The 72,089-nt window shown below is 39.4% G+C and overlaps 2 long non-coding RNA genes across 2 annotated transcripts; both read left to right on the top strand.

The window, feature by feature from the left end:
- The first annotated feature begins 37,004 nt into the window (after positions 1-37,004).
- On the top strand, positions 37,005-45,421 carry LOC124166908. The gene is made up of 8 exons (XR_006866542.1): positions 37,005-37,223; positions 37,896-38,099; positions 39,833-39,901; positions 43,757-43,921; positions 44,044-44,208; positions 44,331-44,497; positions 44,620-44,786; positions 44,909-45,421. It is a non-coding gene; the product is annotated as an uncharacterized LOC124166908 (long non-coding RNA).
- A 1,740-nt stretch (positions 45,422-47,161) lies between these two features.
- On the top strand, positions 47,162-50,007 carry LOC124166707. The gene is made up of 2 exons (XR_006866484.1): positions 47,162-47,523; positions 47,602-50,007. It is a non-coding gene; the product is annotated as an uncharacterized LOC124166707 (long non-coding RNA).
- Positions 50,008-72,089: the final 22,082 nt, after the last annotated feature.

The raw sequence follows: 72,089 nt of genomic DNA, 5'->3' as shown, positions 1-72,089 counted from the left end.
AAGTGATTTGTTAGAGAGAGCAATGATAAAATGTTTATTAATTAATGTTGAGTTAGCATGCAGTTTCATAATTACAAAGCCATTGCAGTAAAAATAAGAGAGGATATTAATAGCACAGTTAAACTATGGGTATAATAAGAGGAAGTTTTATGGAGAAACCTGTTTCAAAAAAGGAATCTGAAGGGAATGTATGGGAACGGAGTTCATATTTCAGAGTTCAATAAGACCACCGAATAACATTGAGAAACGCTTAATTTATCCTCGTCGTCGTTTTCCTCGGTGGGACCATCGCCTGGTAAGTGTTTTCCATGACGCTTTACAAGTTGAAAATTACGATAGAGCTCTGAAATGAAGTTAATAATGAACCAACGGAATAGATAAATGTGCACCAATGTAATGGAGAGCGGATCTAAAAACGATATATATTGAATGAAAAAGAGCAGTACATACGGAAAATCCTCTGTACTGTGACGTGCAAATACGATACTTAATAACTCGATAGATATTATGGAAAAATATAACAGATGATGGAGCAAAATAGCCATATAAAGCTCGTTGCGATCTAATCTATCAACATACTTTATCACCACTGCGTCCGCCATCTTTGAAAATTACGTCACCGACGCTAGCGCCGCTAGAGGTGATTTGAGTCGCCAATAGGCGCCCACTTCTCCGGAGGGAATGCCCGCAATGGGAAAGATTGGGGGGCGGGGGAGGACTGGGGGTGGAAGGGCAAAGCGGAGTAGGAGGACCCCTATACAGGAGATTGGGGGGGTACAAAATGGGGGCGCGGGGATTTCCACACGAAGAGGACAGCGCGGTGCACAATTCCGGCGCGGGCAGCCATCCGGGAGGGGGTAGGAGGTTCTCGGGAAAGCCGACTGCGAGGGAGGGAAAAGGCGAGAAAGGGAGAGATTGGGCGTGGGGGAAAAAGAAAATGAGAGAGAGAGATGGTCTAGATGGTGGCTGCGAAACGTATAAATCCGATGAGGGAGACGGAGAGAATCCGGGGATAAATGGTTGATGAGGATGGCGGGAGAAAGACACGGAGGCTAACAACAAGGAGGAAATTACGAGACTTGAAAATTCCACGAAGATTATTTTTACGGCGAGAAAAACAATGAGCGATCACTAATGAGCAATGCAGATGGGACTGGCGAGCGGAGTGCAAGTGAAGAATGCGGGAATAAATGAGAGTGCAGATCCAGGAGCCCTTTGCGCTGGGGGACTCGGCGGTGCAAGCAATGGAGGCTGAGGGCCATCAAGATTATTTCTTTTCAAGGAAATAATCATGAATTCAACAAATACTCTCAGATAATTTAAACAGAGGAAGAGTACGATCGGTTGTTTTTCTTCATAAGTGGAGAACTTCAGTTTTTTTGGATTCTCAAAGGCATATTTCACATCACAGGGCAGGTCAATACCTCATATCGTAAATATGCTTTCTTTGGTGGAATTATAATCTAATAGGACAATTAACTTCTTTTATACATTACATTTTAAACGAGAAAATAACATTTTATCCTGGAACCTGGGGAGGTTTCAATGATTTTTGCGGAGCATAGAGTGCTGGAATAAATATAAAGACTAATGATATTACAACTGATGACAGAAATAACACAGAATAAAAATTTATTACGCTACATGTATACATAAATATCGGAAACAACGTTAAAATTTGATGCAGACACAGAAAGGTACACGTAGAATGAAAACCTAAATGAATAGCGTCAATCAAAAGCTAAAACTGTAGATTGTCTGGCCTACCTTGGGCCATGGACCCTATTTTAAAAACTCGAAAATGGATTCGTACTGAATGCGTGCATTCTCCTCATAAGGTAGGACAAAAATTGGCCCTGGTTGCTGGTTTAGCAAGAGCTTCACGCAGATTGGCAATGGGAATCTCTCCCGGACGAAGTTTGACTGCACAAGTGCCAGCGAATACCTCTCATGGGGATAGAACCTGCGCGAGACTCAGAAATATTTCGGGTAGAGAGCGAGCTGCAACGAAAAAGCTACGCGCCTACCCGCAATAAAAAAATGAACTTTTTCGAGCTCTCATGCCCAAGTCGGGCCTCGCAGAGAGCGCGAGCTAGAACAAGTTTGTTCCCTTGCGCTGTTGCACCCCCCCTTGGTTTTCTTCGTGCTTATTTTCAGTTGATATCTACTCATTACCCAACCTATATTAACCAGAATATTTTTCAAATCCTTTGAAAACACGAAGTACCAGTGAATTTAAGAATTATAAGTATTATACAACGTATATGACATGTAATAACGCTTTATAATTTGCCGGCCTCGGTGGCGTAGGGGTAACATTCTCGCCTGCCAAACAAGAGGTAGCGGGTTCTAGTCCCGCCTGGGTAGGTTTCCCCGGTCCAGGGCATGGTCGTTTGTGTACGTTTACTTGTTACATTTGTTGAATACCCCGGTGTAAAATGGCCATTAAGAGCTGTATCCGGTGATTTGAGAATAAAATAAAAAATAAAAGTCAGTTTAAATGGATCATTTTGCGAAAACCCCTGGTTCGCCCCCCAATTTCGACTTCACTTTTCAATTTACAATAAGATAATCTCTCTTTTGTTCTATCTGTAAGCCTATTCACTTCTTCCCTATTCCGCTAACATACGATGAATGAGAACTATTAAAAATCATGCTAATTATTTAGTGCCTGATAACCACATGCATCGAATTTTCGCGAATAAAGATTTTAATTGCGCTTTATCCCTGAAATATTTGTTCCCATATGTGCAATTCGACAGAAAAATCGTGCCTTGAGAGTATAAATAACATTTTCATGAAGCATTTATTACAATCATGAAAACAAAAATCGTTTCGCTAAATTCCGAGATTTCGCAATTATACGGTTCTTCAAGGGTTACGGTATCAACAGTTCTGAAGAGGATAAAAAATTATCCAACCGGTAATAAAATACAACTTCTCTTAGCAATAATGCAGAACTACACATTTAAATTGACATGCTCGTTGGTCGGTAGAATCACACGCGTGAGGCGCTCCATTGTAGGCAACTCTTGAGAGCAACTTCCTCAATCCCATTCGTCGGGACAAAGGATGAATTGTTCGCCGTGAAGAGGAGAGATCGCATCCGAGGTACGTCCGCTCGGACTGCACCGACTGCATGCAGCAACTGGGCGCGCAGAGATACCGCGGGGCCTCCTGGGCCCTAATTTATTGAAGCAACATTTTAGTCTGCACGCGCACACATCAGCGTAGCTCGTGAATTAATAAAATTGGCACGGACGCGGAGGGCGGGTAGGGATGCACCTTTGATGCGCGCCACTTGCATTTCGTATGCACGCACCGCCGAGGATCGGGCGGCCGCGGAGGCAGCGGACATATCCGCAGGTCCGTTCCATCCATCATCACGTTTACAAGGCGAGTTATCAATCAACCTCAACGACCATCCTCTTTATTTGCACCACTCGACATTTATTGAATACACCTAATGCCTCTCGCTCATAAGATCCATCATGGTGTGTGTGCACGGGGCTGGAGAGAGCCACCATCCCGAAGTATTTCTCTCTCCGCACGTCAAGTACACACATAGGCCCGCGCACACAATTCTCTCACGGTGAGGTGGTTAATCTACGCTCATGCATTTCCCAGCGGACATCACGAATAGTGTGCTTAGGTGAGAGGATAATGGTAGAGGAAAGCGACTGGTTCTCGTTGTGACCACAACACCACGCGCATCCCAGGGAACCTTCCAATACCACGCGGCGTGCAGAGTTCACGCACGAACACGAGTTACGGACTGGTGACTTTAGATAACTTTTTTCCACGAGGAAACAAATGCACATGAAATTGAGGCTTATTTTCACCAATACAAGCAGTATTACAATCTCAAGGGGTTGGAAAAATATCCATTGGAAACTCACCATCGTAGTGACTACAATATGGGCAAACACGACCAGCAATAGAATCATTTACGACCAGTATTTTGTTTGTTACACCATCTAAGGTGTATAAACAATATCTGAGGTATAAATAAACTTCATTTCATGAGGAACAAGACCACAGGATTTCCGCTAAAATTATCCTCTCATAATGTCTCTCCACCAATTTTTCACACCCTCACCTAGCTCCAGCAAGTGCCTCATAACCTTCATAATTTTTCTATTTCATCGTAATGACGTTAACCCATCATTCTTCGGATTTAGTTTACCGCGTTTGCAAATGTGTTTTTGAGTGTGTGACCTACACTTTCGCCCTGAAGATATCACATAATTAATTATTTAGGCGTATAATTATTTTAATTTGTGATTAGTAGTGACAGCATAGATTTTATTGTGTTGGTGTGTACCTTTTAGCGAGGTTTGTTTACATCGATTGCTTTAGTGTTCGCTACGAATCTACGACTTCCGCAGAAGTTTTTATGTTGTAAGAAAACATTTCTGTGGCTTGAAATCACATGTGGAACGATTAAAAGGTCATTCGTAGAGAAAAAATGATCGATTGTGAATTCGTGTGGTACAATTCTCTGCTGATTATAATTTCAGTGTTTTTAGAAACGATTATTGAAGTGAAAATGTTTGCCTTTTGATATTATTCGTATGTTACTTCAACCACCTTTGCGAGGATAAGACTATGAATTACTGAATAGACTGGATCAGGGTAAAATTGTGATATATCGCTGCAAGTATGAAGACTTTGCCTTGTTCTAGTGCAATGTACGCAGTTTCAAGATGAGTAATTCATTAAATTTCTTTTTGTCTCGGTCAATCATTCTGTTTATTGCCCCTTTATTCCGTTGGAATGGAAGGTACATATTCGGTGATCTTAAAAAGAAGAAAATCTTTTTTAAACTCGTTTAAGGTGTTCGGTTAGTACCTTTGGTGAAAGAAATAGTATTGCTTGATACGAAATCCGTGCGCACCGATATCGGCATCAGTGAGGGTGAGAGTGTTGTATTTTCAATGGGCGATGCTGTCTGTCTAGGGGGGCCTAGGGGGGCTAAAATGGGGGGGTAGGCGTTTCCACCCACCAAAGCACCACCACACCGCCAACACCACGAGGGTACCGCACGGATACCCACCCAAACCCCCTCCCCCCCAACACGGCCGGCCCTGGTCTTTCGCACGCCCCTGAAAACCTCCTAGGCCGCCGTCCGGAAAGAAAAACTCCCGTGCAATGCCCGGCCCGTGGTGTGCTATCCTCCCTCCCACACGCCTTCCCGACACACCACCACGACCTTTGCCCTTTCCCTATTCCTGACGGTGGCCCTCCTCCCGGCTCCCGTGCACCAACGTCAGCATCATGCCGAGAGCCAATTGAATCGGTGCAAGCGCGATGGGTGTTTACCGTGTAAAAAGGAGGAGTAGAGTGGGCCCAAAGAGGAGAAGAGGAGGAGGAAATGGAGGCGGGGAGTGGCGTGGCGGGCGAGGGCGAGTCGGAGGAAGGGCGGGAGGGGGAAGGGGTGGGATAGGACCAAGTGCAGAATGGGTGGGCCGCCGCGCATGCGCCGTGCAGATCCATATATACATTCATGGGAGGAGCTATTGGCAAATGGAAGGAAATCCAGGTGGCAGCACTAAGTTAGGTGTCGTGGCCGAATAGGGAGGATCGCCCACTTTAGTACGTTTGTTTGTGTGGAACGATAACCTGCGAATACCCGAGTTTTATGTTCTTATTGAAAGCGTCATTGTTCTTATTGACAATTGCATCTGGAAGGGAATCCAGGTGACAGCACTAAATTAGGTGTCATGGCCGAATATGGAGGATCGGATGCATTATAGTTCGCTTGTTCGTGTGAAACGTTAGCCGGCCAGCACTATACCGTTTAGCCGAATATCAATGGCATTATGATGAAAAACTTAGAAGGAAAAGTTCATGAGCAACAAAATGTGCGGTGTTTATGATTGCACCGACCAGTGTGAGACAAAAGCTATATCTCTCTACATAGATTCCGCAACACCCCTAATTTGGGAAAGAAGTGGGAGCACGTCATGAGAATGGGCAAGAGTGAGCTAGCATGCTAGTTTTATTTAAGAAAAAAACAAGAATGGGTCATAGAGAAACATATGAAGGCATGACACCTTCATTGTATCATTTAATGCCTACTTAAAAATTGTTCGCGTAAGTATGAAGGTGTCAGAGGATGAGATACAGACGGAAAGAAGGTTGAACAAACTTGCAATAACTATCAATGAATTTTCAGATATCCAATAAGCCAGGAAAGTTAAGGTTGGGGAAATGATTCGAATCGCGACAACTGAGAATTATATGAATATTCCCGGCCGACTACCCACCAATGGGGTTCTGTACTAAAAATAATATTGTTAAATTATTTAGCTTAAGCGATAGTTTATGAGCAGCAGATTATAAAAATCATTGAAAGTTTCAAATAAAATGAAGCATTAAATTATTGTATTAAAATAAAATATTAAGTCTAGCATAAAAACTTATGCGCCGCGAAACGACATTTCATTGGCTGAAGGACGGATGACGTCACAAGTCATATCCCGCAAGGCCAGAACTCGAACTGTCTGCCGATTGCTGCTGATTCATAGAGTAACACGCTTTATACTGTGTCCTTCGTCGTGTACGATAATAAATTTATATAATGGATCAGGAAGAATTCGTTAAAGGTGATTCTAACAATCTTCCCGCCTTGGACATTTTTACTCTTCACGAATTTATAAGAAGAGATGATCGCTTCAACGCCGATGAGGTCCGAGGTACAAAAATGAAGAGGTAAGTTCCATCCCCCGAAATGAATATCTTACTGCATACGGCCAAGTTTCACCAATAAATATTTTAATGTGAAGGAATATAGCACTCATTGCTAGTTTAATTATGTTGTAAGGAATAGTATTAATTTCCTACTTGAAAATCACTCATTAGGACGGCCCGAGAGAACTACGGCGATTCTGCAATCGGGTACGTTTAAGTGAAGAGAGTGGGATCGGAGTGCATTGTAAATGCTCGAGTTTGCCCGGAGCATAAAATACGAAGCAAATCGTATAATGTTTCCCTCGTTTTGAACGAAAAAGAGGAAACAGTTAAGGAGCTTAACTGCCTGGATTGCCCTGCGTCCACTGGTAAGCCTTAGTTGGAATTAGCTACGTTAGACATATATTTCTTCTGAATTAGTTTACTTCACTTTTTTAAAATTCCGTTTGGTGGTAATTAAACATTTTGGGTAGATATGGGTCGATACTATTAGAAAACCTGGAAGTTCTAAGTGAGAATTTTGGGAAAAATATCCTCTCTCATAAAGGCAGCCAAAAAACATTCAGCATTCGTCCAAACATACGTTTAAGTCTTCGTCTGTAATATGATTATTTCAAAACGACACAAAAGTGAAATTGAATTGTACATTGAAATAACCTGCATATATATGCTGTATGCATTTCATATAATAGAGTTATACTTTTCAAGTAATGGTTCTATAAACAAATGATCTATCTGGTTTATGAGTTTTTGGGTTGGGAAATGGGTTATATGGGACTAAATTTAATGCCAATTAAGAACTTTCCTGTTGCCAATTTCCAATATAAACCTCTAGCAAGTTTTACATCCTGGTAATCAGGTACATACTTAACATAGAGCTCACAAGAGAGCAAAAAAATCCTTGACCTGCTTAGCCAGATTTTGTGATAAACTGAAACACCTCTAGGGCTTACAGTTTTGTGAATGTAATACCAGAATGAAAATTTATAATAACATATTTTGACGTGACTGTTCAAATGCTTCTAAAAATGTGATTGGACTGTTTGAGGGGTAAATTTTCTATAATCCTGTAGTTACAAAGTCATAGATACTGCCATTTAGGTTGTGCTTGTTTGTTATTCATATGTAACAATTTCTATACTAACAATTTTTGTGCTAATGAACAAATAAGTAGTTACATTTGTTTGTATTGTACACATATATGACAAAAAATATGTGTTAGCATATCATTACACTTCTGTTAGCCAATGGAAAAGTAAATTAAGAAAATGTTCTAATTTGGCAATAGCTACAGGTAGTATCATTGATATAATTATTACAAGAAAAAGGGTTGAGAGGTAATGGTTACTTTATTAAGTTTGTCTTAATACCATATATGACAGTGACATGGGGTATTAACTGATTATACAATTTCTTGTGCCAAAAGCAACACTGCTTGGTGTAGCTATTAGAATAGATCATGTTCTTGCGCAAACCATTATCATTATATTTAATCTCCAAGTCCAGGTAGATTCACATGTCTTCATCCTATCCATGCACCCTATTTTCTTCCTCCCTTACCCATCATCCTTCCCTTCATTACAGTTTAAAGCATCCTCTCACCCATTTAAACTCCCTTGATCATTGCTTGCTTTGGTCTGCACTTTATCCCTTCTCGCACTGTTTGCATTCCATTATAAATTATTGAATCATGTAATGATTTGGCAGTAAAAATAGATTGGCTACAGCATTCCATTTCCTACCGATGAAATAACGAAGCACTTGAAGGTAACAAGCTCCCTCTTGGTACATGGAGATGAAATGTAAAGCTCACCTGCACGTATCCCTATTTATGCATCATTTAGGACTGATGCCAGAGAAATCCTTCAAGTAACCTCTGTGAGATATCATGCCAAACTTCACTACACTAATACAGTCCCTTGAATCTCTTTCTCTTTACATGTGTCTTATTACTAATACATGCTGGTGTGCACAAGCCAAGTAAATGCATATGCCTAGGTGAATAAAAATAAAGATTAATGTAGGATGGGGGGAGTGCTGATGCTTAGTAATATTATGTCTCAAAATTCTAATAATACCATTTAAATCTATTTTCATAGCCTACAGAGACACTACTCTTACTGCGGCCTTTAGCATGTAAAACTGTAGCCCTGAGGATGGATCTTGATTCAAGTCACAAAATGTTGGTAGGAATGACAGAAGTGACCTGGTGGGAAATGCAAATTGCTTTCAGTGGAACTACATTTGGAAAGCATCTTCATATTAACAATGGCTAGGAAAATTATTTCAATGAAATGAATTTTTCATTTAGAGCTCACATTTGTAATATACATGATCGGGAATGGTTTTCATTAGACAACTTGCAGTCTTGCTTTATGATAATGAATTAATATTAATAAAGAAAATTTTATTAATACAAATAAAATTATATATGGTTGTTTCTCAATGGAATATAGAATAACTGGTTTTAGAAATGGGTCAGATGAGAATACATTAAATGCTAAATAAAAGCTGTTTTGTTGCCAATTTACAAACATATTGAATTTTCCCATTTTTTGGAGGTTGCAAGCATGCTTATGCATTCCTTATGTGGATGCATAGGAGTGAGGAGCCAGCTCCCACAGAAATTACATCATATTGGTCTAAGCCTAAACTAGCAGGACTCCAAAGCTCTCATTGCCACGTAAGAGCTGAGGACTTCAAGAAAGAGGCTGAGGCCCCGAAAATGCCTTCAAATGAAGATTTTCTGAAGACAGTTCAAGAGATTGCCTCAAAGGAAAGCATATCTTGTCAGCTGTCAAAGATGACAACAGAGGGGAATGATTTGATGGAATTATCCATGCATAAACTGGTATTTAATTTTTCAAAAGATGGAGGGAGAGAATATACAGATTTTTTTAGGTTTGCTGAAAGTGCAATGTCACATGAATTGATTGATCTAGCAGCAAATGAGACATTGAATCAATCCAAGGATATCCTCTGGCAAGAGCTTCGATATGGGAGGATTACTGCTTCCAGACTATATGATGCCAGCCGGTGTAAAGCAGAGGGGTCAATATTGAGGCTAATTTTAGGTGCTACCAAGTGGCATGAGACAGAGGCGATGAAAAGGGGGCTTTACTTAGAAAATCGTGCACTAAATGTTGTTGAAAGTAAGCTCAAGTGCAAAATGTCTCGGTGTGGGTTATTTCTTATGAAAGAATATCCTCCCTTGGGAGCATCACCTGATGCCCTTGGTGATGGATTTGTTGTTGAAATTAAGTGCCCATCAAAGCATTCCACGCAGACAAGCTATTTATATAATGATAGTATCCGACCCAAATATATGGCCCAGATACAACTGCAAATGCTTGCAACTGGCATGCAGAAATGCCTCTTTTGCTTAGCAAATAAATCTTTTGAACAAAATAAATATGTTGAACGTAAATGGGTGAGCAGAGACCAAGATTTCCTGAATGAAATTATTGATGGTGCAATGATATATTGGAAAAATAGTGTTTATCCCAGATTATTCAAATCTGTAACTCCTTAGTTTATTCATGAAAAATAAATTAGTAAACCTATGTCTCTCTTTTCTTCTATGACATTATGGGGAATGAAACACATTAAAACTAGTTGAATAATTCAAAATAATGCTAGCATAATTTCAACTTTAATTTATTAAGGTGATGGGAAGTTGATTAAGAAAAAGTTATCTCAATATAAAAGTAAACTATGATTTATTTCAGTAGGGGCTATGACCTTAATATCTGGACAGAATCGCCTAACTAAAAGGTAATCCTATTCCACATTATAAGGAAGCGGAAAGAGTAAAGGCCCTGGAACAGAGAAAATTTTCTCAGCAAGTAAATGTTACCTTCTTGTTGATGGGCTATCTGTCTGTGATCTAGGTATGTTTTCAGCCAATTAAATGCAACACCTCTAATGCCTGGCATTGGAGAGTAGTCAATAGTAATTGACTGTATCAAAATCTTCACAAAGATAAAACAATTCTTTAAATTTCTTATTCATCTGATGCAGTATGTGCTCAATAGTGTTAAAAAGGGCTTGTTCAGTAGACCTAGCTTTTCTGTAGCCAAATTGTTATGCAGATAGCGGATTCTGACTATACAGGAAGCCAACAAGGCTTTTACAGTATACTCGTTCCATAACTTTACCGAGCGGGGGAATAATGGATATTGGCCAATAGCAATTCAAGTTTCTTTTTCTATTATTCTTGTACACAGGAACCACCCTGGACACCTTAAGTGCATCAGTATAAACAACTTCTGACAGACTGATTGACTAAAGATAGGAGAGGATCAAGAATGAGGTCTCCGCACTGACAATGTATTTTCCCCTTAAACACCATGAATACCCAGAGTACTTTTACCTCCTTCCATTGTCAAATGTTGCTTTGAATCTTTTTATGATGAAGTTTTACATAAAATTATTTACAATTCACTAAACTTGGATCACATGAAACAGCAGGAACAGCCGACAGAGAAGAGGGCATCTATAAGAATGCTTCATTGAAAGCATTAGATAGCATAACAGGATTTATTAATAAAGGCACAAGTTGGTACATACTATCCTTTTATTCAGTAATATTATTAAAGCGTGAGGACATCCTTTCCAAAATCAATAACTTATTGGGTTATTCCGAATTCTGATTCAACAAAGCCATTGCAATGAATGGCCTACAATTTCTGTTAATGTGGAAATGTAGGCTGAAATCAAATTACCCTAGTATTCTTCAATCCAATCACCAATTTTGAAACCAAAACATTACTGTGGTAATATACTGCATACGTCGACTACAATACCCAAGAAATCAGTGCCCTTGTCGGAAAATATGGTATACCTATTGGCCCTTGAAGCAGATTTAAGAAGCACAACAGTCTTAATGAAAGCTATACATTATAACAGAGTTAAATGATCAAACTCATCATTAGACGAAAGATGACCCCACAACCTTCTACATAACTTTATAAGCAAAATACAAAAACTTAAAGAAATTCAGTATTTTAAGACCTGAAATGAGAACTGCCTTGGTGGTTCAAATAAATCAAAACAATGTTGCTGTAATGTTTCCTTTATTTTATAATAGGTGATTGTAAGTTTATGAGAGCTGCAGCAACAACAACCACATCATCAGTGCAACCGATTAAACTGTGGTGAATTACAGAATGAGGCTTCAAAAAGTCAAACTCCCTAATTCTTCTACTCACTCTTTCAATATGCACTCTCAAACTTGCAATGCACTTAGATTCTAGAACCTCTTCTTTTGTTGGTTTTACTGAGGAGCTCACAGAGGGAGGCCTAACTAATCTGCATCCCTTCTCACTTAAAATCAAATCAATATGCTTGAATCCTCTATCTGCCATAACTGAAGATCTAGGTCTCAAGCAATCAAGAAAACCACTTTCTTCAACGATACTCTTATCTGTCATCCTTCCACCATACCCTTTTGAAATGAAATTGATGAATCCATCAGGGGTGGAAGACACTAAATATTTTAGGGTATTACATTTCTTGTATTCAAACCATGTAAGGGCTTGCTTAATGGGGTCCGATGGTTTGTCTATTTCCACCTCAAAACAGTCTATAATTGATTGCACATTGTGGTACTTCCATCGAAAAGGTAAAGGCAGATTTCTTTTTAGATCATTAACCTCAGGCGAGAAAAAAAGGGTTTTTAAAAAATGAACTAAGAAGGGGAGACATATGAAACATTCGGCAGGAGTAACTCACTGAGATGCCAAACTGGTCAGCCAATCTTTCGAAGGAGTCATTGAGTTTTATTTTCATTAGCGTTTGCTTTATAAATTTTAAACTGCAGCCAGTTTTCTGCGCCAACAAGGACATAATGGGGATCCAATCATTTGGCAGGCCGAGATACTTCTTCGGGTTCTTCATTATTAATTTATCCGTTAGTTCAAAATAACGCTCACTTTCTTTTTCGTGGTCACTAAAGTGTTACTCATCACAAGAGCTCGGATAATAATCAATTCCCAAGTCTTCGTTTTAACCCTCTTCGGAGGATTCTTCCATCAAAGATGCAACACATTTCCGCACCGGCGACGTCATTGCATTTTTCGTTGTAATAAATTTTATTGGGGACGTAGCAACATGCGCCTGGCTACCTTTTTAGAGAGCAGCCAACACCCTTGCTCCGAAATGAGCTTGGCCTCGTCCGAATGCATTTATCATTCTTTAATGGCTCTCCAGGATCTGCTTCGGTCACCTATTCCGAATGCATCGGGATATTTTCGTTGTGATGAACGAAAGATTCGGCCTCCTCATTTTCGACTCCTCTATCGAAAGCCTCGAATGCATCGCGGAGATCTCGCTTCCTTTTCAATTTTGCTGCAAGTGGCCGAGGACTGTTGATGGAATTCGTAGATCTTTGGCTTTCTTGGCAGTGAAAGATATGGGACTCTCTTTTAAGCCGAATGCGTCCCCTCATCAATTCAAAGTATCTATAGTTCTCTATATCTTCCTCCAGCTGAAGGTAAAATATTAAAAATAGAATTAAATCACAGACCAGATACAAATTTAGCGATGGCATAGAATCATGATGCATACACGAACAACTGCCTACATAAGCATTCTGAAATTTACGAAGTATGTAGTATATCGCATAAATATCGGCAGTTTTACTTTTAATAGCGAATACTATTTCATCTATACTTACGTTGAAGTGGTCACCGCAGCAAAATAGAACCGAAGAGGGAGACAAATTCATATCTCGCCGTGCGCGTTTGAACCAACGTTCTCGTTTTTTTTATCTTTTGGAACAGTAATAAATACTTTATCCGGAGCGTCTTTGGTGGTATTGTTGCACATGGGTACAAAACACCATTTGTTTTGAGCCACAGTAGCCATAGCTTGGATTTTAACCGTAGTGCAAATCCAGTAAAACAACAGAATGAACTACTCCAAAGCAACTGGGTATGACTTGTGACGTCATTTCCCATTATTCCCCGTTCTTGCCGTTTTCACAATCGTTCAAAATCATCTACTATTTTTTTTTAATTATTTCGCCAAAATTAACGTTACATTGGAGAAATTAAGTATTTAAGCTTCTAGCAATGACGGAAAGAACTTTTTAATGCACTTTCTGGAAATTTGTACAAAGGCCCATTGCCGGGACTAAGTCCGCTTGAGACAAGCAATTTCCCCCAAAGTCGCACAAACTTTTCCCATGCGATCCCCCCCACGATCGCCCGGACATCTTCCGCCCGGGGGCCCGTCAAAACCGGGTCGGCCCTTAAAACATCTGTCTCTTTCTCATTCAATAATTAGGCCCTGCTCTTCCGAATACGATGCGGTGCGAAACCCCGACGTTTCTAAGGCCTGCGTGCTTCGTTGGGTTAAAGGATTTCTCGAGTCGCTTTGCCCAAATGGCCAAAATTCCGGGGCCGAGGCACGGAGACCCTCGCGCGACCCGTCTCGCCACTTCCCCATCGATCTTCGCTAGCCGGTGAGAGTCGAGTGACTCCACATAGCAGTCAAAACGCCAATGCAAGGGGAATTCCACTCACGACCACACCGACGTCGAATTCCCTTAAGAAGAATAGATTATTGAGGACGGATGGCTTATGTGAGTAGATGCCTATCATATTGTTTGATGATTTTAATAATGATATATCTCTTGTAATGATGGTGGATAAAATCGTCAAACAATACACACGAAAACGGAAAAAGAAGCGCCAATTTTCTTCTGAAAAGCTTGTATCTCGTGTGACATGCCATTAATAACGCTTGTTTGTATGCTAAAGCCCATTGCAAGAACCAAATACTCCAACAGTGCTTCAACCATGACAGGTTACAGCATTCCACCTCATAGCCCTCAACGAGGGACCTCTTGATGTCTCTATTGAACTCCAAAACGTCAGATGTGGAGAAAATTACTTCATCCATTATTCACAACTGAGATTTACCATATACATCAGTATTCGCTTCACAAAATTGCTGAAAACACATCCGTTTCGCACACCGCTAGGCTGTAGCATTAGTAAACAAACCGGCCGATCCTCCATGTCTCATTTCTGAAATTGGCCACCAGATGTCAGCTACTTTGATTCCTGTTGCCAATAGGCCTCTCTAACTGGCAAAAGGGGGAGTTTTGGGAGGAGGGGGAGGGAGGGAGTGTGAGAGGGGTGGGAAACGAACTCCTCCACTAACCCCCCTCCCCCACATCCCTCCCACAAGTTAGACCACACTCTAACAGACCCGCATACACATGAACACGACACACGCGGAGTATTCGGTTCAATTATTATTAAAGTATTCTACCGAATAAAGTAGGTCTCCATGGAGTGTTTACGAAGGATTCCGGGAGTATTACCTTACATCTTGCACTTCCCTCTTCAGCGCACAGTAAGACCTAATACCTTTTATTCTATCTAAAAATCCTATTCTTTTCCTTCACCTCCCTCGTTTACCTAACATTCTTCCCTCTAACACTGTTTTCAACATCCCATCCCCGCTAAGTACTCGCTCCATCCATACCTTCTGCCTTCTCCGTATCTCATCTAAAAGCTGCCTATCCTCACCCACCATGTCCAGCACTTCGTCGTTTCTCCTCCTCTCCGTCCACTTCACCCTCTCCATTCTTCGCCACACCCACATCTCGAATGCCTCGAGTCTTCTCTCATCCTCCTTCCAAAGTGTCCACGTTTCTGCACATTCGGTTCAATAAATAGCATTAATGCGAAACCACTCCGGCGCCTACCTTGATCTAAAAAAATCACCCGAGAGAGAGAGAGGCAGGATGGAGAATAGTGGGGGGAGGGGAGGTGGCTGTGGGAGAGAGAGTCGGGGGGTGGTGGGTTCGAGGCAAAAAGGGGGATTTTCAGCAACGGCTCCACGGCGGTAGGGGGGATGGGTAGGAGAATAGGTCATTTAGCAATTGAACACGGCCAGATATGAAAAGAAGGCGAGGGGAGGGAGGGGGGGGATCCAAATAGTGTACGAGGCATTATCTATTCACTCAGCCAAGCTTCCTCGGCGATGGAAATGACGCAAATATTCGGATGTCCCAATTTCTCCGCGGGACAAAGAATAAGGCGGGCGAAAAGCTAGCGGTAATTTGTGACGATGGCAATGGCATCCCCCCCGCGCTACATAATTAACAAAAAGGGGGCCGATATACATATATGTATACATGCACGTTCGAGTACGCGCACTGTCGGATCAATCACGCTGGAGATTTCTTCCCGCGCGTGCATTCGCAAAACCTCCACCCCTTCGCACAGACCTCTCTCTCTCCTCTCCCTTTGTTGTATCTTATTAATGAGTTTTAATTAATTGGCAAGGACCGGGCGCAATTGGAAATATCAATTTCCATTCAAAAGCGAGGCATGGTTCGTGCCGGAACGCGAGGCGGGGAGGGGGTGGGCCGGGTTTAGAAGGCATAATGTGGGTACGCTACCCGAGTAACAATGGCCTGATAAGTTTGTTTTTTCAGAATAAGAAATTCTACCCCTCGGGTAATGAACGCGGTTATATGCGGACTGAACACGAAATGGTCCACACTCTTTTCAAATTTAAGAATGTAATATGGAGAATGAAATACGAAGATGTATACGCGATGGAGTGGAATTATTCCTTACTGTAAGAAAAGTTTTTCTAGCAATAAGGAATAATTACAATAGTAAAAAGCAATTTTCCACGATCATGAAAGTTATTACGACCTAAGACCTAGGTTTTAATGCTACTAATCATAGGCGTAGCCAGGAATTTCATTCGGAGGAGGAGGAGTCCAAAATCAGTGGTGAAAATTTTTGAAAAATAGGGTACTAAGTAATGGGTTTTAAACTAATTTTAACACTTTTCATAATCGATAAACTTCATTTGTTAAATACATAATTCGTAAATTCATGATTTTTCAATATTGTGTTTTTTATGAAAGAAAATAATTCTTTTTTTAAATTTGGGGGGGGGGGGGGGCTACTGAATCCCCGGACCCCTCCTGCACGCCACTGTTGCTAATTGAAGATGATGTAGTAACGTAGAAATATAAGTCGCAACAAATTTTATAATCGTGGAAATTGGCAATTATTTATTTCAATATTATTATAGAGAATTTATTACCAACGGTCAACACTATTCCCAAGCAACCAACGTCCATGAATCATCCATTCTCAATGCGACAAAATTACTCCATGCATTAATGTAAATAAAATTAAATAATTTCCAAATAAAAAATATTCTTTGATAGAAAACACACGAGCATCGAATTCAACGGTGACGTAAACCACCTTCTGCAACGCACGGAACCCATAACACTGTTTCCACTTCACCTCTGCCGTCAGAATAAGATGTGAAATCATTTTCTTGAAAAGTATACCTAAGCGATAAGATTAAAATAATAAAACGCAGCTTCCATTATGCAATATACGAGTCACAAACCATATATCACGATAAAAATTAGTTGGAATTTCTCGTAAACCTATAGCAGTACTACCTAGGAGTAAAAAATTAATACAAATTTTATAAACTCAAGTTTCAATTTACAGTAATCGTAGCGCGCAACAAAAAAAATAAGTTGTAATTCAGGCATTGAATCTCCCTCAGAGAATATAAGGGCTGGAGCGGAAAAATCGCGGTTTTTCGAATACCAGAAATTGTCATTAATACAATCCAGCAATTAAGATAACAGGAAAAAATAGAGGCATTTTAAACTTTCCACGTAAGTGTACTATACCTGCCAATAAGTATAATACCCTGCCAATTATTTAAATTTATAGAAAGAAAAATGCAAATCTACTTGAAATGAAGAAGCGCCAAACTTCCTACTCAAACGAACTACGATGTAACGTAAAAAGAATAATTGCAGTAGTGATTTAATTCATAACTCATGTTAATACTGTCACTTTTGATGACGACATTGGCAAGAATTATTCCTTTGTAAAATATGATAGAGCCTTTCTATACCACTACAAAATGAATACTTACAGGAGTAGTATATTTACATAAGCAGTACTGCTTTAAATCATTATACAATTAATGGTAATAACAGACTGAATGTTAAAAATGTCACTTTTGAGTACGACATTCACAATAATATAGTTCTTAAAAAATACGGTACCCAATTACGTATTTAAATTGCAGAAAATTGTAAACCGAAAAGGTATTTTACAGCGATTGCCCACAGGACTGCATGCAAAAAAACATCGAAAACAGAATAAGCTTCCATAGGAAACAGAAACTATTCATCATGGCATCATACACTGGTCGAGGATTTTTTTAAAGAGAGGAAAAAGACAGAGGCTTAGAATTTTTGGATAGCAATTGAAAATGGAGCATTAATATCGCCAAATAATTCTTCTTCATTGATCCCGACTGGATTCATATTGTCCAAAACCTATTTATCATCAACTGAAACGGCTTCCAACCGCGCGCGCTGCATGACGACGTAAATTTTCTAAGCATTAATGATACACAAAAAGGAAGCGTTTTCCATGACAGCGATAAACCAAAAGCGTTAAACCTGAAAAGGAAAAAAATAAACTGAACGCCGAAATAAACACTTCTGCCCCAATGTATGCAGCTGGTCCGAAAACTCATTTCTGCGTTACTTGAAATTTATGCGAAAACGTCGAATCCGCTAATCAATTTTTCGCCGCTTGGCCGTGATCGATACTTACAAAAATAATGTTTCAAATGACGGTGTTAAACAGCCGGGCGGAGGGAACTCGAGGGAAAATGGATGGACAACGAGGGACGGTTATTGGCGGCGGGAGAGGCTCGTCCGGTCGCTAAGGACACCGATTTATATGGTGTCCCCCCGTCCTCCGAATCAATTACGACCAAAAACAGAGAGTTCGGCAGCATTTGATTTAATGGATTAACAGATTTAAAAAAAAAGCATTAAAACTTCATGCGCGTCACATGCTTCTTCCGTTAACTAGGAAGCCTTTCCAATACTATACACAGTAGATTCAACGTATTGACTCGAAATATTCAGAGAAGGAATGGGTTTTTGAGAAAGGAAGGAGCTAACGTTTTAGGAACCAACCATTACTATTTATAGGAGCTACTTTTTTCCATATCTACGCGCAGAAGATCAAAACGTTAAGGCAAACACAAGGTGTTTTAAGAAGGAAAGGAGTTTAAGAAGGAAACGAGATGAACCAACTATTATTATTAATAATTAATAGCTGAAATAAATGCTCATGATAAATAAAAATTAAACAGCTGTATCAAGTTTGATTACAATGATTGTACAACACTCATTATTAGTATTATTATTATATTGTATCCTCTGGCAAATCAAATCCTTTTTCCTCATTAATTACTACATTTTTAGACAACTTTGCAAAAGTTTATCGGTTAAGGAATGTCACTTTATTCTCTATGGAAGATAGATTTTCGAAATCGTTATGCATCAGTCAAAACCCAAGTACACACACTAGAAATATACGAAAGAAGGCACTTACAGAGACACGGTACTCAATATCTTCTACTGCGGGAAGTTAAATAATCAGTCAGGTTACTTACCTGGAAGAAGAAAAGAAACATATATTAGCAATTATGAACACATAATTTGGATATACACAAACGTATTTATATATACCATTAAGGCAAGTGTTCAACATGCATATGGTGCAACGCTTTCACAGAGTTTTCAAAAATGATAATGCCCACATCTCTGAATTAGGGAACATGCACACAAAATAATTCAAAAGCGAACCTTAACGATAGCATCGACGCATCTACGAGGAAACATGTACCTATTATCCCTGACGAGTTGAGTCCTAAGATGGCCAAGATATTCTAGTTCGATGGAAAAATCCTGATGACTCGGCGGAAGCGTAAAGCAACATTTGGAAGTGACTCTAATGACTGAGGCGGGAGGGAGGGGGCGGCTCTTCAATTTCTACGCACGGGAAATAATTGCCCTCGCTGATGCTGGGGGGAAAACTGATAGCAGTACAAAATAGAATTTTTGAAAATTACCCCCCTTCGAAATTGAAACGTCACAAGCGATACACGTCAAGATGGAATAAGCTAATCATAACCAGATTGCAATTATAGGAGGAAAATATAAGACTCCTGGTACTTTTCACATATCGGAACTAATAATTAAGCAATTAAAGCACCGCTATTTCACCTTACGAATAATTACAAAAGAAAATGCCAACTAAAATTATGTAGGACGACTAACTATCATTGAAAATTTCAAATTCACCATTATCCATTGACGATCGACCAAGACTAAAGAAAGATCAAGAAACATTACGGCCCAGAATAGTCGTTGAAAATGAAGACTTATTGCAATTGGGTTGCGTTACGTCTGAGGTATCTAACGAAATTCGTGGAAAAATGTTATACCCAACTTAAGAAAGCCTGAGTTTTTAAGTAGGAAAGTGCTATCTGTATCATTATGGAAGGAAGGAATGATTGGATTCCGTTCGGCGACCAATCAAGGATCCTTCAACTAGACTAAAACCAAGAGCTATCTTCTGGTCGGCATAATGCAATGCCAACCAAGCTTAACTATACATATTGTCAGGGGCACGTTGAAAATTATACAATCATTCGAGAACCTTCTTCCAGCAATACAGAGAAGAAACTAACCACGAATAATTTCTTTTCCCGACTTACGGCTTATATTTAGAGGCTAAATCCAATGAATTCATCACAGCTTTGCGATCATGCTCATCGAAAACCAAGCGAGGTCACTTAATTCCAGCATTTTTCGGACCCAAGGGAAATTTAATATCATTCCACATTACCTTCGGCTCCATCAGCATGAAACAAGGAACCTCAATCCACTTCTTCGAAAGGCATAGCGAGTCAAACACGCGAGAGAACGGATGCCAAACACGGCCGAGTAAAAAAAAAAATCCGTTGACCCCACGTTTCCGGGTAAACTGGAAGAAAAATCCACACGGGGAACAAAGGGGACCTAAGGGGGTTGGCGGTGGATGTCGCCCTCTAGCAAAGAGGCGGTTGCGGCAAGACGGTGTGCAGGAGGAACAGCGGACGACAGAAGGAAGGGACACATTACAGTCCAGCGGTAGGAATTGTCATACGCAGAGGTAAATACTGCGGTGTCCCCAGGAGACGACGCGTCGGGGCGTGCAAACAAGGAGGCCGCCAGAGGCAACTGGATGGTCCGGGGTCGAGGACGGAAAGATAAGCGTCCAAACATCGGCAGCAGCACGATCACGAAAGGTATGACAATAATTACGCCAGCAGCCGAGGGATTTAAATGATCGCCAAGTATCCACGGGGGATTTATGAGAAAAGTCATATCAAGCCACACTATACACCCAATTCCTTGCGGGGATCATCAGATGACGCAATAAAAATGTACAAGAGATAAAGAGACAGTCATCCTAATTCATTGTAAGTCTAGACATTCATTACATATGTATTTGTAAATCCAGTAATAGCAAACAATATTTGGCTATATTCATAAAAAAATAAGCTAAAAAGCCCTGATAAAGCAACTTGAGTCCCATATTGTCCCCCACAGTAAAATAAACTGTTAGTACAATGAAAATATTCTAATCAATTTTGCATTTTCCACTAAATCAGTCCTAAATTATAAGAGCTACCACTATATAACTACCACTAATCCAAGATATATCGAATGAAAATATCTATTGTCATGCACCATAAGAAACCTATTTACATTCTGATGCACATTACGATAAAATATTGAAAATTTGAATAAATATTGGAAATTATAAATGCTTCGGAAGCACCTCAGTAAGAATATCCAAATTATTTAAATCCGCTGCACGACTGTAGTAAAATACCCTCAAGGAAAACGCTCGCACGACAGACTAAGATTACATTAAACTGAAGGAAGGTTAAATAAATTATGCAAAATTAAGGTGTGTGACTAATGCATTTTGGAAGGGACTGGTCACTTGAATAATTCATCTCCAATTAAATTACTGGTAGTCATCACAGAAGCGGATTATTACATGTAATAGCTTGGCAGATTTTAAGCAGAACGATTGTCCCTCCAGCGAGAGAAACAGCCATAAAAGCAATCGATTAAAAGGTTAGAAGTCATTTTAATTAGTCTTATCCCGTACCTCCGCCAGAAGTAAGCATGATGGATGGTTAGATTCACCGATATAGGTTACCCATACTTATAAGACATCCTCTTTGACAAACAAACTGGCCAGAAAAAGGTTATATTTCATTTGTTTAAATGTTGAGTTTCTTCTTCCATTCAATGAATCTTCACTTACCAGCTCTCAAGCGCTGGTTACGTGTTATGAAAGAAAATCCACTAGTTCAAAAAGGATAACATCGCCAGTTAAAAAAAATTGCGATTAAAATTGTCAAATCCGGGAATAAAATCATTTTTGGCGCCACGAGAATATATGTTAATGCTCCCGCGGGGGACCCGAAGCAGAAAAGCAAACAAATTCGGCAGCTATGGCCATTCAAAATGAAAACAATTTCGATTGTATTTAATACAATGCCCGAAAGTGCCGGGGTCGGGGGAGAAGAAATAAATGCATACAAAAGTGGGGGGAGTGAGGAAGAGGAGCGGACACGAAATAAAATTAACAGCATCGAATCAATAAACTAAAAGCTAACAAAATTATACACATTCAACGCGATACATTAGGAATTTTACGGTTGAGGCGCCCCGGCAAATAAATGTAATTGAGGTGCACAATAGTCCGATTCGATCCCGAGCCATAAAAACACGTTTAATGAATCACAATACGAAAAGCTAATATATAACGACAATCAAATAACGACCAACCAACAGCGAGATCATCCGTATGGGATAGAGCTAGGCGACAAGGCGACGAGCCTGTCCGGAGAGGTGATGCGGCCGAAGAAATGCTGCTGCTTTTGCGCAATGCATGACGGGACACGGCCCCTAAGAGAATGGTGGGAGAAGAGAAAGATACTAAGAGATAGAGAGAGGTACAGAACCGAATATATACACGTAAATGACTATTTGGATGTAAAACAGAAGAGTAAATAAAGTCGGGTCCGCAAAGGGGTAAAGTGACTAACGGCCAAATAGGAATTTGAAATCCCATCCAATATGAATACAGACGATTCAATGCACGCATGAATGACAATATTGTGTGGACTGTTCAAAAATATTAATTAGCCTCAATGCTCCCTTCCTCGGGATCAGCCGAATCCCTCTCACACTCCACGCCAGCGTCAGCATCCCATCCCAACTCATCAACTTCCCATTCCCAACTCACTCACACGCCAACACCCGTGCACCCGATTCCTCCCTCCCACACCCATCGGCCGTTGGTAATGTACCCCAATGTAACCCATCCCACCGAGAGAGAGAGAGAGAGAGCTTCTCCACACACCAAACTCGCCACACTGAACTGTTTGTTTTGACGCACGAAGCTTCCTCTCTCTCTCTCTCTCTCTCTCTGTGATACTGGCGAAGTTTAAAATCTCCATGTGGCTGATAAAATACAGCTAACTGTGATGCCTCCATGCCTCATCGCCAAACCGGCATTGCAAACAGTGACACCGAGGGGGCAGGGGCGGAGGAGGAGACGGCGCGCGTGGAGGCTAAGGGTTGGCGGTGGAGTGAGGGCGGAGGTAAAATATCTGCATCATTACATTTGGGGCGGAGGAGTGGATGATGTGACGTTCAAATGTTTTAAACATGAAATCACGTAAGAGCAAATGCAATTAAAACCAAGAGAGCACGTACCAATGCGCGCGATAGGTAAGTTTTGTTCGGGACGAGAAAAAAAAAACTCATTACGTGCAGGTGAGCCAAACGACCGGATCAAACTTTTTAGATCGCCAACGACGGGAAGAAAAAAAACGAAGAAAAAGGTAAAGCAACAAATACATTGTGTGGACGTGCCGAGATTGAAACTGCGTAAAAAAGAGCTCCCGGCTTTATTAATAATAAATGCGGAAGAATATTCTAAAAACTTTCGCTCACCCGGAAGGACGGTACTTTTTTTCGGGGCCGGCATCATTATTTTGTTCGCTCTATATCGAGTTATGCAAAGGAGAATGACAGCGGCACTTATTTTCCAATTACGAAGGCAGTGGACCCCCTCTTCCTTCTGACCTATCGATGAGCGGCGGGGCAATACGGGAGGGGATGCTGACGGCGTATCGCTCCCTCTTAACTAGCTTAGACGAGACGAAGGGATATATGACTGGATTCCCGGTCGCTCGCGGGTGACCCTTCGAATTTCGATGGGCTCCCAAACAAATGGACGATTATTTTCGCGTTGTGCCGGGTGTGTGCACGCACGGCGTTTTCTTCATCAGTAGTTTGGGTTCTGGGATTTTTGATGATGAGTTATGCAGATGTTAAAATTTAAAATCTTATTATTTTAGGGGACTGGAACGCTGTCGTCGGCGAAGGTCAAGACGGAATAATAACTGGGAAACATGGGTTGGGTAACCGAAATGAAAGAGGAGAAAGGCTACTTGAATTCTGCACGGAGCACAGGCTAGTGGTTGCCAACACTTTATTCAAAAATCCCCTGCGAAGAAGATACACGTGGAAGATGCCAGGAGACCGTAGAAGATTCCAAATCGACTACATTCTAGTGAAACAAAGATTCAGGAACCAGGTGAAGGACTGCAAAAGCTATCCAGGGGCAGATATCGATAGTGACCATAACCTAGTTATGATGAAATGCCACCTTAAATTAAAAAAGTTGAAGAAAGCCGTGAGAAACATATGGCAGGTCGAAAAATTGAGGGAGGTTCAGCATCAACTGGCTTTTAAAGAGGCTGTAGAAAATAAAATAGGGGAGGATCCGACCAACAAACCAATGGAAGAGAGTTGGAAAACCATTAGAAGTGGTCTGCAGGCGGCAGCTGAGGAAGTTCTTGGTAAGAGAAGAGTCGTTATGAAAAAACCATGGATCACGCAGGAAGTATTAGATCTCATTGAAGAAAGAAGAAAATACAAGGCTGCGAAAACAGAGGAAGGACAGAATCGTTACAAGAGGATAAGGAACGAAATATGTCGTAAAGCGCGGAAGGCTAGAAAAGCGTGGATGAAAAGCATTTGCGAAGACGTGCAAAACAATCTTAAACATGGAAAAGTAGAGGCCGCTTATAGGATAGTGAGGAACCACTTTAAGGAAAGGGGCGTAAGATGTACCCTAAGGGACAAAAACGGAGAACTATTGATTGAAAACGAAGAGAAAGGGAAGAGATGGAAGGAATATCTGGAAGATTTGTACAAAGGAAGCAGCCTCAGAACGAATGCTATCGAAAACGAGAGGGAAGTGGATGCCGAATACATGGGAGCCCCAATTTTAAGATCGGAATTTGATGCGGCTGTATGAGACCTCAGGATAAATAAAGCGTCTGGCATCGATGACATTCCTGCAGAACTAATCAAAAATTCAGGAGAGAAGACGTTGAACCAGCTATACAAAATCATTAGTGAAATGTATACAACAGGTGAGATACCAAAGGATTTCGAGAGGAACATTACAATCCCTATTCCTAAGAAGAAACGAGCGGAGAAGTGCGAAGATTTTAGGACCATAAGCCTTACTACACATGCATCAAAGATACTGACAAGGATCATCTATAGAAGAATAGAACGAAAAGCAGAAGAGTACTTGGATGAGGACCAATTTGGATTCAAAAAAAACAAAGGCACAAGGGAAGCAATATTGGCCCTAAGACTGCTCATAGAAAAGAGAATGGAAAAGAACAAGCCAACATTCGTTGCGTTTGTGGACTTAGAGAAAGCATTTGATAACGTGGATTGGAGCACAATGCTTGGAATCCTAAAGGAAATTGGGGTTCTTTATAATGACAGAAGAATCATCCACAATTTATACAAAAACCAAGTAGCCGTGATAAAATCAGGGCCCAGCTGTGAAGAAGCAAGAATTAAGAAAGGAGTGCGACAAGGCTGTACATTGTCACCCGTAATTTTCAACGTTTACATTGAAAAAGCCATTAAGGAAATCAAAGAAAAGGCATTGGGAGTGAATATCCATGTAGAAAAAATAAGCATGCTAAGATTTGCCGATGACATAGCCATTATAGCAGAAACAGAGACGGATTTGAAAAATATTCTGGTTAATATGGTTAGGGTAATGAGTAGATATCAACTGAAAATAAGCACGAATAAAACCAAGATCTTAGTATGCAGCAGAAGAGAAGAAGTCAAGACCAACATTAAAATAGGGAGGCAAAAACTGATAGAAGTGGATGAATTCTGTTATTTGGGAAGCAAGATAACTAGTGACGGCAGAAGCAAGAAAGAAATTATCAGCAGAATAGCCCAGGCGAAGAGAGCATTCCACCAAAAGAGAGACCTGCTTACAGCGGGAAACTTAAATATGGATGTAAAGAAACAATTTATAAGAACCTACATCTGGAGTATGCTCCTATACGGAGGCATGGACAATGACCGCAGCGGAGAAAGCAAGGATAGAGGCCTTTGAAATGTGGTGCTACAGAAGAATGATGAAAATAAAATGGATCGACCGAGTTAGTAACGAGGAAGTCCTAAGAAGAGTGGGAAAGAAGAGAAGCCTCATGAAAACCTTAATAAGAAGACGGAACAACCTTATAGGCCAAATCTTGAGACATGATGGCCTGATGAAGACAATTGTCGAAGGACAGGTGGAAGGCAAGAATGGAAAAGGAAGACCCTCGAACAAAATATATGGAACAAGTAAAGAGAGATGTGAAAGAGAAGAAATACGTAGGAGTGAAAAGATTAGCTGATAGGAGAACTGAGTGGAGAGCTGCGTCAAACCAATCCTAGGATTGTTGACCAGTGATGATGATGATGATGATGACCGAGGGAAAATAATATCATGGTGGCGTATTGAGAATTGAGTATTACTCAACAAAACGTCTTAACTAACCGCAGAGGCATTCACACAGCCATACAATTAGTAAATAATTATGCCATTGAATAGTATAAGTTAATATACACTAATTCACATAAAAATGGAACGGTATTCATCCCATCTAAAAGCGAAACTGAACTAAGCACACGATTGGGCCTAGATTAAGCTAGATAAATGCGCCTTAATGTCATTTCAAGCAAAAATGAAACAATGATTATCCCATATAGAAGCGATAGCGATGAGAAATACTCTTTATCCGGCAAAACGGCAAAGCAATTCGGAATAATTAGAAGCATGAATCCGGGATAATAATTCAGGACCTCCATGGCAGAGCGATCATGAGCGACATGATGCTGCTACCTCCGTTTCGGCGAGTTTTTAAACACCGAAATCTCCGGCCCGTGCATTAGCGAGAACAACGAGGTAACAGCTTCATCTCACCGCTCGCGTGAGGGCACGGCCTTATTAATTTCTTTCGGGCAAAAGTAATGATATCGCGCAATAAACAACTGCCCTCGTGCGATGCGATGGCAACATCATCGCATCGGGAGAGCAAAGATTAGATCGTTTCGGGGAACGAACGCGTCCGCCTTTATCGCATCACATTATCACCGACGCGATCGCCTATGATGGAGGCAAGGAGAGGCAAAATAGACGATAGACAGCGGACGATGAAGCGCGGAACAATTACCCGCGGGGTGATGGCCCTAGCTCACTACTTATGAAGCGGGAGAGGCTTACATACCCTAGCACCAACGCATTTCAATCGGAAAACTAAGGACCGTCATATTTCGAGCGCACTGTTTCATCCACTACCGAGCAAAAAAAAAATAAGGCATTTAAGGATAACTCGGAGTAAGCGAGTGGAATGATGAGGGAAGCACCCCCGCTCACACACCCCTGACACCCCCCCGAAAATTCCACCCGGCGGAACACACCCCCGGACGTTTTTTTCCTCTCTCTCTCGTGGCCTCGCGGAGCGATGGAATTGCTTTCGTAATATGGTTATTGCAGAGGACATATAAACCGCTGATGCGGAAAAAAAGAAGGGATCAGTAGAGCTCGCAGGACGGTGTCCGGGGGGGGGGGGGGTGGGACGGTCCCGCGAAGGGAAGGGGAGGGTGCAGAACTGGATAAGGACTGTGGAAAGGGGTTGGAGGGGAGGGTGAGGGGAAGGGGGGGGGGCAGGTCGAACGAAACGCCTGACGAAAAATAATAATGGCAAAATGCTCGCGAATTACAAAAGCTTCCAAAATGTGACGCAATGCTCAAATGGACTAGATATAGCGTTCGGTAATACTAATACAAACGCATGTGAAACCCATAAACAACCTCATATTCGTCGGGATATGACCCTTCATTTGCGCAGAAAGCACCCATTTGTGTGTGTGTGTAGTCGGGAGGGGGTGGGGGGGAGGAGCGGAGATTGGGGGAGAGATGGTAGAGGAGGGGGGAGGGGGAAACAGCGAAGGAAAAGGGTCAGGCGGGAATCAAAATAGGGATAGAGGACGAAGGGCACGGTGTGAGACGCGAACACGGAGAAAATGAGCAAAGTCACGTATAGAAATTCGACGAGGCCAACACGCCGAAAATACAACGTGTGCCCGAGCTATGATAGAAGATGACAGAAAAGGCCTTGATTAAGTCTAATGCACGATACCGAATTAAATTTAAATCTGAAGGCGTGGATAATTTGAAACTTGCCGCGTAAAAAGTGTACAAATTATCATTAAAAAGATCTAAGATTACATCCACGAACTTATGTCTCAATCAACAGAACGGAAGTTTGGTTTGAATCTTGATCCAGGGATATTTTTCTCCACGTAACTTGCATGAATATTCTTTTTAAAAACTTAAGAAAAACTATTTGTGTTCCATGCTTCACCGGGTGCGAAACATGTATCAGTAAGCTCAGTAAATTACCCGATGATCCGGAATAGAATTGGACCATAACCCAAATCGAACAATAGGTCTTATCCGAGGTAAGGGATCTAAATTGACGTCATGTAAATCACTACGGCTCTAGTTATACTGAAAAAGAATAGAAAAACACGGCACCATTCCAAAACATTTCCTGAGAAGCGGACCTAACTGAGTCAAGTTGCCCTTTACAATTCCTCTTCTAGTATGCTGAGTACAGTAGAGGTAGAAGTCATAATTAACGCAATAGCTTAACAACCTAAGCAACGGTTGTCAAGGTATATGAAGGGCCTATGAACACAATATGAGACAAAGATTGACAAATGGTCGACCGAAAAAGCAACTTTTTACTGTCACCTTAGATACATCACGCAGGTGTTAACGTTTTTGGAGCAGTTGCGGTATTTACTATGATGAGCCTAATGTCACGCCATTAACAGTTAACATGAGGCATTATGATGTAAAAAAAGCCTTACCAAATACACACACTGAACTGAGAACCAAATGGCACATCGCCATGAGTAGGAATAAAAAAAACGACGCTCCAATGACAACTCGAGATTACGGTTCTTCCAGAGGCGATAAATGATTTCCATATCACTCGCGAGCATAAAACGAACTACCGCGTTAAAATATGATCCTAAAATGGCACCATGCACGTCCCTCGTTTCACGAGGATATCCTTGGCGCCATATGACAAAACGGCATACAACACGTCTCTGTGGCGCCTGGAATTGCGATTATTAAGAATACGACGACAACATTCTTCCTAATAATGTTTCCTCCTCTCATCATAAAAATAACGCGACGACGCAATATAACACCACCATTAAAAAGAAAGAAAACGAACGATTTGACATTTGCATGGAACATCCCTCACGGTTTTCATTAAAAATCTCGGGGTGTAATTTACCTTTGAATGCGAGAAGAGAAAGTAATTCATTCGTCCGCAACCTTATTAATCCCTTAGGACGAAAATCTAAAATTGTTTCACGGGGGCCGTAAGGATTAACGAGGAGCCAACATATACGAAACTTGGCCCATATTGGCCAGAGAGGCGAAAAGAACACACTCACTCCAAAAAGAACTTCGGAAAGTGCGGTAGGACACTGGTATCAAATCGAGCGATGAATCAACAAGGATGGCAGAATGAAAAAAAAAAACTTATAAAAGAAATCAAGATTGAATAAAAACGTTTCAGTTTTTTTAACATGAAAACGGACGGCTGCCAATGAAGAATGAAAAGACCAACTATGGAACCTTTTCGGAGATATTCAGCCCTCTTTTTTTTATCGCGGATAGAGAAATTACGTCCCAAGGCATGTTGGCGATAAAAAAGTCTTATATAAATCTTATCAAACCGAGCATTATTAAAAAGAAATGAGCGCCAAGACGCACGTGTCATGGGAAAATGGAGGTTTTAGTGTGTTTGCTAAATGCGAAGGTCTTCCTACGAGAGGGGAATAAGGACGGGCGACAATCTATGGTGGGGGTGGAAGAGAAAATAACTGTTGGATGCATAGAAAGGGAAGAGTATGGTGAGAAAATAAAGCGATTTATGAGGAGACAATACGAGTGCGCAGATACGGAGACGGAGGAATGGTCTCCGGGGAAGCGTCATTGATCATCACAGGAATGAAGTCGTATCCCTGAGGGAAATGTAGATTCACAAATACAATAGGGACTGCGTGTAATGGACTATGAAAGGAGGGGACTAGTCGGGATTTTAAAGGAGTGTTTGGAATAATTCTGAAAAATAGGAGGCAGCAAGTTTACCCTATGCCAGAAAATAAACACACGTCTCTTTACACTGGCAAAACCATTAACTATATTAGCCTTAAATGTAGACAACCTTGGTCCATTGAGAAATGCGTGTAAAAATTAACCCCTTCATTCCTGAAAAGGGTAATTACATGACTGTATCAATACTGACTAAAAATTAGAATTTGTGCATCTAACAAAAACGCTTAATTTAGCTTCCTGGCAGGGGATATGAGCGCGAATGGAGAACTCGCACCTAACTTGATTAACGACCACACAGGCGGAAAAAACATTCGAGTTCAATCTCCGGTCCTAGAGGCACTTTAGCCACCGTTTGAAGACGGGTCACAGAGGGATGCAAAAAGGAAAAACTCACTCGTGGGTACTGCGCTAGAACTAGAGGGAAACTCAGAGACACACGTGGAAACGTAGTAAAACTAAGATGAGGACTCTATGATCAATTGAATGGGCCTAAGGGGAATGCGGTCAACCATGCCACGAGTCAGAACAAACATACAAAACTGTAATGGAGGAAAAATACACGAGAAAAGAGCTCGCAGTATGACCACGTGGCATTTCTTGGCTACACTTCTGGTTAATTCGCAAGAAGCGGTGAAAGGAATGGAAGGAATGAAACGGCATAGAAGATAATGAAAGACTAAATCAACATAGTGCAAGAATTCTAAGAAATGAAATAATTTAAACATGTTTACAATTTTCATTCAAATTGTGTGGTATTATCATTCGCATACCAACATCCTACAAATAAAAATAGGGGTTGAACACTTCTATAAAAATATATATTAAATTATAATGACCGGTAAACTTGACAATTACCCAAGGCAGAGAAAATCTTGCATAAGCATATGTAATTATGTTTGTGGTTTTCCCTTCAAACTGTTCTCTGCTTATAATTTACTGAGGCAGGCGAGATATAGTGGAAGGACATCTTTAGTTAATGAAAGAGAGGTGGCACTTTTCCACAAATTTATTGAGCAACGTTCGTGAACGACAGAACGGTGGAAATGAGTCGTACGTTACTCAATAAATAGTTGGATAACACGCCATCTCTTTTTCATTAACTGTTCTCTGGTTCTTTAATAACTATTTTGCCACAATTCAAGTATCACTAAGGAATTGCAATACCGGTAGGCAAGAGTGCTTGGGAGATAGAAGAACGATAGAGAAAATAGGGAGAGAGAGAGAGAAAATGGAGAGAAGGATATGGAGCTTTTTGGGGAAAAGCCGAGGGTTTGAGGGAGGGCGGAAGGCTCACATATCCCATCACACAAATCAGCCGGAGACCGCGGAACGCCGGGGAGAAACGAGTGGGGGGAGGGGTCCGCCTCATCAAATTCGCGCATTTATCCAGCCAGCGAGCCGCCAGCGCCACCGCCGGACATCCAAAACCCACTCACCCCCCTCACTGTCACCGCACACACTTTTTCCGCTCCGTCCCATAATAGCGCACCCCATCCAACACACCCCTACCGCTCCACGTTCACACCCCACGAAAATCCTTGCACATTCACGCGCGGGAGACCATCTCCAACTGCATCCTTACCCCCCCATACACGGCGACCCTCAGGAAAATAAAAACCTCACTGCAACCGAACCAGAGAGATGTGCACAGTAGTGATGGGTCGATCATGAACGATTCGATCAAAAAGATTGAATCACTAGGTGAATCAAATGACTCATGATTCATTTCGTTAAACAAGTCGATCATCAATCACTCCGACTTCCGATTTCATATCAATCATCTCGGTTTCCGGTTTGTTTCAAAATTTGGAACGATCGATGCTTGATCTCTTTTCGTCAGGGCAGAAAAAGTTGTCAGAAAATTAAATACTATGTTATGAAAAACTGAATACTTGTGCAATCTTTTTCTTAAATGTTTTCCAGCAGTTATCAGTATTAATAACACCAATACACGTAAAAGGAAAATATTAAGATGACTCCTGTAGAAGAACGTTAAGAAGTAGAAGTTAAAGCTGGTTACATTTTATTGTGCCGTTCATAAAATTATCCTGCAGATCAGATTCATGCATAGTGTGTGGTGTATTTTGTGTTATATTTTGATCATCTATAGTTAGAAATTATTTTATTAGTCTTAAGAAACTGTGGCAGTTTTGCATTCCCAAATATTTTTCATGACACTACTTCCTTCATTTTTGCAATCCATTTTACTCATCTAGGAATTCACAATCAAAATAGTATATGAAAGGATAATATGGATAGCAATCAGCGTTACCAATGCTCTTCGCAGATGATGCAGTATTTGTTCGATTATTCAAAGTGATTTATTACATCCATTGATTGAGTCTTTTCGATCATGATTCCTTTTGAGTCTTTTCAATAATGACTCCTTTGAGTCTTTTCGATCTTGATTCATTTGAATCTTTTCGATCATAGTGATTGAATCAATTGATTGAATCACTTATGTGACTCGAGTCAAAATGATTGAATCACTAAAATTTTCGACTTTGCCCATCACTAGTGCACAGACACACACGTTAACTCACACATTCACACACTCAGGAGTGGGATAAAGCGACAACCTCGGCGGCGCGGTGTGCTGCAGCGAATTGGAATTGGTGCGGACGCGGGGACAATGAGTTTCGACAAGTAGTCCAAGGAAGAATTTTTAACTGCCACCTCGCACTCACCCAGTCTCTCTCCCCAAATTGACGTAAGTGAGGTGTCGACTCACCACACAGAGCGTTTGTAATGAATTTTGCCTTCATCGCAGAAAGAAAATCATAAAAAAAAGCCTGAGGACGAGGATGGTCGTTAACGGATTAATTCGTTTCGAAAATAATAACAAGAAAATGAAAAGTATGATTCCGTTGTCACAGGACAAGGCGCGCAAAGAAGTAAGCCGAGGCACAGCATCTACATGTTGCATCATATTTCATTGTGCACGCATTATATATTTTGAGGATCCCCTCTAGTGAGGACAAATACCTTTCTTTCTTTCAGCTGGAGTAATAACACTTTCTATCGCATTCCTATGAAGGCAGCTTGCGGGATGTTACCCAGATGAACGCATCTGCCATGAACCTCAAAAAGGAGTATTTATTACTGTTTTTTATATATACTTTCACTGCCCCGAAAGCATGGCATTTTAGGCAAGTGCAGCGGTTGAATCTAGCGAAAAAGAGCGTAGGACGATCACACACACCCATCTCCTGAATAAGGGTAACGTATCTAGGCGGGACTCAAACCTTCGATTCGGCAATCGAGGACTTTACCTTGACACCACCGAGATCGGCAAAGAGACGACACGCTTAGGACACCGAAGGGCATTGCAGCATCGTCGTCGCGGATCGCATCGTATCAGTGACGACTTGCTGCCTTCCACTCAGGGAGGAAAGGAATGCCTTTGAAGGGCCCCATCTGGAGAGATTGGGGAGTTCACCCTCATAAATAAAAAATTCGCGTGCGCGGCCCTGCCTCAAGTACAGGGTAATTTTTTCCATTTTTTTCCTGTGACAATATTTATTTTTTTAATTTACTATTCTCAGGTTCTCAACCGGATCAATTTATCCATGTCAGAAGTTTCGAATCTCGACTGCGACATTGTTATGAGAGATCTGCCATGGTGACGAGGATCAGCTGGTTATGGATTATTTCACCAGGTGGGGAACCTTAGAAGATCTGTTTCAATAGGTTCGTAGGAAAAGCCTACTGTCTTAATCTCGTTTTCAGGTTATTTATTATTATCTGCCTGCGAGTCACATTATTACTTACTGAAACTAATAGTTTCCTAAACCGTTAGTAAATCACTGAAATTCAAAGTCACTAACATCCCAAGAATCAAGTAGCTCATTAATCATATCCAGAAAATCTGAAAGCATTCATTAGACGATGCGCGAATTTTTAAAGGAAGTCATTCAACGCCAAAGAGTCCTTCAGAGCGCACAGGAGAAAATACATGAGCCCGTCTTATCCTTAACATTTTGCCGTTCGCAAAGAGAAATATGGAATTTCGTACATCTCTCTCGACTAGATTAGAATTACGCACTTTCCATGACATAAGAGGGAGTATTTTCAAGTGGTGAACAGTGGATGACAAATGCATAGACATTATGCTGTTCTCTGGAAGATATATGCTTAACTTGAAAATAATAAAACATCATGTGTGTCCCATCTTGGCTCGTTAAGTACTGAGAGCATTTAAACAGGCACTGAGGCATACATTTCGTCACAAAAAAGATTCGCCACTCTAAAGATGACTCGAATTTACACGCATTACACCGTGACGTGAGGTGCCGGACCTTTGAAAAAAGATCTGATGCTTCCCCAGCTGGTGGTGAAGGTTTCTCGGGTGATACACCGGGTAACTCACTCCATGGCTGCCGACGTTTCGTGATACGAGAAGTATCCCGAAACGTCGGCAGCCATGGAGGCGAGTCACATTATTACTTAAAGTAGAAATTAATAGATAGATTAACAAATAAGATAGCAGATAATAATAAACAACCTGAAAAAGATATTAAGACAGTAGGCTTTTCAAACGAACCTATCGAAAAAATCTCCATCATTAGGGCTGATTATCGTGGCTTGGAAAGTCAAGACCAGTGATGGGAAAAGTATTTTACAATGTTTTAATATACTCTTTTTCATGTTTCCCCTTCCGGGAAAAATCTTGAAACTCTTTTCAACCACTTCCTGATTAGCTAGAGCGCTGAAATCTTCATTACCATTTCTTTTATGACTTGCTCTGAAAATTGTACATTACTACGAGGAATTTTCGACTTAGCACCTAACTTCCGCAGCCTCAATGTTCCAATCAACAATTGAATAAACAAACGTTTGCTACAAAACTAATTCAAATTGAAGGAAAAAGATAACAAATTGAATTTAGAGATGAAAAGATTAGAGATTGCAATGGGGCATAACAAAGCCAAATTCTTGGGATCGGTAGCTCCCACGTAAAATGGCTCTAACAGCGTATAATGCTTTTTTGGCCACAGTGGTCAAAGAAGGAGAATGAGCAAAAGTGAAAATTGTAAGTAATAAATTTTGAAGTAAGGAAGCCTCAATTTCTTGACACATAGTCAGCAATTACTTTGTAATCTTTCCATGGATACAACAAGCAGGTATGACTTTTGTTTGTAAGACGCTCAGTAAAAATATCCACTATTGGAATAGATTTTTAATGAGATATGTTATTAAATTATGAAGTTAATTTTTACGAAACACAATTAAAATTGAGACGAACCACAAAAGAGCCATGTAATGCATAATTTTACAATTACTTCCCTTCTGCCACTATATGAACGATGCTGATTATTCGGAAAGTTGGTCGGAAAAGAATAAAGGCCTTTGAGACTAGGTGCAGGAGACTGAAGATGAAAATGACAGATAGGGTTACGAACCAGGAGATGAGCCGAAGAATGGAAGTTGTGGAATAGCACACGCCGAAGAAGGTCCCGGAGGAAAGGCCATTTCATTAGACATAGCAGTAACATGTGGAATACGATTGAGGGAAAATTTGACGAGAAAGTGTTCCGAGGGAAACTACGGGATGAATAGTGAGGACAGGTAAGGAAAGACACTGGGAAGGAGAAAGCCATGGAGTGAATGGCCTGGCTAGGGAAAAGGAGACATTGGGGACTAGTATAATAAACTTTGGATTTTAGTAGTATGAATGAATTGAGGTCAAAAGAAAATTGCTTGTGGGAGAGAAAGATTAGAATAAATAAGGAAGAGGAACATCCGGGGACAGAAGAAACCATATTGGCAAAGGAAAAATAAAGGACCTAGGAGTATTTTTCTTGTATTGCATTGTATTTTACTGCATTAATATGAATGAATGTGTTCGATGAGATTAGTTATTCAATAAAGAAAGAAGAACTCGAGGAAAAACATAAGTACGCCAAGGACAGGGAGAATTTCAGGAGTGCAGTATATCAATCTTATATTTGCAGTGATATGAATGGGGGCCAAGGCAAACGTACTTCGGGCAGAAATTGAAGGAGGTGAAGAAGAAGAAGAAGAACATGAGGGAGTTGAAGGAAATGGCTTATGAGAGGGAGAAATTCAAGGGTGCAGCGTACTCTTATTAGGACAGCTTTAATTACGTTGATGGAATATATATTTGTAAAAGATAAAGAAAGTTACAATCAAGAATAACATCAGGATAAAGGAGCTGAAGTAACGACATTAAGAAAAGGAGGGTATCAGAGCATTAATCATAGAGTTGTAGTACAATCAACTAATGAACCTCCTTCCGCTGTGTCAATTCATTATCCCAGAGAAGGCTTGGGTGTATGGGGCATGTCATGATTCTATTTGACAGCATGAGAAATATAATGGAAGAAATACGGAGTGTCCGCCGAGTTAGGCCAACAGATTAGTACCAGTAGCATACGAAGGACACAACGTGAGGAAATACTTTGGTAAAAGTGGATGTTTACAGTCTACAAATTTTAATATAGCAGAAGTACGAATGAATGAAGACTAAGATACGACAAGCTAGGGAGTAAGAGAGATATGGAAAGCTGGGGAGCATCAGCCTTAGGATGGTGTTATTTGAATCTCCATCAAGCAGGTCATTCGTTACTTTCTGCCCCGTTCTCCTCTCAGCGTTCAACGCAGAGATCGCCCCAGAGGACGGACGGCCGAGGCTCACGGCCCCACCCACCCCCTTCCATTATTCCCCCTGGCCCTGGGTAGAGTAGCCGCCCCTGTGGTCACGAGTGTATAGCCCAGTCCATCGCTCGCTCAGAGTCCTCTATATTGCCATATAATAACTACGAAGTTGAGTCGTCGCAGTCGGCCATCTTCACTCTCATCATTAATGGCGGTCTGTGTTGTAGCATAGGCGTAACGTCGAGTTGGTGCAGTTTTTTACATTTTTGTAATTGATAAAGAAGAGAGATGGGTGGGTGTTCTGCTCCAAACTGTAGCAATAACACCAGAAATGGGTTCCGTGTGTTTCTGTTCCCACGCAACCCAGAGAGAAGGGCGAAATGGCTGCAAATGTGCCGGAGGGATAAGTGGCAGCCAACGCCGTATTCCACCATTTGTGAGGTGAGTTGGATGTGTATGTGTATATTTGGATTGGGTAAGTATTGAGTTAAAATCAATTACTTTTATATTTTTGCATTATGTAGATCGCAGGTTGTGATTAATTCCATAGTTTACTACCTTTTCTATTCAATCATACGAGGTACGCTTGGAAAGGCGTTCATTATTATTCCGGCCATTGTTGCGAGTTTTTCATGTCTACAAGGTTATTTGTGGTGATGATTTTTAATCTTTGATTGTTTCGTAAACCTGATGCAAGTAATCCGAGTTACGTTCAAATGATTATATTTAACAATAAACCTCTAAATAATCTACCTAATCTCAGGATAGAATGTGGTGAATTTGTAACATTTCGACGTGTGATAGTTATACTTGCTTTTCATTCAAGTGCGTACATGTTTGAAATCCCACGACAAAATTTTATTTACGATTCAATCAATGGTACCAGTTTAAATCATGTTGTACTGATGCCACTTTTGTAATTAAATTATTATGGTTATGCGTACGTGTGATGGTAATAATATTCTAATTCAATTTTAATTTTAAGCCTTGTTAATCACGGAATTTCCGTAATTAATGTAATGGTCAACCAAAGGTATATGCACATAATTATTTCTCCATTTGATTGTTACGAAAACAATTTTCTGCGAGTTATTTTTATTTTCATTGCCACAGGCACACTTCGAGGAATCGCAATTCGAATCCGCTCGTCAGGATGGGTGGAAAAAATTAAAGCCCAATGCTGTTCCGACAATTTTCAACGTCCCGAATTGTCCTAAGCCGATAACACTGAAGAGGAGACCTCTCAATCGAGTGCCGGCTGTTAATGAGGTGCCACCAGAAGTGTCTTCTGCTGAAGTTGAAGAACCATCGAGTGTGGTATGTTTTAATGTTATACTGTCACTTTCTGTCACTGTAACTATTCTTGTAATCACTGTGAGGGTTAGTGTTTATGCTTTTATTAGTGTTATTGCATTGTGATGAAAGATACTTCGAATTGCGAAGCATGGTGGCACTGATCTCTGGGGTTATTGGCTTTGAGTTATCTGGTGGTTTTGTATTTTCTCAATTGCTTTTCTTTGTCCCCTTGAGTAGAATTTTTAAATCCATCGGCCGCTGCTTCTTACCACCATACATTTGCTCGATCGGTAGCACAATCCTTTAATGCACACTTTCTCTTCTTATAAAGACCAAATATTGAAATGATAAGGCAAATGTAGCCTTCGTAGCCATTAGAGTAGTATTTAAGCAAAAGGCTGTTGTGTCTAGATTGTTCATTCGCATTAGTCACAGTTACCAATTTGATGCAGGCTGTAACAAAAAGTGTGTAGGTAGGGGTAAGTGATGCCAGGGAATTTATTTGGGAATGGCATCAACAAACCATATATGTATGCATCTTCATCATTCATCCTATGGTTTATGTGGTCATAGTCAGGTGCCAACTTGAAATGTTATAGTTTCAATACAGTGGTATTGAAACACAATCTTTAATTAATGGTTCAGGTGTATTAAGTAGCAATTGCTGTTAGACAGCTGTTAATTAAAAATGTATATGCAAGTGATACATCTACTTTCCTTTCATAGCTGCTTATGAAATAATGGGGTTAGCGAATTATTTCTTATGATATTGCTTCAATAACATTCCTGATATTGACAATTCTTATAATCAGTAAGCTGATTTAATTTTGTGGCATTACATTTGAACTATCTGCAGCTGTAATTCATAGAAAAATAATGAAGGGGGTGTTTTTAGTAATTATTGATGAAGTAATTGCTATTTTAATTGTTGTATTTAAACATGTAATAATGCAAATTTTCTGCACAAAGCTAAAATTAGTGACCACAAGAGCAGTGGTTCCTTACCAGTGAATATATTTGTGGTTTTCTTTTGCGTCATGATTTGAGGCAGAAATATTTATGTATAGGTTCATTACTTTGTATTTGTTGTCAGACAAAAATTTCAGTTATTCATCATTACATAGGTATTGCTCTCTTATATATTACCTTATTATAATTATGCTAAGGTCACTCGGCTTGCTTTTGCAGTGTCTGCCCAGCTAAAGATGAGAATTGCTATTTTTCTGCATCTTGTTTTTCTCTGTATCTTTATTTCTCCTGTGGTACAATTTAATTTAATTTTTATCCAACTCTTTATTATGTATTAATTTTAATGTTTTCTCTATCCTTCTTTTATTTGTATGCATGTATTTACACTCAATGTCTTCGTTCCCATCACACCTCCAGTTGTTCCAATTACCAATGATTTAGTTAATCAGCTCTAACTCTCGATATGCCCTCATTTTCTCTCTTTGATGCTTGCACTGTACCATTCATCCCACCTAAAGAACCTGATGAATCATACATTATGTTCTCAGTCAAAATACACTCCAACATTAATAGATCCAATGTGTTTTCAATTTTCAAGTTATTGTATAGCGTATTCGTGATTCTGTTCCTAATCCTCAGCAGTGCCATAGTGAAATCATTTTCATATCTCACAGTCTCCCCGAGCATTAAGGTGTCCCTTCTCCTCATGTGTGTTTCATAATAATGAGGGGAATAAGGCTATTTCATATGCATGACCTCTCACTTGGGCTTGTGTTATTCTTCAGGTACCTGAGGTACTGCCTACTGAAGAACTGCAGGATCAGTCATCTCAGAGTTCTCAAGTCTCAGAGAGGGTAAGTAATGCTTCTCAAAATATTTAAAATATGTGTTTTTATTACTTTCAAAGGATATGTTAGGAAAAGAATCAGGTATCTCATCTTCATGCTTTACTTACTTGAAGGAGGCCTTGCTTTTGAGTAAGATTTCTAAACTTCAGCGCAGACTATGGCTGAAGGAAAAGGCTCTACAGGCTACAAAGGCAGAACTTCGTCAGGTGAGGAGGAAGTTTGCCACTCTTCCCTTTTTACGTCTGGCGCAATGTAAATATCTCAGTGGGAAAAAAAGGCAGACTTGGCCAAAGGAAGTCATAAAGGATGCTCTGCAAGTGAGATTTGCAGTGGGGTGGAAAGGTTATAAGGTGCTTGTGAAGAAAGGATTCCCCCTACCATCCTATAGCACACTTTGTAGGAAACTACAGAACATTAACTTAACTCCAGGCATTTTAACTGATATCCTTCCTCTACTAGAGAGCCAAGGCAATGCCTTTTCATCTTCCCTGGAAAAGGATTGCGTGCTCATGGTTGACGAAATGGAGATCAACAGTGGACTGTGCTATGACCAGTCCTCTGGGTCGTATGTCGGCCATGTCACATTAAATGATAAAGACATGAACATAACAGGCAGTCAACTTTGTGTGGCAATGGTTCGAGGTACAAACACAAATTGGAAACAGGTGATAGGGTATCACATTACAAACAAAAGTACCCAGTCAGATCACATGTTTCATTTTATTAATGATTGTGTTAAGGCAGTTGAAGGTATCGGTTTCAATGTCATTGGCATTGTTAGTGATATGGGGCCCAAAAACCAAGGGTTTTGGAGGCATTATGGTGTGCGAGTAGGTAGGTACTCTGAGATGAACTCTGTACCACATCCTCTGAGGGCAAATGATAGGTTGTACTTTTTCCCAGATGTACCTCACCTACTCAAGAACCTCAGGAGTGCCCTACTGTCCCATGAGATATTTTTGCCAACGGATGTTGTGGAAAGGTTTGGGTTGCCCAGCAATGCTGTCAGTGTACAGCACCTGAAAACTTTAAATGATATTCAGAAGAGGAAGGAGCTCAAACTGGCACCAAATATCACTGACAGGACACTTAACCCCGGTCAGTTTGACAAAATGAAGGTAAGTCTGGCCCTTCATGTATTCAGCCACCAGACCATCACTGCCCTTCAAACACTAGTGAAGCTGGGACTTCTTCCTCATGAAGCAGAGACAACCATATGGTTTCTTCAGCAAGTGCAGTCCTGGTTCCATATAATGAACATCAGGAGGATCCAGGGGGCAGTGACTGTGAAAAATTGGAAAAAAATTGAGAATATCCTAATGGATTTCAAGTGCTTGATGGAGGGCGTGAAGATAGGTTCAGGCAACTGGAAACCAGTTCAAACTGGTATTATTATGGGAATACTGAATGTTATTGAAGCTAGTAAATATCTTCTTAGGCGTGGTTACAAGTCCATATTGACAGCTCGCTTAAATCAAGATGCTCTGGAGAGTCTCTTCTCCACCTTAAGGCGGCATGGCAATATCAATCCTTCTGCCCTACAAGCGCAGAGGGCTCTAAAACTGATTGTGGTTACCCAGTTCATTTCAGAGCCCAGTGGTGCCGAGAGCTACTTGCCTGATGAGGCTACACATGTGGTGGACTTTTTCCAGGCAAAGGCCAGTGGGGATACCGAGAAGGAATCAGAGGAGTGCTGCTCTGTATCTCAGGCTGTACTGACAGACAGTGAGGATGAGGGGGCATCACAGGAAACAGTCAGCAGCAATGCTCTAAAATATTTATTGGGGTCAGCTATCTCTGGTGTTATTAAGAAAAAATTGGCTTGCGAAGATTGTATTTCCTTGATTGTAGATGAAGGGAATTCAGATGAGGAGAATACTTTAATAAATACAAGACAACTTGGATATGAAAGAACTTTAGTTACAGCATCGAAAGGATTCTATAAAGCCTTTTTGAGAGCTGAGGATATACTCAGAGGACATTTGAAAAAATGTGCTAGGCATAAGTGTGTCAGCCGGCATTTGATGAGAGTTATTAAGAAGAAAGTGGATTTGTCTCTTTTTAATGCATGCAAATGCCAGGTAGGTGATGCAGTACTTAAGAAATTTGTGACCTTGAGGCTGCATATTTATGCGAAAGAAAAGAAAAGGGCAGTGGATGAGAAGAGAAAAGCAGCTTATAATTCCAGAAGTGCTTTCTCATTTACAGTCTCAAGGGTGATTTAAGATATTAATAGGATCTAGGCTTCGGCAATATTACCCTCCCTCACTAGATCTTTATCTGCTTTCCCTTAAGTCATGCGGTCCTCATTGTTGCCCTTTGTGTATATATAACATGTCGCATGACTCTTGATTGAGCCGACACTTTTACCTGCCTGTTCCACTTACTCTCTGTGTGTGCTAATGGCATGTGATCCTCAGTGTTGCCCTCCCACTGTGTACATATAACATGTCGCATGACTCTTGATTGAGCCGACACCTTTACCTGCCTGTTCCACTTACTCTCTGTGTGTGCTAATGGCATGTGATCCTCGGTGTTGCCCTCCCACTGTGTACATATAACATGTCGCATGACTTTTGATTGAGCCGACACCTTTACCTGCCTGTTCCACTTATTCTCTGTGTGTGCTAATGGCATGTGATCCTCGGTGTTGCCCTCCCACTGTGTACATATAACATGTCGCATGACTCTTGATTGAGCCGACACCTTTACCTGCCTGTTCCACTTACTCTCTGTGTGTGCTAATGGCATGTGATCCTCGGTGTTGCCCTCCCACTGTGTACATATAACATGTCGCATGACTCTTGATTGAGCCGACACCTTTACCTGCCTGTTCCACTTATTCTCTGTGTGTGCTAATGGCATGTGATCCTCGGTGTTGCCCTCCCACTGTGTACATATAACATGTCGCATGACTCTTGATTGAGCCGACACCTTTGCCTGCCTGTTCCACTTACTCTCTGTGTGTGCTAATGGCATGTGATCCTCAGTGTTGCCCTCCCACTGTGTACATATAACATGTCGCATGACTCTTGATTGAGCCGACACCTTTACCTGCCTGTTCCACTTACTCTCTGTGTGTGCTATTGACATGTGATCCTCGGTGTTGCCCTCCCCCTGTGTACGTATAACATGTCGCATGACTCTTGATTGAGCCGACACCTTTACCTGCCTGTTCCACTTACTCTCTGTGTGTGCTATTGACATGTGACCCTCGGTGTTGCCCTCCCCCTGTGTACGTATAACATGTCGCATGACTCTTGATTGAGCCGACACCTTTACCTGCCTGTTCCACTTATTCTCTGTGTGTGCTAATGGCATGTGATCCTCAGTGTTGCCCTCCCACTGTGTACATATAACATGTCGCATGACTCTTGATTGAGCCGACACCTTTACCTGCCTGTTCCACTTACTCTCTGTGTGTGCTATTGACATGTGACCCTCGGTGTTGCCCTCCGACTGTGTACATATAACATGTCGCATGACTCTTGATTGAGCCGACACCTTTACCTGCCTGTTCCACTTACTCTCTGTGTGTGCTAATGGCATGTGATCCTCGGTGTTGCCCTCCCACTGTGTACATATAACATGTCGCATGACTCTTGATTGAGCCGACACCTTTACCTGCCTGTTCCACTTACTCTCTGTGTGTGCTAATGGCATGTGATCCTCAGTGTTGCCCTCCCACTGTGTGTACTGTACCTGTTGCCTACATCAAATTGAGCTGACACCTTAACATGCATGTTCATGTCTACTTGCTTGTGCTTAAGGTATGTGTTTTATTGTTATTCCTCAGTAAGGTTGTATTTTATTATTCCAAGAAAATGTGGGCATTCATTGTTTTTTTTCCTACTTTTATAGGCATGTCACCGTTGTTTAACTCGTGTTTGGCCTTGCCAATTCTTGGATGATTCCGGTTTCTATGAGTGGTCCTGTATTATATTTTGAATGCTTCCTGCAGTCTTGAAAAGCTGGAAATATTTTTCATGTCGTGATTGGTGCTGTTAATCAAATCATAGTCATATGGTAAGTCCTACAATTATGTTGAGACATGAGCTGTTAGTATGCATTGTAGCTTCTCTTCTGTCATCATGTTCATCTCAGGCCTTCCTTGATCCTATGATCCTGGAATCTTTTTTCTCTTATAGGCACATCACCAGTATTTAACTCGTGTTTGGCCTTGCCAATTCTTGGATGATTCCGGTTTCTATGAGTGGTCCTGTATTATATTTTGAATGCTTCCTGCAGTCTTGAAAAGCTGGATATATTTTTCATGTCGTGATTGGTGCTGTTAATCAAATCATAGTCATATGGTAAGTCCTACAATTATGTTGAGACATGAGCTGTTAGTATGCATTGTAGCTTCTCTTCTGTCATCATGTTCATCTCAGGCCTTCCTTGATCCTATGATCCTGGAATCTTTTTTCTCTTATAGGCACATCACCAGTATTTAACTCGTGTTTGGCATTGCCAATTCTTGGATGATTCCGAGGTTTCTATGAGTGGACCTGTATTATATTTTGAATGCTTCCTGCAGTCTTGAAAAGCTGGAAATATTTTTCATGTCGTGATTGGTGCTGTTAATCAAATCATAGTCATATGGTAAGTCCTACAATTATGTTGAGACATGAGCTGTTAGTATGCATTGTAGCTTCTCTTCTGTCATCATGTTCATCTCAGGCCTTCCTTGATCCTATGATCCTGGAATCTTTTTTCTCTTATAGGCACATCACCAGTATTTAACTCGTGTTTGGCATTGCCAATTCTTGGATGATTCCGAGGTTTCTATGAGTGGACCTGTATTATATTTTGAATGCTTCCTGCAGTCTTGAAAAGCTGGAAATATTTTTCATGTCGTGATTGGTGCTGTTAATCAAATCATAGTCATATGGTAAGTCCTACAATTATGTTGAGACATGAGCTGTTAGTATGCATTGTAGCTTCTCTTCTGTCATCATGTTCATCTCAGGCCTTCCTTGATCCTATGAGCCTGAAATCTTTTTTCTCTTATAGGCTCTGTGAAGAAACTAGATTCAGGAAAGGAGTCAGTCAAGGCTGTGCATTGCAACCCGTAATTTTAAACATTTATATTGAGGAAGCCATTAATGAAATCAAAGAAAAGACATTGGGACTGAATATCCATGGAGAAAAAATTAGCATGCTAAGATTTGCCGATAATGTAGCCGTTATTGGAGATACAGAGAAGGAATTGAAAAATTTTCTGATTATTATTGGTTGGGTAATAGGTAAATATGAACTGAAAATAAGCAAGAAGAAAATCAAGATATTAGTATGCAGCTGAAGAGAAATGAAGACTAACATTAAAATAGGGAAGCAAGAAGTAATTGAGGTGGGTGAATTTGGTTATTTGGGAAGCAAGATAACTAATGATGGGAGATGCAAGAAACCAATTGTCAGCGGAATGGCCCATGCCAAGATAGCATTCCTCCAAAAGATATACTTTCTTACAGCGGGAAACTTACATATGGAAGTAAAGAAACAATTTATAAAAACCTACATTTGGAGTGTGCTCCTATACGGAAGTGAGGCATGGACAATGGCCACAGTGGAGAAATTAAGGATAGAGGCCTTTGAAATTTGGTGCTACAGAAGAATGATGTGGATCAAATGGATCGATAGAGTTAGTAACGAGGAAGTCCTAAGAAGAGTAGGAGAGAAGAGAAGCCTCATGAAAACGTTAACAAGAAGACGAAACAACCTAATAGGCCACATCTTGAGACTTGATCGCCTAATGAAGACAATCATCGAGGGACAAGTGGAAATCTACAATGGAAAAGGAAGACCTTGAACAAAATATATGGAACAAGTCAATAAGGATGTGAAGGAGAAGAAATACGTAAGTGTGAAAAGATTAGCTGATAGGAGAACTGAGTGGAGAGCTGCATCAAACCAATCTTAGGATTTTTAACCTGTGATGATGATTATGATGATGCACAGCACCATTGTGTAAGTCATGTTTGGTCTTGTCAATGCTTGGATGATTCCAAGGTGAGTAGGAGTGGTTGTGTTTACTTTTTTTAAGGCTGTGTGTAGTCTTAAGAGACAGGGATTTATTAGCAAGTCTTTATATATACTTTTATTAATATCATAGTCACATATAATAAGATCAGAAATTGATGCTGCATTGAGAGACCTGAAAAATTTTAAGTCCCCGGCAATAGATATTCCAGCGGAAATAATCTAAAACTAAGAAGAATAGGTTCCGACCCATCTGTATAAAACTATCTGTGATATATACTCAACAGTAGAAAACCTGATGACTTTGAGATGAACATCATTATTCCTATTCCTTAAAAAGGAAAGACATGAAATGCAAAATTTTTCTGACCGTAAACCTGATGACTCATGTGTCGAAGATTTTGATATCAATCATTTGCAGTAGACTAGAACTAAGAGAAAAAGAATTCCTGGATGATGACCAATTAGAATTTAGGAAAAGCAAGGGAACAAGAGAAGTAATTTTGGATCCTAGGCTGCTTATAGAGAAGAGAAAATGAAACCAACTTTCATAGCATTTGTCGATTAGGAGAAGGCATTTTATAAGGTGGAATTGAATTCAATGCTTAGAATTCTGAAAGGAATTGGATTTTTCTATGATGATAGTAGAATTTTTCACAAATTGTACATAAAAAGTAGCTGTGATAATATTTGACACAAGTATGCAGAGGCAAGAAGAGGAAAGGGGGAGAGACTAGGGTATACAACATCTCCTGTACTTTTTGATGTTTAAATCAATCCATCTACGGAATCGATAATAAGGCTTCGGTTGTCCATTTCCGTGGAGTGAAATTTATTATGCTGTGATTTACTGATGACATAGCAGAGATGGAGAAGATTGAAGAACACTTTGACAAATATGGAAATGATGATTGCCAGATATCAACTGAAAATCAGCATGAAGAAGACCAAGATATTAGTATGCAATTAAAGAGAGGAGGCTAGGATGAACATTAACCAAGGAAAACAAAACCTTGAAGAGGTGGAAGAGTTTTCTTACCTAGGAAGCAGAATTACCAATGATGGACTAGGCAAGAAAGAAATAGTCCATGGAATAGCACAGGCGAAGAGGGCTTTCTTCAAAAAGACTATTCTTCTTACAGCTGAGAGTATAAGCATAGGAGTAAGGAAACAATACATCAGATGCTACGTAAGGAGTATGTTTCTCTACGGAAGCGAGGCTTGAACATTGACAGCAGCATAGAAGTCAAAGAGTGGAAGCGTTTGAAATGTGGTGCTACCGAAGTATGATGAAGATAAAATGGATCGACCATGTAAGTAACGAGGAAGTGATAAGAAGAGTGGGAGAAAATAGAAGTATTCTCAAAACCTTAAGCCGAAGACGGCCTAACTTTGTTGGCCACATTATGATACATGGTGGTCTGCTGAAGATGATCGTTGAAGGGAAGAAGGGCAAGGGATGGTCCCTAATAAGCTGCATAGGGCAGGTTATAAAGGATTTAAAAGAGAAGAAATACGTTGCTACAAGACTGGCCGATAGGAGAAAGGAATGGAGAGCTGCATGACCAATCTTAGGATTGTTGACTAATGAAGATGAATCTCATAGAAATCCTATAAATATTTTAAGAAATGAGCTGTGAACATGCACGGTGGGTCATCTTTTTTGATCATGTTTGTCCTTTGTGTTCCTTGTTATTGTGGCCTTAATATGTTTTTTTCTCTTCTAGGCTCATCACCTCTGTGTAAGTCATGCTTGGCTAGATTGATGCTTGGATGAATCCATGGTTTGTTGGAGTGGTCAAGTAATACTTAAAGGGTAGATGCTGTTGTAAGAGAGGATGTAATGAGCAAGTCTTTTTTGTACTGTAATTAATTTCATAATCATGCAGTAAATCCTTTAAGTATTTTAAGCCATGATCTGTTAACATGTACATAATGTTTTCTTCTGTGATCATTTTTGTCGTAGATGTTCCATGATATTATTTGACTGAAATCTTTTTCTCTTCTAGGTGCATCACTTGTGTGTAAATAATGCTTGGCTTGGTCGATGCTTGGATGAATTTCATAGTTTCATGAAGGGCTGAAGTAATTTTTGAAGGCTACATCCACTCTTAAGAACTGAAAAGTTTGAGCCTATCTTTAATTGTGATTAGGTTCATGCCATAACCACCTATTATCATGAGTCACAGACTTGTAAAACCTCTTGTAGTTTTTCTTTCTCTATTATATCCTATTTTAGTGTTGTTAGATGTTTTGAAACTCATATCTGTTTTATTTTCCAGGTTTTTCACCTGCACATGTGGTTTTTGGCTGAGATGCACGGCTATTCATAGTTTTAAATGATGTATTGGTTTAATGCCGTCCTCAATTATTTATTGAGAAATCTGCTCTGTTGTTGATAAATAAGCACATTTTTTGTTTAAGGTTCTAGTATATCAAATGAGAAATTTTCATATTGACATTTATAATTGAAAATGGAAGGTTGAATTATCCATGAAAAGTTATTTTATGTCATATTATCTTTGGTTATAATATGTTATTTTTTAAATTAGGTCATGTTTAACTGCTTCCGTAATGTTCATCTTGCTACCCGAAATGGAATTTGGTTGTTGACATAATTCCGGAGCAATTAAATGGAAGCGCTGGTTACTCATACATTAAGCAGTTTGGGTGTTCCTTGAATGTATGAGATAGGAGAACTACTTTTGTGTTTGTTACAATCATTCCTTCACTGTAAACGTAAGTATTATTTCTAGATTCATATACTAGGAATTCCTATGCAATATACATCTGTTGCATCTATCTTGAGTGTATTATTTAATAATGTGCTTAACATGTTTTTCCTCATTCTGGCTCATCATCGTGGTGCATTATTCAGAGGAACTGGTTGGACGATATCTTGAATTCAGGTCCTGCTACATTGCCTCAGAACATTTTGGTACTATGTTCGACCCTTAATATTGCTCAGATGAGTTTTTTTTTTGCAATTTGCTAATTAGATGGTCCTCTTGCAGTGGTGGTCTGTACGGTATTGTTAATTTATTTTGCAGTGAATGTTATGTTAATACCAGTAGTTTTTTTATTCCCATAATTAAGCGCACGCAGTTAGGTCATTTCACCAACATCATTCCTTTGTTCCAGATTCATCACAGCCTGTTGCATCACATTTTGCTGAGTTTTTGGCTGTATAATGGAATGACTTCTATCTTGATAAGAGACAATTATTGCAGTACATTCAAAAATAGCCTAAGCAGCAGAAGCACATGTATAATCATGTTCTCATCAATCTTGTATTGCATTGGCATTGCAGTGTCACCATATATTTTGCATAAGGAGAGAACATATCTGGAGCAGGAAAAAGTATTTTTTTTATGTGGAAGCTGTTGGGTTGTGTGTATTCAAGTTCAAAGGTCAGAGTGAATGACCTTGAACTGTTTATCCATTGACTCTGATGTGGTAGTGTCTTTCGGATTATATTTATATGACCTACTTCATGAGTCTTTGATGTTGTTCTACACACCAGATTATAAGAAAGTCACATCTGTTTTTGTCTTCCTGGGTTTTACATTTTTTATAGAATTTTTTTGCTTGATTACCTGTTAAACATTCCAATTATGTAATCAGGCAATGCACATTTATGGTTACATTTTTGTCTTCTTAACATCAACTTGTGTAAAATTTTGAACTAGAGTGGCTAACGTGAAGTTCATGCCCTCGTTACTCAATCAAAGTATTGTCATGGAAGTGTCTTTGTCTTAATGCTCAGACAAATATTCAGCCAGCTTAATTACATGTTTTTTTTTAACCCATTATTTGTAGTTTTGTGTTGATGTGATGGTTTTTAGCATGTATCCCTTTTTGGTGTATAGATATTTAATCATTATCAATGTCTGTTAATTTTTTACCGGGAATACTTGCTGGCCAACCTGTTGAATCTGGGTTAATTTGCATGGTGGATGACTTCACACATTCTGGTGAAACATGGTTGTCCCATATTGCTTTATAGAGATCATAAACTTTACTGTTGAATCATTATACTTCATGTTTGTGTGTAAAAAGGATAAATTTTTGAATTAATTTTTAAAATTTGAGAAGGGTTCTTACATCACTTATAAAAAGAAACTGGATATGTTCTTTTTCTAATTTATTTACTTGATTGTTTGAGGCGTAACTTGGTGAAATCGATTCATAATTAACATTAAGAAGAAGAACTTTGTGCTTTCACATTAATATTTATTCACAAATTTATGACCATGGTTTCAACGTTAAACGTCATCATCAGGTGAACTCTACAGAGGTCCATCGCATCCTTTTATACCAGGCTAGGAGGGGTATAAAAGGATGCGATGGACCTCTGTAGAGTTCACCTGATGATGACGTTTAACGTTGAAGCCATGGTCATAAATTTGTGAATAAATATTAATGTGAAAGCACAAAGTTCTTTTTAATGCTAATAATTTATTTACCATTTTTTTAAACATTCCGTCAAGAGTCAGAGAAAATTTCAAATGGCTCCTAAGGTGCAGAGAGTGATACTGATGCTAACATTAATATTGGTCATTACCCTGTGCAAGATAATCTGATTCACATGATAGTCTGTGGAAAATGAATGTTGGAAGAGGTACTTCAATTACTAATTTGAGGGATTAAAACATCAACTTCCAAGTCACCATAGCGGCACTTTCAACTCTGCTAAAAAGTGTCACAGGTTCTGGTTCACGTTTTTTGTTAACATTATTTTCGTTACTCATTGCTTTTTTAGTGAGTTTAATTATTGAGCGCTATCCACTGTGTCCAAAGTGAGTTCTAAACAAAGATAAAAGGAGTACCATAAACTTTGAGTGCTTTATTACAGAATGCATGTATATATAATTACCACACTTGTTTCCTGGTAATAAAGGATGTAAGTCATCTTTTTTTTATTAATAATAAAGTGATTCATGTCATATACATTTGATTTTATTCCTGTGTTAGTGCCCTGTAATGATTGTTAGGAGTTTTTGGCCTTAAAATCTGCACTCGGGTACTCCTCATTAATTTGACACGTCTTTTTAATCTAATTCGCCTTAAGCAGGGATGACAATTTTTTATGTAGTATGCCATTATATTTACTGGGATTGGGATATGGTGGGAGGAAATATCCATTTTTCATTCATAGATGATTTTCTATTCCAAACGTCTGCTTGGAATTTGAACGTTAGTATTGTTGTATCAACTCGGACTATTGGTGCAAATAGCTTTTGTGTAGTTTAGTTTTGGCTGTTTTTAGTCCTTGTAATCTAGTGAATTTTTAGGGCTAGGGTGTTTCAACACCTGTTCATTCATTGTTCTTGCTTTTATGTAGAAATTAAATACGAGTACTTCTGTCTTTACTAGGCTTTGGGCTGATAACATTCCTGTTAGATATTTTCTATTTTTGCTTTTAAAGGAATTATAGAAGTGTTTATTTTAGGTTTGTTTTCATCTGTTTCTTGTTGTATATTTGAAGTATTTCATATGAAAACACATTTCCTCCAGGTTTGAATTTATTTAATTATATTTCCTTACGAAATGGAGAATGTACAGTGGAAGGGCTTGCATTGGCATTTTAATAAGCACAATGTTTAGTCATTCAGGTGTGTGTTTTAAAGCTTGCAGCAACCTAAGCCAATTGATACTAGTTTGCTTCAATACAGCTTGTACACATGAACTGTCAAGCTTGCATTGCTATTTGGGTACTTCAGTCATTGAAACAGATATATATATGCCTTTACCAAAATTCACTAACTCTTGATTTACTTCGTGGTGTTCGATTAAAAGTTTTCCTGGATATAACAAAGTTATAAGTGAGTAAGAAATAAGTGGTATAAGTAATTGTGTGATATCCAGGAAAACTTATGCCTTTACCATGTTTCTGTCATTGGCATATAGTGTTTGCATTGTGTTATAGTATATCTAGATCTACGTAGTAGTCGCTGTCTAGGCGACTTATCTGATTTCACTAATCCAACTTGTGGCGATATGGCCTGTGTATATACATATTTAAGGATATCCTTTTTTCTGAGAATTATTGTTTACGTTAATAGTATTTTTAATGACTAGGCCATATAGTATCTCACTTGCCTGTCAATCCAATAATATAAGTCTTCCATCACTTCACTTCTATTAATGTGAAGTTCTCACTTTTCATGGTATTTCTCTCGCTAAATTGCTATTTTCATTCATTTTTATCTACTTTTTAAGAGCAAGTATAGAGTCCATTACCGGGCATAGAGTTTCTTAAAATTTTTCAAGGAAAGACCTCTGAATTCCCCAGTAAGGGGCCCCTCAATTCCCCAGACCGCTGTGTTTCTATCATTGGCGTTTTGTATTGAGCACATCTACCCATGTGCGTACCCAGGATCAAAACAAAGGGGAGCTAACTGTGGTCGTTCAAGTGGTAGCATTTTTGTGCAGGAAAGGTTAACTTAAACCGGAATTTAATATAAATAAAAGTCTGCGCAATTATTTGCTTGAAAAAATAGCGATTATTATTTTAGTTCCAATTCTTAAACATATCATTTTTCTTCGAAAGAAATTTTGTTTAAAACTTTCGTCTTAAATTTTATTTATTTTCGCTTCTAAGCTCTCCCCCCCCCCCCCCCCCCCCCCCCGCTGGGCACGCCCACGTCCACCTGCTGTCTGAGCTACTGCTCAGATTTCAGTCATTAAACTCGCGGCGGAATTGCTTGTGTCAGTACATATTTTGCAAAGAGCCTTTTTATTTTTTATTAATTTTCATAGTATTTTTTATTAACTTTATCTACTATTTAAGAGCGAGAAAATTGTCAAAATCCATTTTCGGGCACGCAGTTCCCTAAAATTTTCCAAGGAAGACCTCCGAATTCCCCCCATCAGGACCCCAGACCGCTGGATACTACTATCATTGGAACAGATATGCCCTCTTGTCTGTTTCTATCATTGGCATTTGGTATTGAGCACATCCATCCATGTGAGTACCCTGCAGGGGCCCAGGTAGTACTTAAAGACTGGGGGGGTGGGTTTAGGTGCAACTAATACCAGGGTGTGTGGGGGAACGGAATACCCTCCAGGATAAGCGGTCGGTGCGAGATTAGTAAATTGGCGAATTTTAAGATAAATGGTGAGTTTTATGGCTTTCTGAGGGATATTTTATTAGTCCTTACACTATTCTATTAGTGATATTAATCCAATTAAGTAAAATGGATTAAAATTAAAAATTTCTATGATCTCTGGGGGAGGAATTTATCCCCCATAACCCCCCTCGCTGCTCCATTGGTACCCAGGATCAAAGCAAGGAGGACATGTCGTGGTCTTTCAAGTAGTAACATTTTTGCAAAGAATGAAGAAGTCAAAATGGTAAGTAAATTATGACAGCGTTTCATTGGTCTATACAATGAAGAGAATGACTTAAATTTGTTACATGTCTTATGCGAATATAATTTTTTAAATAATTTCTTTAAAATTTTCGTTACGAGCTTAATTTCTTTTCGCTTCAAAGGGGGGGGGGGGGCGTAGCCAGGAATTTCGTTCGGGTTAATGATCGAAAAAACTATTTGTCAAAGAAATCTTTTGTAAACTCGTCATTTCTCAATATTTTGTTTTTTAAATAAATCAAAGTAACTGTGTTTTCATATTGTCCGGGGGACAGGGGGGTCCTATCCCACCGCACTACGCCGCTGAAAGGCCGTCTCCAGCTGGTTACGCCCATCTACCCGCTGTCCTACTATCAGATTTCAGTCATTAAACTCGCGGCGGAATTGCTTGTGTCAGTACATATTTTGCAAAGAGCCTTTTTATTGAGGGTAAGAGTTTCCGTTAATAGTATTTTCAGTGATTATTTAGCGCAATTGGGTGTCAACCCATTAAAACAAGGGTTCGATCAGGTCGTAATACGTTTAGCCTTTGCCCTGGTTTTACCTTTATTTTCGCCGTTTGCATTGTTGTCATGCCTAGAAAATTTGTACTTATGTTACTGAAGGTTTCGAAAATCAATATCACCTATCCGAAAATTACCAACATTCTTCGCTTACCAAAAAAACGAAGAAATTTTACCACATCTCCTTATGGGAAAACGGAGTATTTACACCGAAAATGGCGGACGTCGTGGTTGCCATAGTGGAAGCCTATGCGACGACTCGACATGATGAGAGAGTAGTGTTGAGAGAGCAATCTAGAGGACTCTGCGCTCGCTTTCTCCTCAGCGGCCTCCGTGCTTAGGAAATGGAAACCTTCGCCAACCGTGAGCCAAACATTTAAGGGATTCCGCTCCGACCTCGCAGCACGACACTCATCCACTCTGCCACCTTGGACCTCGTGTTTTGTAAATGTAGTTGAGGATATCGTTCGATCGTGTAATATAAGATGTCACACACAAAAATACATCAAACGAATCAATTTTCCAAGCAATACCTTATGGACACTGCAAGTAATGGCAGTGGCATATTTAATTACATTAAGAATTACGACTTCAGTTATGGATGTTTTATGCTGTTAATTATACGAAATAGGCTACTGTGTGATAACTATTTTCTAGCACGATGAATTATCTTGTACCATCGCACGAGCTAATATCAGATTTAAATGATGAATCACTAATTGACAACCACATTACCTTGGTGACAGAAAAATCTATGCAGAAGAAATGGCGCCGACTACATTCGAGAATTAAAATAATGGAACTGCAAAAAAAATTGAGCGATGTGCCCTCCTAACATGAAAAGATAAGCAGATTCAAGTTTGAACTCATCAGATGTCACAGAAGCGGGATTTTTTGAAAAAGGAGCATTTCTTATTTTTCTGCAAACATATGCCAGATGGGATGGGATGGATGGGATTTCAAGCATATTTTACTAATCTTAAAATTCGATAATTTTTCATCTCCTCTTCCAGAAAATTAGGTCAAATACATATATTAATACAATTTCTACTCGTTGTAAAATGTAATTTTGCTCTACATCTCACAGTTACCTATTTTATGCTCCACTATACAATATTACATATTTTATTTTGAAATTTCAAAATAAAATACGAAACATTAAAAAATATCGCATCATAATTCGGTCATTCGCGGAGGTTGGTGAGGCCAAATACATGCTAGGATTCCAGGGGCCACAGGAAAGGCAACTTTGCAGAAGAGGTCAGAAGAACACTGCGTAGAAGTTTACTTTTTTGTTGAGTGCCATTTGGCGGATTTCCATCAGTTTGCTTTTATGTCCGCAGAACGGCGTTGGGTGCAAAGCGATCTTTTTATCGTCAATATTTACTATCGCAAGGAATAACATCGAATAGTTATGAATTTAATATATTTTACCATTCAGTGTAAGTACACCGGGTATTAAGCGCAATTATACCTTATTTCCCCGTGAAATTCTGATCACTCTTTCAGTCAGCGATACGAGTGGCAACAACCGTAAAAGCTCTACAAAGCGCGCTAGATGGCAACACATCTACTTTAGACTCCAGCGCTTTCAATCCTCAATCGTTACATCCGTGGCCACCGGAGCAACCAGAGGGATCGAGTGGTTAAATGGATAGTTTTTGCTTTTCACGCCATGTGTTCAAATCCCGGCGGCGAATGTGGAGATTTCTCAATGACTGCCGCATCCAGTTCTTTGTGTAGGGCACTTCAGATACAGCACTCCGTCCGTCGGATGGGACGTTCTGCAGTGGTCCTCTTGGTGCCCTGCGTTAGTAGCAGGCTCATGGAGACGCTAGGTTTCCTCCACCCTTCCTCTCTTTCCAAGGTCATACCCCTCCCATGCTAAACCTTTCCCCCTCTCCCGATCGCAAAGCTGAAGGCAGGCAAGGGCACGCGCGGGCGTCTGGGAGCCAAGTATCGTACGCATTGCCTGCACGTGATTATCCTGCTGTGGCCCAAGGGCACAGGATACGAGGGAATCGTGGGCACACACACACACACACCTAAGAGAGGTGAGCAGACGTATGACTGATCACATCGATCATCCCAAAGGGTTAAAAAAAAGGTCTCTGGTGAAAGTCATGGAGTTACTGGATGTCTTCAAAAACTTCATTCACCGTGCTTATGAACACATTGTGGCGCACTAACGCAGATGTGCAATCGACGTGATTTTACTTGCGTAATAAAAAACGCCTCATTTTCTATTCAATAATAATAATAGAATAAATGGCAATTTTTCAATAAATAATTTACACACACAACCGATGTAAACTATCCCCATACTATCCAAATATAATTATTTACTTTTGTAAAAGAAAACTATTTCTTCAAATAGGTAATTATTGTAAGGTATAAGTATAAATTTATACGTTTGTACAAAAAGCGGAAAAATTACGAATTATATTGTAACTAAGAATTGAAACCTCGCTGTCAAGAAAATTCATAAAATAGGAAAGGCTAAAGCATTGCCATAAGCATAAAACTCGATTATTGCAGAAAAACTGATCGCAATTAAAATTTGAAAAGAGAGAAAAGTTGTAGGCATCGCACGATATAACCTAAAAAATTGTAATCTTCATTGTAAACAATTTAAAAAGTCAACAAAAAAACAGTAAAAAGAGATATACGGCTTTCTAATGAGAGTAACAGTTTTTAATAATGGGAAAAGGGCAACCCTTAAATTTATTTACAGCAAAAATCGTTGAAGCACAGTGAGCACACAACTTCAACGCTTTAATCTCCATCAGTCTTGGGATCAGTATTTATGAGCCATACAGGTGATTTCTCTGAATCACATAAAATGGTAACATCTAGATCAAGGTGCATACTTTGTAGGCAAGTTCCTAGCCTTCCTCTGTGCTACCTGCTCTTGATTCATAAAAAGGTACATCGAGTGCACCAAATAACAATTGCGTCCTACTTAAATTCAGCTAAATTCCTCTTCTGTCAACCAAGTGGCGATGCGAGTGGCCATTATTTTACATTGATAGCTTAAAACCTCTTACATTGGATATACTTGGTCTGAAGCCTTGAAACAGCTGGCGGGGAAGCTACAAAATAACACGAATGATTTGAAAGAAACGGATGATTTGAAAGTAAAAAATCAACAAAAAGAAGGCTAAGATATTAGTATGCAGCAAGAGAGAGGAAGCTTAGACAAGCATTAATTAACCTAGGAAATCAAAAGCTTGAAAAGGTGAAAGAGTTTTCATACCTGGGGAGCCAAATTACCAACGACGGACGAAGCAAGAAAGAAATATCCAGCAGAATAGCGCAGACAAAGAGAGCTTTCTATAAGGAGATGAATCTACTTCCCGCTGAGGAAACGAGCACAGAAGTGAGGAAATAATTCATCAGATGCTACATAGGGGGAATGTTTCTCTATGGAAGTGAGGCTTGGACGTTGACAGCAGCAAATTAGTCAAGAGTGGGAGCATTCGAAATGTGGTTCTACCGAAGAGTGATGAAGAGAGAATAGATCGACCGGGTAAGTAACGAGGAAGTGCAAAGAACAGTGGATGAAAACAGAAGCCTTCTAAAAACATTAAGCAGAAGAAGGAACAACTTAGTTGGTCACTCACACTATCTGCCAGTAAGTTACGATTATTTGCAGACGACGCTATAGCATACAGAGAAATCCGTTCCAGCAGAGATATTGATGAACTAACGAATGGCCTTGCTGCTATCCAAGCGTGATGCGATGCTTGGCAGTTAGAATTAAATTTGAAAAAAATACGTCGTAATGAATTTCTTGAAGAAGAATAACTCCCCACACCGTAGCTATGTAATTCGGGATACCCAATTAGAGACTGTTGAATCCGTGAAATATCTAGGGGTTAGACTCAATAATGATCTATCGTGGAGTAAACATATTCGAGAAATAATCGGTCAAGCTAATCGTAAAATGGGTTTGGTAAAAAGAATATTAGGAAAGTGCGACGACAAAATGAGAGAAATTAGCTACTTTTCCCTCGTTAGACCACATTTGGAATACGCTGCCAGTGTTTGAGACCCTCATAAAAAAGGCTTAATAACAGAGTTAGAACGCGTGCAAAGAAGAGCTGCCAGGTATGTGAATGGTCGTTACGATAGTCTTGTTAGTGTAACTGACCTCTTAGATAAACTCGGCTGGGAATCTTTGTCGGACCGTAGATTGAAAAATAGAGTAAACCTTTTAGATAAATTCAATGGCAGTGTCTTTTCTGACGAAGTTAACCATATCTTGCGGACGCCAACGTACTACGGAAGATCAGATCATATAAATAAAATAAGAGAGATAGATTGCAGATCAGACAGATTCCGAATGTCATTTTTTCCTCGACCAATAAGAGATTATAACGGCAGCAATAGAACTCGTATATAGATTGCATGACTTGTAGTGTAGCCTACTAACCTATGTAAAACTTAAAGCATTTTTCTGAATTTCTATTCTATATTCTATTTCTAACAGCATATAGTAGTATAGTTTGTTATTATACGGGACGTTTTTTGGACGGTGTGGTGTGCATGTGGGAGTCCAAATGCATGCTGGTGATTGATCACCCCCTGCCAAACACCCTAGAGGTGGCTCGCAGGGTAATTTGTAGATGTAGATGTATATAAAGAACTAGCCTCAGAAATTGCCCCCTACTTGCAGTTAATATTCAGTAAATCCATCAAGCAACACGAAGTACCTAACGACTGGAAAATCGCTAACGTAACGCCAATATTTAAAAGTGGAGACAAGGAACAGCCATCTAATTAAAGGCCGATATCTTTAACGTTCATCTCATGCAAAGTCCTTGAACACATCGTAGTCAGCTCGGTATTGAAAAACCTAGACGCGCAAAACCATGGCCAACTCTAATACAGGCCGGAACATGCAATTTGGCGACAGCGCTTTACGTGACGTCAGGGATCCTACTGCCTGGGGTATGGTGGATCGGCCTCTCAGCTGTTGACGTTGTGTGATGTAAATACGGATGGACATCCGTTCACCCTCCCTAAAGTTAAGATAAAAACTACGGTAGGGTTGAGTTATTCGAGTGGTTGTATTTCGTATTATAACAGCTGTTTATTAAAAGTAATCGTGAGAACTAATAACAAGGCAAGGGATACGAGATTATGCACGGAAATATATTTAAGTACCGCGATCGACGACCCAGAAATTCACACCAAGAAGGTAATACCGCTTAACCCATTGGTTGTTTATAAAGAATAGCACCCTATAAAATTTATTGACTTAGAAATAAAGAGCGGCTTTAAAATAAACATCATTTCACCTCCCTGAATAACCTAATAAATTAACATGTTAAAAAGTAGTGCGTTATTTTATAGCACCTTTCGCCACGGTATTTCAGGAGAGAAAAAAATGTATGACGTTTAACAACATTTATTTAAAATAAAAATCAGATATATACATTTTCCGGTAAACATTTCATATTGAAGAGGTCAAACAACCTCACAATGTCACAAGGCATGGCCATCAAAGCATAAATATTACACCAGAAAGTGGAATAAATAAAAGCTGCCACAGGTTCTTAATTTCAATTTCAGCCGGAAACAACCTCCATAGATCGTGCCATTTGAAGTTCACCGATGAACCGTCACCAGCAACAGCTATCAGTTTCACAGGCACCACATTATCTGATGGAAAAATTTGATGAAAAAAACATGATTAGTACAAATGTAAGGGCTAATTAGAAAACTTTATGTGATATAACAAAAAAACTAGTCTTAACATTCTATGTATTAGACAAAAATGTGTAAAAAATATGAAGCCATAAGGAAGATAAATACATTGTCAATCTAATATTTCTAAACACCAAGACCAGTATAATGAAATAATAATGACTTCCGAATTGGAGAAATGTCTCAACAAATAAAATTATTCTACCGTATAACTCAATACTGATTAAAATCAAATCAAATTTTACAAACGAAAGGAAATTTTTGAATTAATCTCGATAATGGTAGCCACACCAGGTTCTTAATAATTGATTATAAGACCAAATTTTCAAAGTTCACTCTAAAGGAAGTTTTAGCTGCAGAGAAAATTATTATGTTGTTCTAAATACCACATATATACATAATTTCACTCAGCACTCATGGATTTTCCAATATACTTACTGTATTGGAAGGCGGCTAGACGTCAATTTACTAAGTCTTTTCAATATGAGAACTTGTATCGTCATTTCCTCGGTAGTTCTTTCATGTTCTCACTAATTCATACAATATTCGTTCATTTCATCTCCAAGAAATAATTCATATTTAATTATTTCCACAGATTTTCATGCTTCACTAATCACAATAAGGAGTTTTACCTGCAATACAAAGATGGATTAGTTCAAAAATACCACGCATATATGATATCACTCAGTACCCTTGGATTTTCAACATACCTAGAGTATAGTACGGCAGATAAATATCAATTAAGGTACCCTTATCGATACGAGAACAATTATTGACATTTCATCAATGTTCTTTCATGTTCCATTGATTCATAAAATATTTGTTGATCTCATTTCCAAGATCTTATCTACTTATGTTCACAGGTTTTCATAGATCACTGATCACAACAAGAAGTTTACCTGGAAGGGAAAGATGAATTAGTTCAAAATACCACTTATATATTCCATATCACTTAGTAGCAATTGATTTTCCAATGTACCTTCAGTATTAGAAGGCGGCCAGATGTCAAATTAGCATGTCTTTCGGAAATAAAGATATATATTGTCATTTCATCAGCAGTCTTTTCATGTTCCACTGATTCATACAATATTTCCTGATTTCATTTCTTAGGAGTACAACTCATCTACTTATGTTCACAGATTTTCATGGTTCACTTATCACAATAAGAAGTTTTAAGAAGAGGAGAGGGCCTGAAACACTGTGGGAGTAGCACAAGGGGACAACTTTAGGCGATCTAACTCGTAACTTTTCACTCCACCGTTCTTATTCATGTAAGTTACTCGGTGTAGGATATCCCGCTCAGCAAAATGCTTGACGCAAACTGTTGCGCTTGAAGAAAGATTCCAATCCTTCCGAGGGATATTCTTCAGCCACTTCTGTCTACTGCGTTCATCTTTGGTGAACTGGAACACAGTCACATACCCCTTGTTTTTGGTGGATAGGTAGTTGCTTCTGCAATATGCACACAACAACGCTTGGGCCCCTTTAATGAAAACAATGGAAAGTTGCATTAATAAAGATAGTTTCGCTGATCACAGAAAAAAAGCAGTGCATTCATGATAAGTTTGGAAAATATGAATAACATCAGTACCTGGAGACATATATTAAGAGAGTTAACGAGAAGCCATTCGTCGTTCAATAATATACGACGTTATTATAAACACAACTACACATAGTTATTCATAAGGCACACCAAATATAGCAATCACTGTTAACCCGAGAATAATAAAATTGTAAAAACAACGCAGCATTTATATCCCGACAAATACGCCTCGTTTCATTTGTGTACTTTCAAGGTTACTTCGTGGCCGGCCGCCAACAGACGCTATGCTTTGGATGAAATACTGTTGAATATCCACTCACAACTCACTGAGAATATCTTTAAACTATTTTACTTACCGTAAGGCAAAACAAAGTACAGAAAAATAATTCTTGTTCCCCCTTTTAAACCAGTATTGTTGCACTCTCAATTCCCCACCATTTATGGACGGCCGGCATGTGACCGCGACACTTTTGAAGTAATAAACGTGATATTCCTCCTTCAGCTCCCAAAAATTATCTTAAAACTATTGTACGTACCTTTAGTCAATATGATATCCACAAAAGAAGTCCAGTTCTGCCTTTCTAACAAGAGATTAAATGCTTCTTCGGTTACACGGATACTCTTCACGCATAAGCCGCCATGCTCTCAAACAAACACGATAGGACCCCGGCACAGCGTTGCCAAAATTCCATGTTCCGGCCTGTTTAAAGTTGGCCATGGCAAAACTTATTAATAACTGCAGACGACGCCATAGTTTACAGAGACATCCGTTCCAGCAAAGATATAGATGAACTAACGAATGACTCTGCTGCTATCCATGATCTAACGATTTGATCGTTGGATTATTCTTCCTCATAGAATAATCCTCCAAGGTCGTTAGAACATTAATTGCATATTGCTTGGTTTCGCTTATAGTAGGACCTGCCCGCCTTTGTGACGGTGCAGGACTCCTCGTCCCCTCCCTTCCTTCCCCGTCCTTCCCCTGGAGGTGTCGTCGGGCTCTCATCGCGGCGATGCCTCCAATCCTTTGTTCCTATCTGTCCTCCCCCTCTCGAGAGGCTTCGGGCGTATAAGTCACTGACTTGGTTCGCGGTCCTCGAGAGCGTATCCTTGCGGGGGCCCGCCCTTGGACCCCCGAACCCACTGCTGCTATCCATGCTTGGTGTGATGCTTGGCAGTTAGAATTAAACTTGAAAAAATGCGTCATAATGAATTTCTAGAAGAAGAACAACTCCCTACAACGTAGCTATATAATTCAGGGTACCCAATTAGAGACTGTTGAATCTGTGAAATACCTAGGAGTTAGACTCAATAATGATCTATCGTGGAATAAACATATTCGAGAAATAACCGGTCAAGCTAATCGTAAAATGGGTTTTGTTTAAAGTATTTTAGGAAAGTGCGACGACAAAGTGATAGAAATTAGCAACTTTTCCCTGGGTAGACCACAATTGGAATACGCTGCCAGTGTTTGGGACCGTCATGAAAAAGGCGTTAGCATGATAACAGAGATAGAACTTGTGCAAAGAAGAGCTGCCAGGTAAGTGAAAGGTCGTTACGATAGTCTTGTTAGTGTAACGGAACTCTTAGATAAACTCGGATGGAAATCTCTGTTACACCGTAGACTGATAAATACAATAACAGACAGATTCCGAACGTCATTTTTTCCTCGATCAATAAGAGATTATAACGGCAGCAATAGAACTAGTATGTAGATTGCATGAATTGTGGTGTAGCCTCCTAACATATTTAAAAATGAATGCATGTTTCTTAATTCAATTATTATTTCTAACAGCATATAGTAGTATAGGTTGTTAGTATGCGTGATTTTTTTTGGACGGAGTGGTGTGCATGTGGGAGTCCAAATGCATGCTGCATGCTGGTGATTGATCACCCCCTGCCAAACACCCTGGAGGTGGCTCACAGGGTATTAAGTAGACGTAGAAAACAGCAAAAGGCCTATTACGAAGGACTGATAATGAAAACAATTACGTCGATTCATTATGTGATTCAAATGATGTTACGGCCAAGTCTTCGTCATTTCCGTTCGCGATAAACACATTCAATTGCCGTTTTAACGCTGTGAATTTTGAAGTGTACGCTAAGATGATTTGGTTGATATTTTGCAAATGGAAAAATTGATAAGGGAATCCAAATAAAATGGAATATTTTTAGTTTCAGTAAACTTCAAGTTAGCTACAGATGTATTTCGGGGTTAATGCACTGTAGGCACAAAAAGTTCGATTTAATTATTATCACTACGGATATTTACTTTTCGCTCTCTACAAATAAGCATTTTGGAGCAACGTGAAAAATCGAAAATCAAAATATAATAGCAATTGTTTTGCTAATTGGTACACTCTCTCACGTGTAAAGCATAGATTTGGCTATGAAAACCGACCAGACCTCAAAAATGAAATTAAATTCTTCACGACTAAAATTTTATTCATACAAATATGAATAGTGAAGAAGGGTAGCCTCACTTACCGATGTTCTCGTAAATCCTGCAATTTTCCATCACGCCAGCTGCGGACACGTCAACTGACATCACATAACCTTGGTGATGAACCACGTCAACAACTGGAAGATTCTCTTGCTTCTTCATTTCAATTGGTGCATTCCACAGATGTATCAATCACTAATTTATGTCACGGTCCGATTCACAAGAGGGAAAGAGGTGGTTATTTGTGTAGAGAATTGGGCTCCTGATCAAAGAGTCACTGGTTTAGTTCCCGAGTAAAACCTTCTTACACACGCTAAAGAAAATAGTCTCGGTAAAAGGTGATTCAGGGAAAGAAATTGGCCTCTACGATTCTCCATAAGAGCCCATACTGTCAACTAAATGTGGAACGCTCTATACCCTGAATTTGTGAATTTTACACGCCTTTATGTTGAGTTCAGTTATCAATCCTCGGGTTGATTCACTTTCACCATATCACCTCCCTCCGTGGACCGTGTGGTGTGCATTTAGGAATCCTATAGCATGCTGGTCACCCCCTGCCAAACACCCAATAGGCAGCTCGCAGGGTGTTATGTAGATGTACAATTAGACTTCTACTATGGACGAAATTCACTATTTCACCCAAGTAATGGCACGGAAACGCCTTCGTCTTCTCTGTTCACGAATCACGATACACACTTCCACTGGCTGTTTCGATCATTCACCGACTGACGCGAAAAAGTAAAATCTAAAAATATTTACCCACCCACCCTTAAAAAAATTCAACCATACCCGAACACCTGGCTGTCTTTAGTCTGTTGACCAAGTGATCCAAGGAAATGGGGGTGGGCCCCTTTGGAAAGGGAAAACTCGAATGCCTGGTTAGGGATGACCCTTTTTCAGAGGACTGCGGTTCTACTACGGCCGCCCGTAACGACTCTCCCTCAAGATTTTCGAGGTAATATATCCCCGGAAAGAATTTTTGAAAATCCATTACAAGTGCAGGGTGGCCAAGGAACTGGTCCCTCTGATGTGTGAAATTCGCACGCCTGTGGCCTAGTTCGGGGTGAGCTCTACACTCATTAATCGAAACTCACCGATCACATAATCGATGGCAATGCTGAAGGCGATGACATAATTTCCTATATGGCCCACGCATCGAGGATAGTATTTTGATGACAACTTACTTTGCTGTGGTAAGCTGAATCATCGAGCCACAGCGAAAAATGGAGTGGAAAATGTAAAGGAAGATTTTCCTTGGTTTTGAGAAGGCATTTCGATACCGAGGGAAAACGAAAAATAGCAGTAAAGGTAGAATAAAGGCATAATAGTATTGCGTCATTCACATTTATCCGTCAAAGTGGTTGACTCTTAAACCCGTTATCAAACCCAGGATTTATGACGACATCTCCTGATGAAAGGTGATTTTTGTAATTTATCATTCGCAGGTTGAGCGGTGGAGAGACAATGAGTAACCCTCAGAGAAAATATTAAACTGAGCGCTCGAGGAGTCCCCAAAAGCTAAAACCAACAAAAAACTCCAAATCTAAATATTTAAATGAGAAGCGGGAAATTTCGGCCAATGAAATGCTTTCAAGTAGTTTTCTTACATTGTAATACTTTCGAATAGTTTGGATTCAAGTATGTTTAGAACTAGAATACCAATGCAACCCATAGAATAATCCTAGTCATCAAAAATTATCGTATTCCATGAAAGAAGTCAATAGTGCATAAAATGCTGATGTCTTCGGAATAGGGTAGTTTCCTTCATCAAAGAAAACGAAAGGTATTGATTGCGATTCTTTACCCACCATTAGTGTATTCACAATATATACAAATCATTATGTTTAGAAATACCGGTTTAGACGAATGGCAATGGTCAAATTAATCCTAATTTGAAAAAGACCAGACTAGCGCCCATGCGATGCCACTACACGTGACGTCACAGAGACCTAGTTTCTATAGGAGTCAATAGGAGTTTTACATCGACTGAGATTACCAATGCATGGATGAGTCACAGAGCTCAGGGAAACATCTCTCTCTAAGAAGCTCGTGACCGCAAATATTGCAATAGAGTATTCTGGATTCGACTACTATAAAGAAATGCTGCCACCCATTGTGCTTTAATGGAAACTTGTGCTTTAATAATGTCCGCACGGACATCGGAGCCTCCTTCGTGGACCTTAGGCTGGCAATCCGATCGTGTCGGATCCCTCTGAACCATTCGGGAGTCCATTACACGGCCGAGTCGGCTAGTCGTGTAGCGAGTAGCATTTGTGAGCACTGTAGGTCTTTTTTAGAGTAGAGAGTAGGGCAGAGTGTAGATATATTAGTGGGTTGAAAAATAAAGGGGTAAGTTCAAAACTTTTCACATACAAAATTCTTCCAGAAATGAGAATAAAGAAGTAGAAAGAAAAATCAGCGTTTCAGGTATTACATTTAAGCACGAGAAGCGTCAGTCGAGCAATACGTTCAAAGGCAGTCAAGGCTCAAGTCATTTTGAGAGTGAGACAATAAGACATGCATTTCCATTTATCAGCGGTATAGAGCCTGTGAATAGTCTATTCGACAAAAGCAAATCAGAAATATTTCCGAATCGCAATAATACTACTTCCGAAGTTTTAATCCTGGCTGTGGTTAATTGCCGTAGTTTAAGAAATAAGATTCCCGAATTCCACCATTTAATTCATAGTACGAAGTGTAACGTCATTTTTGGAACAGAAAGCTGGCTAACAGATGATGATTCAGACAATGAAATCTTCCCAAAATCGTTCACTGTTTATCGGAAAGATAGATTTAATCGAGTTGGGGGCGGAGTTTTTATAGCTGTAAAGAATTCAATCGTCAGCCAAGCGATAACCGTAACTGAGACCAGCGTTGAATCTGTGTGGTGTTTAATTAAATGTCCAAAATTCAAAACTATTTTATTATGTTCGTATTACAGACCACCTAACTCAGATATAACGTCAATGTTGGATTTTCAAAATCAAATAAACAGCGTAGCATCTAAGTATCCTGAAAGAAACTTGATTGTGGGTGGAGATTTCAACGTACCTTCTATAGATTGGGAGACTTATAGCTTCATTCCTGGTGGGAGGGATAAAGTGATCTGCGAGGCTTTATTACACACTTTTACATCTAATTCATTGTTTCAAATATCATCCGCACCAAACAGAGGAGAAAATATTCTTGATTTATTAGCGACAAATATACCACATCAGGGCGGTGATTCTCGTTCTCCTTTCGCTCGGGTCCCCGCTTCGCTACGGCAACTCGAAGCGTAGCGAAAATTTTCTCCGCGATTATTCTCGTTCTTTTCGCTCCTCCTATCGCTACAGTTCGGGTAACTTCGTTCTCTTAGCGAAATACTGTGATGTAGGTAATAAAGAATACCCGTAAGTTGATAATTCTCATACCAACAATTGAACGCGAAAAGTGAAACAAACGAAAGTCGGAATTGGAAAATCGAGTGTGGAGTATGATGAAAGGTTTGTTTACGTTTGTTTTGAAGTGATGGTTAGCCTTAAAAACGAAGATGAAGCCAATATTTTCGGTTTTAATCGTTGACGATTAATATCGTCAATCATCTGTGTGTCGTTAAATAAAAGTACTCGCGTCGATTTGTGAATATTTAGTAAGTAAAAGTGTTAATTTTATGAGTGCTGCGATACCATAAATTACACGGAGATAATGAATGACTATTTGTGGATCGAATGAAATTGGAGTTCCTTTGCAAGAAATAGTGGTAAATTAACCCTGTTTGTGCTTATTAAACGGGAACGAAGATTCTCATTTGTATTGTGAAACCAATTGAAATGGCTTTCTATTGAGTAGACCACCAGAGCGATTTTAGGAACATTTTGTGGCTACAATGTAATCATAATGACGATAAATTTTAATCATATTTTTGCAGTAAGATATATCTTCTTAGCGTAAGTTTGACCCCTACGCTATCATATCATCATCTCTGCGTTCCTTACGGAATTAAGAATACCTTGCAAGTTGTGAATAATCAAAGCCTTTCCTGTTTTCAAAGTACTCACCATGGCCATAATTTCAATAACACAATTTATAACCAACCACCGTCTAATAGACAAATTAATCTGTGTTCATTATAAATGATAACGTGCAGAATGACTTCTGTCACACTGAAGATGTCATTGTTATGAACAATTAATTCATAAATAATTCATTGTAATTCCTTTGATTATTTTGTATTTTTATAGAAACATTGTCAGTTTTATTAAAATGTTCACAATAAGGAGGTATCTTTAGGCATATGCCACTCATGTAAGACACGAAGAGAATTGAGCCATATAATAGTCAGCTAGCAGCAGATATTTCATAACTTTAAATTATCTCATCTTATTTATGACTATATATATATATATATACTGTTGAGAAGCAATACATTTCATGAAATCCATAATATCTGGCAAATAAAATTTAAATAAGGGACAGAACTAAGTTTAAATTTCTTCATTAGAGAGACAAAAACCTGTTGAAACTGTTGCACATACTGTGAAACGTTAGAAAATATCCATGATTCTGATAAATATTCTGAAATATTGTTACTGGGTGATTTTAACTTACCGTAGATTGTGTCCTGGGATTTTTTGGAATCTAATGATTTAATGACTAGAACATTAATAACTCCACCTGTTAGAACTCTACCATATGTGTTGCGGATATCATTCACCTGCTTAAGCTGTAGATAGTATTAGAAGGTATCTGATAAACTACTTGATTTAATTTTTACCAACACATGTTCAGTGACAACTTCCCAGGAATGCTGCTCTCTTCTTAGTTGTGACGTCTATCATCCTGCACTTAATATTTCCTGCACTCTTAAGAGTCACATGAAGTATACGGACTTTGTAGTGTCTAATATAACTTCAAGAAATGTGATTTTGTCTCATTGAACAATTATTTACTGAAAGTTAATTGGTGCAATAAACTTGAAAAGCTCTCTACTAATGAGGCCTTTGATCATTTTTACTCAATAATATATCAAGGTCTACAACAGTTTACTCCAATTACAACTATTAAGTCCAGCAACTATCCCCATTGGTTTAGCTATGAACTAAGAAAAATGATTAGTGTAAAAAAGTCACTTTATAAACAAACTGGTTTACATCGTGATTATGTTAGATTTTCAGAAATTAGGTCTGAATGTGCCAAATTGATAAAAATCTGTCACAATAGTTATATGTCTCAATTGGAGGCATCAATTACTGGTAATATTAAGCGCTTTTGGAGTCATGTAAATGCAATAAGACGTACGGGTAGATTACCAAATTTAATGTGTTTTCAAGATCAAATTGTTGACTCGAGTGAAGGGATAGCCAATTTATTTGCTAAATATTTTTCACAGTGTATAGGAAACATGATAATGCTCCTATTCCAGGCTACTCATTACATTCTTTTTTTACTATAGCATCGTTAATGATTTCAGTTAACGAAATTGAACATTAACTTGGTAATCTTGATCTAAACAAAGGCTCTGGTTCTGATGAGCTTCCTCCCCTATTTTTGAAGATGTGTCTAACCCCATTACTGTATCCACTAATCATACTTTTTAATAAATCCCTCAGTAGTGGCATCTTCCCTGACTCCCTAAAATCCACTTACATAATACCTGTGCATAAAGAGGGCAAAAGAAATGTTATCTCTAATTATCACCCTATTTGCCAAACTATCAGCATTGGCCAAAGTTTATGAATCACTGGTTGTAGATAAACTTAGTTCTACTATTAACAGCATAATCATTCCAGGAGAACATGGTTTCATTAAAGGTCGCTCTACTTTGACTAATCTTCTTACTTTTCAAAACATTTGCTAAAAGCTATGGAAAATGGTACTCAAACAGATGTCATCTATACCGATTTTCTAAAGCATTTGACTCGGTCAATCAAAAAGTTCTCCTGGTGAAACTGAAGTCACTTGGCTTTACAGGCACAATAATTACCTGACTCGAAAGCTATTTATCTAATAGATCACTTGTGGTTAATATTAATTCCTCAAAATAAAAAAAATTTTATGGTACTTCTGGAGTTCCACAAGGCTCTCATTTGGTTTGTTGCTTTTCAATGTTTTTATAAATGATATCAAGGATGTCCTTGACCCTGTTTCTTCTCTACTCTATGCAGATGATCTAAAGATTTTCCAAACCATTCATTCTGAAATGGACTCTGTGTATTTACAAAACAGTCTACAAAGGCTTGAAAAATGGTGTAGTCTCAACTATCTGAATTTGAATATTAAAAAGTGCATACTGTTTCCTTCCATATAAAAAAAAGCCATTTCAATTTCAATACAAATTAAATGGAATTGCTCTTTCACAACAATCCCATATAAAAGACTTACGGGTAATATGTATTTGATTTCAAGCTTAACTTTCTGCAACACCTGAATTATATTCAAGCAAAATCGTTTAGAGCTCTATGCCTTATTTCAAGATTTGTTAAAAACTTTAATAGTATTGAAATTTACAAAGTGCTGTATACATCTTTAGTCAGATCAAACTGTGAGTACAGCTCTGTTGTATGGTCTCCTTTCTATGTCTCTCACAGTAATACCTTAGAGTCCATCCAAAGGAAGCTTGTTTGAATGGTTTCGATAAAGTTTCGACTATTTGATAAGGACTATAGCTATTCTGCCATATTGCCTTTGTTTAATGTTCCATCCATGTTTAAGCGGAGACAGTGCTCTAATATTATTTTCCTTTATAAGCTGTTAAATAACCTAGTTGATTCCCCTGTCCTATTAAGAGAAATATTCATGAAAGTCCCTTCTTACTCCACTAGATGTGACACTCTTTTTGACATTAGCCATCACTCACACAACTACACCTACTTTTCCCCATTGCAGCAAATAATGCGTGACGGCAATTTATGTCTCAAGGTGGACCTATTTTTTGATTCTTTACCTTCTATATTGAGGTACTATCATTTGCAAAAGTCTTGCAACAAATCGAGCGGCGCCACTTTCGCTCCATTGTCGATTTCTGGCCACCATTAAGTTTGAATGATCACTATCTAGGTATGAATCTTCATGGTAGCTCGGGAACGACTCACGAACGGGTCATCGTGACACGGGAGTGAGACGTAGGAAATCATTACGATGTTCAGTTGAGTAAACGAGCGTAGATGTTGTTAAGTCGTCGCGGCGTTTGAGATTATTTTTGTACCCGTAGTTGACTGGAGTAGATAATTGAAAATATTTACCCGTTAAAAGAGTGGGTACCTATGACGCCTGGCTTCCAATGGTAAACCCCATAAGGCCGGCTGGGGGCACGATTTCGCTATTAGGAACACGGAAATCAACTCGCTCGTAACCCTTTTTTTTTAGGGATTCAACGTCGTTCAGGAGACTTTATATTAAGTTGTTGAAATATTTGTTCGATATAGAAGAATTAATAAATGAAAAAAAATTAACTGGCAATTTTCCGGAAAAAAACACGACTCTGTCGTCTCCACCATATTTAATTGATTGGCATTAAATAGTTCTTTACGTAGGTTGAAGCTGATAAAGAAAGCTCCATAAGCTTTCTTCTTCATTAATTATCAATTTGTTAATTGGATAAATATATTTACACCGATGGAAATGTTTCTTCGGAAAAAAATGGATTTGATTGCCAAAAAAAATCGCTAGGCCTCATCGTTGCTAGCAGAATGTGTCTCTATTTTTACTGTTTACATATCTAGTAGAGGCTTCAATTTTTACGATAGCACTAACATATTTAGTGATCATGTCGCATTAAACTTCTTTTTGCTATAATAAATTAGTTATTGTTTCGATTTTAATATTTCGGCCATTATTATATTATTAAGGACAACCAACTTAAAGAGTGACTTAATAGTACGACTTTTCCCTATCCATGAATGCCTCCATTGGTAAGGTTTCCATTAACAACAACGGACAGAGATTAAATTGAAAGTCAATTTAAACCAATATTCGCCCTTTTTTAGGGAGGGAAATACTTTGCGCATCTATTAGGGAGGTAAAATACTTTGCGCATAATTTAGCCGCTCCCTCAGCTCTTAACGCTGAATCGGGTGCTCCCGGGCCGTAGTTTTGGTCGGCTAATAGGTCCTGCACCTCGTATTGCCCTACATCTTTATCGCAACTTTACCAGCCAGGGACGAGAAGTAGGTTACCTGGAGTAAAACTTGCAGGCCGTAAATGATTCTCACGTACTTCCAAAATAGTGTAAATAGGGCCAATTTGTAGGACTATCATATACATGTTGATGCCACAATTTGCTTGAAGAAAGTACGCACTAGAAAAATAGTTGATAAATACCTCAAGATAAGCCTTTCCTATATTTAAAAATAAGCGCCGTGGTGCGTGCGCGATTAAGGATTACCATTACATAGGTTATTCCTAGGATTGTACTTAGTAGATCAGCTAGTCTCACATTCTGTCCCTTTCCAACAAAATTACTGTATTAAAAAACACTGATTGTAGAATACTGAAGCCTAAAGTTTAAAAGAAAAATTATTCACTTAATTTATATCTTTTTCTATCTCTAAGAAAAGTTTCCGTCACTGCTCATTTACGAAACGAAAAAGGGTAAAATTGTTCTGAAAAACTTTACTGGAGAAATTAACTTGGTAGAAATGGCGACAAGTTGATGACAAAT

Source organism: Ischnura elegans, chromosome 10 (assembly GCF_921293095.1).
Source record: "Ischnura elegans chromosome 10, ioIscEleg1.1, whole genome shotgun sequence".
NCBI lineage: Eukaryota > Metazoa > Arthropoda > Insecta > Odonata > Coenagrionidae > Ischnura > Ischnura elegans.
Note: the sequence above shows the minus strand (reverse complement) of the source record. Positions and strands in the feature narration are given on the sequence as shown.